Below are 72089 nucleotides of genomic sequence, written 5' to 3'. Positions count from 1 at the left end.
TGTCCGACTCTTTGCGACCCCATGAAACGCAGCACGCCAGGCCTCCCTGTCCATCACCAACTCCCGGAGTTCACTCAGACTCACGTCCATCGAGTCAGTGATGCCATCCAGCCGTCTCATCCTCTGTCGTCCCTTCACTTTTAAAACATCTCATTACCTGGGAAAGGAACCCTGTATTTTTTAGCTAGTACTGCTCTATCCTTCTTACAGTCTGTACTGACAGTCCTCTGCTTTCTGTCTAGATATGGTTATTCTGGATATTTCATGTAAGTGGAATCATATACTATGCATTTTTGTGTGACTGGCTTCTTTTATGCAGCAGAATGTTTTCAAGATATACTGATAGCATGTATTATACTTTACTTTTATGGATGAATGATATTCCATTATACAGATATGCCACATTCAGTTTGTACAGTAAGTACCCTAGATACGAACCTTCAAGTTTTGAACTTTGAGACATACAAATGTGCATTCACATGCCCAGTCGTGGAAGTTCATGTGTCTGCAGTACATTGTCATATGCATGCATCTGCTATGAGGGGTGCCTTTATGTACCTTACTGTACAGTACTGTGTAGAGTACAGTGGTTCAGTATCTTTATTTCAAAGCCCAGGATGTCCAGAAGCCAGCAGAAAAGCAGTGGTGGTGTAGCTGATACTGCTGAGAAGAGACTCACAGTGCAGGAAATGGCCAAGGGATTTTCTTTCTTCGAGGAGGCACTGTTACTTTTTGAGGCTCAAGACTTGACCATAGAATGATACACAAAGGTAGCAGCAGCCATTCCGAATGCAACCCAGTGCAGCTGTGTTATCTGTGATGAGAAAAAAAAAAAAAAAAAGCTACTACCCAGACATCACTGGATTGTTTTTTTAATAGGGTAGATAGAATTGAATCTAGCAAGGAATCAGAGCCTGTGCCATTGACCGCAGTGTGAGTGATGCTGCTGCTTGCCCTCCATCTCCTACTGCCGATTACCTTCAGTTCTACCATCTCGCATTGCCTTTCCCTCCTGCAGTCAGTGGTTCCTCCTGTCTGTTCACGAGAACCCGCCCCTGTGTGCTACCTGCTATACTGTGCTACTGCACTTTTCAATGTACCGTACTGCAAGATTAAAAATGTTTTCTTTCTATTTTCTATATTTTAATGTATTATTTGCGTGAAAAGTGTTATAAACCTATTACGGTGTAGTACTACACAGCCAATTGTGTTAGTTGGGTACCAAGCCTAACTTTGTCCGACTTTCAAACACATTGGACTTGGAACAGAATGTGCTCTTGGAACAGAACTTGTTTGTTTGTAATGGGCGTACTGTATATTCATTAGGTGATGGGCATTTGGATTTTCTGGGCTCTTAAGAGTAATGCTGTCATGTACATTTATGTGAAACTTTTTGTATGGGCCTGTGTTTTCGTGTCTTTTGTATACCTTGGAGTGGAATTCTGGGTCAAATGGTAACTCAGTTTAACCATTTAACTGCTTGCTTGTGTGTTTGTGCTTGTGCTCAGTCTCTCAGTCCTGTCTGATTCTTTGTGGCCCCATGGACTGAGGCCTGACAGGCTCCTCTGTCCTTAGAACTTTCCAGAGAAGAATACTGGAGCGGTGTGCCATTTCCTACTCCAGAGGATCTTCCTGACCCAGGGATCGGACTCACATCTTTTGTGTCTCCTGCTTTGGCAGCCGGGTTCTTTACCACCAGCGCCACCTGGGAAGCCCTTTTAACCATCTGCTCTGCTGCTGCTGCTAAGTCACTTCAGTCGTATCCAACTCTGTGCGACCCCATGGACTGCAGCCCACCGGGCTCCTCCATCCATGGGATTTTCCAGGCAAGAGTACTGGAGTGGGTTGCCATTGCCTTCTCTGTTTAACCAGCTGAAAAGCTGCCAAGTTGTTACCCAGAGTGGCGGCCTTTGAATAACAAAGTGGCTGCCTATGGTTAACCTCCCATATTCTTATACAAGTATGGAGGTGCTAATTTCTCCACATCTGTGCCAATTCTTGTTTTTGTCAGACTGTTTGATTTTAGCTACCTGAGTAGATATAAAGTATAGATCATTGTGAGTTTGATTTGGGTTTCCCTAATGACAGGCTTCTTTGGTGGCTCAGAAGGCAAAGAATCTGCCTGCAATGCGGGAGACCCTAGTTCAATCCTCCACTGTTGGGAAGATCCCCTGGAAGGGCATGGCAACCCACTCCAGTATTCTTGCCTGGAGAAGTCCATAGACAGAGAAGCTTGGTGGGCTACAGTCCTTGGCATCACAAAGAGTCAGACGCGACTGAGTGACTAAGACACACAAAGACTAATACGTGGCGCTAGTGGTAAAGAACCCGCTTGCCAATGCAGGAGACATAAGCTGCTGCTGCTGCTACTGCTGCTAAGTTGCTTCAGTCGTGTCCGACTCTGTGCGACCCCATAGACGGCAGCCCACCAGGCTCCCCCGTCCCTGGGATTCTCCAGGCAAGAACACTGGAGTGGGTTGCCATTTCCTCCTCCAATGCATGAAAGTGAAAAGTCAAAGTGAAGTCGCTCAGTCGTGTTTGACTCTTAGCAGCGACCCCATGGACTGCAGCCTACCAGGCTCCTCTGTCTATGGGATTTTCCAGGCAAGAGTACTGGAGTGGGGTGCCATTGCCTTCTCCAAGGAGACATAAGAGGGTGGATCAAACCCATGTTTGACCCATCCTGGGTCAGGAAGATCCCCTGGAGGAGGGCATGGCAACCCACTTTAGCATTCTTGCCTGGAGAATCCCTTGGACAGAGGAGCCTGGTGGGTTATGATCCACAGAGTCACAAAGAGTTGGACACAACTGAAGCGACTTACCATGCATGCCTGCAATGACTAATATGACCCTGATGCTGGGAAAGATTGAGGGCAGAAGGAGAGAGTGTAGCAGAGGATGAGATGGTTGGATGGCATCACTGACTCGATGGACATGAGTGTCAGCAAACTGTGGGAGATAGTGAAGGACAGGGAAGTGTGACGTGCTGCAGTCCATGGGGTTGCAAAGAGTCGGACATGACTGAGAACTGAACACATACAACACAATGATTAATAATGTTGAGCATTTTTCATATGCTTATTAGCAACTCATATATGGTTTTTAAAAAATGTCAGTTCAGATCCTTTACCCATTCTAAAATTGTGTTATTTGTCTTTCATTATTAAGTTGTAAGGATACTTTCCCTGGAGAACGGATGGCAACTCACTCCAATATTCTTGCCTGAAGAATCCCATGGAGAGTGGAACCTGGCAGGCTACAGTCCACGGGGTCACAGAGTCGGACACAATTTGAGCGACTACACTACTCCTAAGGGTACTTTATGTATTCTAGATGCAAATCTTATAAGTAGTTTTCAAAAACGTTCTCCCATTCCATGGTTGTATTTGCACTTTCTTGATGGTGTCCTTGCCTTGTTCCTGATGCTAGGGGGAAAGCATCCAGTCCTTCATCACTAAGGATGATGCTAGCTTTCGGGTTTCCATAGGTACACTTTATGAGGTTGAAGAAGTTTGCTTCTATCCTTAGTTGGATTTTTAAAAAATCATTAAAAGGTCTTGGATTTGTCAAATGCTTTTTCCACTTTATTGAAAAGATCATATGATTTTTGTTTTTTATTCTACTGATACGTAATCAGTTAATTACATTAATTGATTTCAGGTGTTAATCTAACCTTGGACTCCTGGGATAAACGTCACTTAGTAGCTGGATTTGGTTTGCTGTTTTGCTGAGGATTTTGGCATCCACATTCATAAGAGATATAACTCTGTAGTTTTCTTTTCTTATGATCTTTTTGCCTGGTTTTGTCGTTCACTATATTATCCTCATAAAGAAAGTTGGGGAGTGTTCTTTCCTTTTCTAATTTTGAAAAGTTTGTGAAGAATTGGTGTTAATTATTTGATAAATGCTTGGCGGAATTTATTGGTCGAGCCGTCTAGGCCTGGGTTTTTCTTTGTGGATAGTTTTATGATTACTGATTCAATCTCACAGATCTATTCAGATTGTATCTTTTTTCTTGAGTCGATATTGTAGTTTGGTTTTTCTATGAGTTTGTCCATTTTTTATAGATTACCTAATTTATTGGCATACAGTTGTTCAGAGTATTCCTTTACAATCCTTTTTATTCCTGTAAAGTCCTTAGTAATATCTCCTCTTTCATTTCCAGTTCTAGTAATTTCAGTATTATTTCTAGTAATTTGAGTATCAATCTAATTACCTATTTGTCAATTTTGTTGATTTTCAAAGTACCCATTTTTTTGTTTCCTTGATTTTATACAATTTTAATTGTACATTTTATTTATTTCCCTCATAAATAAATTTATCTTGCTTTAGGTTTAATTTACTCTTCTTTTTTGATGACTTTAGGTTGAAGGTTTGTTTTTGATTTGAAATCTTTCTTTTTTTAAAAAATGTGGGCATTTAAAACTATAGATTTTCCTCTAAGCACATTTTAAATTGAACCCCATATTTTGGTATATCTTCATTTTTTTGTTCATCTCAAAATATTTTAAAATTTCTCTTTTGATTTTTTTCTTTCACTTATTTGTTTTTGAGGAGCATGTTATTTATTTTCCACAGGTTTTTGAGTTTCCCAGATTTCTTTTTGTTTCTGATTTTTAAGTTTATTCTATTGTGGTTGGAGAGAATACTTTGGATGATTTCAATACATTAAAATGTGCCAAGATTTGTTTTATAGTCTAGCATATGTTTTATTCTGGAGAATATATATTGAGAAGAATATATATTCTGCCTTTGTTTGGTGCTTCCCTCATAGCTCAGTTGGTAAAGAATCTGCCTGCAATTCAGGAGACCCTGGTTCAATTCCTGGGTCTGGAAGATCTGCTGGAGAAAGGATAGGCTATGCACTCCCGTATTCTTGGGTTTCCCTTGGCTCAGCTGGTAAAAAATTCACCTTCAACATGGGATACTTGGATTTGATCTCTGGGTTGGGAAGACCTCCCAGAGAAGGGAAAGGCTACCCACTCCAGTATTCTGGTCTGGAGAATTCCATGGACCATATAGTCCATGGGGTTGCAAAGAGTCAGACACGACTGAGTGACCTTCACTTTCACTTTTCCTTTGGTGGGGTATTTTATACATGTCTATTATGTCTTGTTGGTTTTCAGTGTTAATTTAAGTCTTGGATTTCTATGTTGTTTCTCTGTTTTTTTCTGTTACTTATTGGAAGTGGTGTATTGAAGTCTCCAACTATTCTTTTTGTGGCATTGAATTTTGAATTTGCAGTGGCAAGCTAAGCCTGTTCATTTTGGGGAGTTAGGGAGTTAGATAATATTAAGATTTTCAGTTCTGTCTGTATTGCTATATCTTTGACTAGAGGACTCTTTCATTTAGGCCACTCTTAACTTCACTTTGAAAGCTCATTTGCAAATATAATCATCATGATAAAGTTTACAACCCCAAATTTGTTGTGTCTTATTGCCTAGGGTTTTAAGTATGAAGAGGAATAATTTTTAATTGAAATATAAGAAGCATCTTTATCACAAAAAAGTGATAAAGTGAATGGTAGCATTGTCCTTACTCAGATCCAAAGGAGGAGATGATAATAAAATAGTAATTCTTTGATATTGGATTAATGATCACTCAAGAAGAAAGTGTCTGTAAATGAAATCTTTAAAAGTTTGAAAATATTATTTTATTCATTTCCTCCTTCTTACCTATAGAACAAAGCATTACAAAACCATGTCTATGTTTTGTGTTTTGAGGTAGAGAAGTTTATTTTTTTTTTCTTTTGTAGTTATAAACTAATTACAGAAAAGGAAACTTAGTTTTATTGCAGACCATTCAGAGTATTTTAATCCCTTTCCTTTAATTTTTAAGATCTATGTGTACTGTAAGTGTGTTTACTGGGCACACTCATACTCCTAAGCCATCTATTATCTTTGAAAATTTTTCCTATTTCCTCCCTCTGTTAAGAAGGTCTAGGTAGTTAAGAGATTGGGAGTTAATGTGTGAGATGAATCTGTCCTCTTTTGACTGAATGTGACAGATCTGATTAGGTAAATTAGTATTCTAGGTCATGGAATTCATTGGCATGATTGTTTTATTACATCTTTAAAAGATAGATGTTTAAACAACTTGTTGAGATAGTCTTATAGTTGATGAGACTATAAATAAAATATAAAACATCTCGATTTCTAAATTCAAGTGAACATTGCCTTTTTTTAAGAGTAACCTCAATATATAAGGGAGTGCTACAGTTGCTAATTTCGGAAACTCCCATTTTGATACTGCCTTCTGAAGGAAATTTCTGGGGAAATCACTCATGTGAGTGATGATTGCATCTTGTTCTTGATCTCAAAATAAATCACTCAGCTTAATTGATTTATTAGACCTACATCTGAAGAGTTTTGAATATTTCCCCATTTAATACATACCCTGTTCCCACATCAGATGAAAGTCTTATCAGCTGTCCTTTATTATAGTTTATAGTGAATTAATATCCTGAGACTGAGTGGATGGACGTTTATTTCAGTATTCTAAAGAGTAATTGAAAGCAGGGGCATATACAAGCCTGAATCATTGTACAGAATTTTAAAAATAATATTCTTTCCAACCACATTTATTATAAACATACAGTGTGCCAGCTACCATGGGCTGGCCAAGGAACATAACCACCATTCACAGCCCTGTTTCTATTGCAATTTGTATCGAGGTTCAAAACACTAATCCACAGACTTTTAGAACACAGTTTGCTCAAAAACTAGAGGTAGCCTGCACTTTTTCCTGCCAGATTAGATGTTTAACTTTTGTGGCTACAAATCTCATGAAACAACACGGCTGCCTTAAAGCTTTTCCATAGTTTCTATTACTGGGCATACAATGTATTTCAAAACAGTAGAGATGTTAGGATGAAGTCAGCAGCACCACAGAGAAGGGAAATTCATATCATGATAGTGAACAGATAGAAGCACAATTTAATCATAGGATGTTTTGGGCTTCTCATACAGTTATTATTTGATGTTCTCTTGCTTTGTATTGTTCCTTTGGGACCTCAAGGATTAAGGTGGACTTTCTGTTTCCCAGGAGAACTAATGTTGGTAACCAAAAAGTGGATTTCATCCTGAATGGTTAGCGGTTACTTTATTTATATTTCAGTATAAAGTCTACTCTGGAAAAGTGTTAGGGATTCCTCCCAATAGTTTAGGTCTTCCCTGCCTGTAGTACTCTAGGGAGTATGTTGGAGGCAGAGGGTAAGGGAGGGGTGATATTTAACAAATCAGTTCTATGTGGTATATCCTTTCACTAATCAATTCTGTGTGGTGCATTCCTAAAATCTCATGTGATTGTTGAGAGCCTGTGAGGGCCAGGGAGCCATGGCAAAATGGATCCAGTTAGAGCCCCCATTAATCTTAATCATTCCACTCTGTCCACCCTGTTCTATTTGCTTTCTTGTTCTTACACCCCACCCCCCACCCCAGTCGGTAAAGAATCTGCCTGCAATGCTGGAGACCTGGGTTCGATTCCTGGGTCAGGAAGATCCCCTGAAGAAGGAAATGGCAACCCACTCCAGTATTCTTGCCTGGAGAATCCCATAGACAGAGGAGCCTGGCAGGTTACAGTCCGTGGGATCGCAAGAGTCGGACACGACTTAGTGCACTGTCTCTGTCTCATAAAGTATAGATTTAAAAATTGTGAAGTTCAATTTTATAAACAACTCAAATTTGTATTTTATGTCCGATATTTGGTGCTTTCATAGCAATTCTGTAAATAGGCAGGGCTGGGCATGAAGTGTGCCCGGAAGAGGGTGGGAGGAGGCAGTAGTAACAGATGCTTTGTTATTGTTTTAGCATGGACTTCCCTGTCTAGCCCTGCCTCCCACTCTTCCTTGTGTTACCTTTATGTTTCCAGGATCTCCTTGGAGATAACCAATGTGGCTGGATGTGAATTGAGGGGGCAGGGTATTTTTTGCCCTAAACTTTGCCAAGACCTAGCTGGGTGCCAGAAGAGAAAATTTGCTCTGTCCAAGGAAGTTGTGTGGTTGGAAAGCTGTGGGAGGGTGTTAACAACATCTAGTTTATTTTCTGCCAATCTCCCCTACTCTGGCTCATAAGTTTTTCTTTTTCCAAAGTATCTCTGTGCTTCTGTTCATAAAATTTGCATTACATAATGTTAAAGGAACTTAAAAGATAATTAAATTCTGCAAATGAAGATCAGCAGCATGATCAGAACCCTTAAAGGTAGAACTATGAGGAGAATCCAGATGTCCTCTATCCAGTATATCTTTATATTCACAACAGCCCATAGTAGCCTCTTTTCTGGCTTCCTATACCCTGTTTTGCATAGCTGGTAGGTCTCAGTTGATTGAAGTTCTAAGACATTCTCCTCCTTTCACAAACACACACATGCAAACATTTTGTTAGCCATTGAAATGGTTTCATTATCAAACTAGGTTTGTTTGGATGATGTACAGCAAATCAAACACTGAGACACTGAAGCAGAAGAGAAGGGATTTATTCATGAAGTAATCAAGTGAACAAATCTCAGCTCCACCTTCCTGAAGGCAAGGGGCTTAAGATATTTACGGGATAAAGGAGCAGAGTGGTTTTAGAGTGATTGGGGAGAGGTGACTGGAGGTAGGGAAAAGGACAGGTAATTGGTATTCTGTGCAGGTGTGTCTGTTACATGCTTCTTTACGGTATGAACGTTCAAAAATGAAGGTGCTTAGCATGATTCGAGAATGGAATTCTTGGCCCTCTGACATCAAGTGGTCATTCATCAGACATTTGCACAGGCCCAGTTTTGGGGACAATGGTCCCATCCAGTCTTAGCTGGCTCGTACAGAACAGAAACCAACTCCAAGCTCTTGGAACACAGTTTAAGACCCCGGTTGCTTTAGTGGCCCATAGTCAGAGATGTTATCTGTAAAGATGGTTGAGAAGTCAAAATATAATTAAGGCAAGCTTGGTCAGTGAAGGCAAGTTACAAGTGGAAAGATATTTAACAACTGTACCCTTACCAGCCATTCTGTAAGACAAACTCAGGAATTTATGTTAGTTATCAGTTTCCATTAACCTTGTGAGGCATGGTTTCAAGATGAGTTTTTTAACCCTATGGGGGCATGGCTTCAGTTTCTTCTCAGAGACCCATATTGGCCTGCCTCCTTGAAAGCCTTCCCTGAAATAACCCTTTTCAAATGTCAACCTACTCCAGTATTCTTGCCTGGAGAATTCTATGGTCAGAGGAACCTGGTGGGCTATAGTCCATGGGGCTGCAAAGAGTCAAACACGACTGAGCGACTAACACACTGCTGCTGTGGACTTGTTGACCTTCAGCTGGGTTTCAACATTTTATCTGTAATATAGATTAGGTAGTGGTTTTGTATGTGGGAAAATGAATTCTCATGGCAAGGAATCCAGTCCTATAGATTTCACAATTTTGCTTGGGGCCTGGTTTAGTTACATTCTGCTGCTTGTGGACAAAAAAAAGAGTACCAAAGAAAATTTGAAATATAACCCAGTTGCACATTGGATAAGCTTACTGGGGCCATGACAGCCCTAGCAACTGTCCATGGTGAAAATGACAGGAATGTGATCTGTCTTACAGAGCAGACAGAAAGGCGTGTGTTCCTAAAGTCTTATTCATTTACCACCTAACTTTCTGTGGATATCTAGGTTTTTATAATTCCCCTCAGTTGAAATATTCAGCATTGGAAATCACTAAACTTAGAAACATGCTTATTATGTTTAAGAATCCAAGGAGACATCATTATAAGGCATAGTATTGTTGAGAAGGAACCTGATGTTAACATTGTTAGATCAACCTCTGGAAGGAATGAAAATAACAATTTTTTGTTTTCCCCACAAGATCACCAGCTGATAATGGAAGAAGCCAAAGCTGGTTTGATGGCTAGTTTCTGTTGGGAATGCTTTCAGAGAGGCAAAAATTTTAGAAATTAAAGAGAATAGCTAAATAATAAGAAAATCCCTTCTAATACTCCCTCTCCCTGCCATACTCAGGGATCCCAAATAAACAGAAAATGAATTTTTCAAAGTGAATTCCAAAGGAATTTAATCAGAGTGAAGAAACCTCAGAATGGAGTGAGGGAAGAGGAGTTATTTAAAAGGATCAAATTCTTTTTTAAAAGGGTCATAGAAGAATAAGGTCAGAATAAGGCTCTGACAGGCTTAAAGCAGTCATGTGGTCCTTAGTTAATGTTTTAAAATCATATATTGAAAGAATATTATTTAGAATATCTTAAGTTAAATAAAGTCTATCTTTAAAACTTTATGTTTTTTTCTTTACTTTCTTTACTAGAAAAATTTTTTAAATTAATTAGTTTAATTGGAGGCTAATTACTTTACAACACTGTGGTAGTTTTGCCATACATTGACATGAATCAGAAAATTTTAAAATAGTACTTGTGGTTAACATTTGTGGCTCGCAGTATGTTCCCAGTGGTAAGATGCTGAGCGGAACTCTTCAGAGCCGTGCATTCTTGGGCAGGTTATTCTACTTTCTGGGCTTCAGCACAAACATCCCTGAAAAGCAGGGAATAAAAGTGGCCTGCCAGAACTGCTTCTTGAATTCTTTGCTAATGTTTTTCTAGTTTATAAACTTACATTTTTACAAATTTCTCTGGTAGATGTTTGAGAATTGAAAGCTTTTACGAACCACTGTTTCATAGTATCATATATTTTCTACCACTTAAGGTCCCACAACTTGAGCTAATTCACAATGTCTAAATATAGCTCCTTACTTGCGACAGGTAAATAGAGGAGTGTACCCCAGTATCTTGGGAAACCCAAGGGTGGAGATTGTAGGGCAAGGGTCACAGAATGAGTCAGGGCCTGGGCTAGGATTAGCATCTCCGTGACTCATGGTGGCATTCTAACCGCCAGACAATTCTCTTGAGAAATACTGAGGGTGATGGCCTGTTCCCCACCAGGGTACCGAGGACTGCTGAGTCAGTGTTTGTCACGCTGACTGTGCAAGTGTTAAAAGCAGGGTGGGAGCAGCCCAGTTGGTGGATGTTAGCCTGTGGTCCTGGGTTGTCTCTACGGACTGTTGTGGAGGATACATCACTGGTTTGGTACAAGAAAGAGTGTGAGGAGAACTCACTGATGTTACTGTTTTAGGGAAACGTGGAGGAAATCCCATAGCAGAAGTGAAAATGTTACTTCCTACTTCTTAAAAAAAAAAACAAATTGTCTTTAAAAAATTATTTATTTATTTGGCTGCACTGGGTCTTAGTCGTGGCATGTGGGATCTAGTTCCTAAACCAGGGATCAAACCTAGGCCTCCAGCATTGGGAGGGCAGCATCTTAGCCGCTGAACCATCAGGGAAGTTCCCTTCCTACTTTTAACAATATTTGTATTATGAAGCTTAGCATGATCTGGCAGGAGTTAGAAGGATTGTATAGATTCAGTCATACGCCAGAAGCTGTTTGTGAAGAAGCGTTGTCACCTGACCAAGGTAGCTACACCTTATACAATTTATTTATTTTTTTGATTGTGCTGGCTCTTGGTTACTCCCTGGCCTTTTCTCTCCTTGTTGGGGAGCAGGGGCTCTAGAGTGTGCAGGCTTCAGTAGTTGTGGCTCCTGGGCTGTAGAGCACAGGCTCAGTAACTGTGGCACGTGGGCTTAGTTGCCTCGAGGCATGTGGCATCTTTCCTGACCAGGGATCGAACCCGTGTCTCTTGTACTGGCAGACGGATTCTTTATCACTGAGCCATCAGGGAAGCCCTCCTTAATACTTATGTACAGTTTTCTTGTGGGATTGATCAGTGTTTCAGTTGTGTGTCAGCATCCATGTCTCCAGCTACTCTGAGCTTTTCGAGGAAGGTACTGTGTATTTTTCTGTTTCTCCAATGCTAAACGGTGTCTGCTACCTGGAGAGTAGTTATAAAGGTCTGATATGCTAAGTAGGTCTTATTTAGGTATAGAAGGCAGAAAGAGGAAAAAGAACTCATGGTGTACAGAGGCTTCTAGTGAAAGAGACTTGTAGATAGGAAATCTTAACTTCATAATTTGAAATTTCAAAGCTCCTCCCTGTTCTTTGAACTGAAAAGGGTAGAAGGAAGATGACTTTAAAAATTTTGAATGTACAAACCTAAGTTTGAAATTTAGCTTAAGGTAGACAGTTGAGGACTAAAACAGTATGCGTAATAAAGGAACAGAATTGAGATGTTAGAGACTGGCAGCTATTGGAAGTAATCATGCATGTGAGAGTTGAACCATAAAAAAGTCAGAGTGCTGAAGAATTGATGCTTTCAAATCGTGGTGCTGAAGAAGACTCTTGAGAATCCCTTGCACAGCAAGGAGATAAACCAGTCACTTCTAAACGAGGTGAATGAGCCCTGAATACTCACTGGAAGGACTGATGGTGAAGCGGAAGTTCCAATAGTTTGGCCACCTGATGTGAAGTGTCAACTCATTGGAAAAGACCCTGATCCTGGGAAAGATTGAAGGTAAAAGGAGAAAAGGGCAGCAGTGGCTGAGATGGTTGGATGGCATCACTGATTTAATAGACACTAAACTTGGGCAAACTGGTAGATGGTGAGGGAGAGGAAGGCCTTAGCGTTGCAAAGAGCTGGACATGACTTGGCTACTGAACAACAATAGACTGGCAGTTAGAAAAGGTGAGGAGAATGGTCTGTGGAAGGTGAGACTGAGGAGAAGGTACAGAGTGGATGAGAGAGGAATAAGCCAGAGAAAAATTAATTATTGCAGGAAATGGCTAGTGGCTTTTTTAAACATTGAGTCTCATATTTAAAGTTTTTGTGTCATATATATATATACACACAGTTTTGAACTGTGTTGTAGTATCTGTCCACAACCACCCAAAATTTAGTAAAAGTTTGTAGCACACAACTTGGTCAGTAGTGCTTTGAAGTAAAGAAACTGAAACAGTGTTCAGCCAGAAATGGGAGGGTGAAAATCTTTCAAAAGTAGCCACTACAGGAAGGAAGATCCAATATGGAACTTAGAAACAAGTTATGTTTCTAAGTATGAATTATGAAAACATATATAAGCAATATTACATGCAATATATTTTATTTTTAAAGGATAAATTCTTATAATTCTAGAAAAGGAATGTATCAAGCTCAATAATTTTTCAGTTTTTTGAGGTGTCTGTTGTGTCTGACTCTTTGCAACTGCATGGACTATGGCCTGCTAGTCTCCTGTGTCCATGGGATTTTTCATGCAAAAATATTGGAGTGGGTTGCCATCTCCTTCTCCAAGGGATCTTCCTGATCCAGGGGTTGAACCCAAGTGTCCTGCATTGGCAGGTGGGTTCTTCACCACTGAGCCACCTGGGAAGCCCAAATAGTTTTTTAATTTGTCCATAACTGGTTTTGGTAATCATAGCAGGCATTTGATGAGCACCTGTTCTTTGCTGAATATTGTTCCAAGTATACAGATGTAGACAATCATTTAATCCACTAACAAACTGGAGACTTTAAGACACAGAAATATTAAGTGATTGTCAAACATGTTTAATTCTCACAACACTGCAGCAGGAACCATTTTATCCCCATTTTGCAGATCAGCAATCTGAGGCACAGGAAGTTAACTAACTTGGCTTGATCACACAGCTCCTCAAAGTGGAACTGAGATTTGGGACCCAGGACCTTTGGTTCAATTGTCTTCACAAATATTTTCAAACACTTCATAAACATTTACTGAGCTAAGCACTCTTAAATGCTCATGCTCGTGCTCAGTCGTGTCCAACTCTTTGCGACCCCAGGGACTGTAGTCCACCAAACTCCTCTGTCCATGGGATTCTTCAGGCAAGAATACTGGAGTGGGTCGCCATGCCCTCCTCCAGGGGATTTGCCTGACCCAGCAATTGAACCTGCATCTCCTACATCTCCTACATTGCAGGTAGAGTCTTTACTACTGAGCCACCGGGGAAGGCTTTAAGAAACAGAGGTAAAAAGATATATGAAAAAAAAAAGCATTTCTTCAAAATGCTCAAATTCCCATTTGGGGGAGGAATGTGTGTGTGTGTATGCTTGTGCATGTGTGCATGTATGGGGGAAGGGGTGAAATAAGACATAGTTGATATCTCCAAGATACTCTTATTTTCATTAGGGGAGAGCAAATGAGGATGAAAGCTTTCCTTGTAGTTACACCTAACACCTGAATAAAGCTTAGAGGATTTACGAAGGGAATATTCATTGTTTAATTTTTTTTAAAGTCAGCTTTTTAACTGTTCTGATGATTTTTTGAGGGGACATCAATGCAATTAAGAATTTGAGGACTATCTGTCTGAGATTTAAGTCAATCTCAATATTAAGATTGTCTTAATGTTAACCCCATCTCCTGCTAAACCTTGTGCTCCTGCTAAACTTTGTCTTCACGTGGGGTCACCCCCTGCTGACCAGCCACAGTGGGCACAAGTTCCATTGAAATCAGCTCTAATTCCAAGGGATTACCTGCTGGAGATGGTGGCTGTTGGCATAATTGAAGTCTCGAGTCAGGCACTACTTGATGGTATAATTTGTGATTGAAATAAGGGATAGTAGTAAACATTAAAAAATTATTATTCAGGTTTAAAAAGTAAAAGTGCTTGACAAGTCATTATATATTTGCATATTTTTTGTTTTGTTTTTGGATCCAGAGGAAATTTTCCTTTTCATGTTTGCTTTTCTAATCCTTGTTTCCAAAGACAATTAAGCCCTTTTGGATGAAGATATCTAAGTTTCATTCTAAGTTTTGTTTTAAATATAATTTTAATTATATGTGTGTGATTCTGTTTTCCTTCACACTCTGTATCACTTTGAATTGAGTTTCTGTTAGGAGTTACATCTGGCAGTGGCTTAGATCAACAGAAATTTATTTTGTGTTTTCCACACACACACATACACATACACAAACACAAATAAATCTGGGGGATGATAGTCCAGGGATCCAGGCTGATTCTATTCTGCTCTTGCTTGCCAACTCATGGTTACAAGATGGCTGCTGCACCTTCAAATCCACATACATGTTCCAGGCAAATGGATGAAGTGTAAAGGGTTCAAGGGGAACGCTGGCCCAATCTCCGTCTTAAAGGACTATCTCTACAGCTCCACTCAGCAGTTTCTGTCTACATCTCATTGCCTAGATCTCACGTGGCCATCTCTAGCACACGCATACTGCTATTCCAAATAGAATTGGGGTTCTCTTAGTAAGTAAGAAGGAGCTCTGATATCGAGTAGACTATCAGCAGTGTTTGCACTCTCTCACTCTTCCTCCTCAAATATCAAATATTTGTAGAACTGTAAAGTATTTAGTTATACAAATCTGAGATAATGCAGACCAATGTTACCTTCTCATGTTATAGATAAAGTCACCAAAGACCAGAAATATTCCGGTCTATATTTAGAATCAGGGAAGAGAGAAATGGGAAACTTATTTTTTATATTGCTTATGGTGGGTATCACACTGTACTTCATTGCATATGTTTGAGCATAAATCACTTGAATTGTTTGAATGTATTGTATATTGTATTTATTACTTGAATTTATTGCACATTATATGATTTGTTGGTGTACCCATTTATTATGTTTATTGTATTTACTTGTTTTATATTGCATTATTTTTGTATATTGTATTTATTTCTTAAATTGCATTTTGTATAAAATATATGCATTTTGAATTTATTTAGATTTATTACTTCTGTTTATTTTATAATTTTTTATATGTTGGAGTGTAAATAGCTTGAATGAAGAACTGCCAAATATATTTTTGTGTCTCCCTCAGTAAATACCCCCACATTCACTGGAGAGACATCTTTAAATATTATTTGAATTTATTGTATCATGAATGTCATTCATAAAATGTTAGAGGGGAGAAAGAAGGGAATTTATATTTAAAAGAAATCAATTCAAAAAGTAGAAGAAACATAGCAATATAAAAATATTAGTTAGAAAACATACTTCAGTGTTCGGGAAGGTATCTCCTGTGGGACTGAAGTTTCATTTGTACTACATACTGTTTCATGAAAACCCTGATGAATAAAGAGGGAATGAAACATCGCATTAGATTTTTTTTTTTTTTTTTGAGAAATCTTTGCTGCTTCAGACTGCTGGTTGGGTGCCATTGTGGTTGATACGTATGTCCAACCAACTTCTCTCGGGTTTTGTGTTTTGTTTGTTCTCCAATTTTCTTAATCTTATTAGTCTTGGGGTTTTCTTTCTTTTCTTTGAATCTTCCAGCAGTAAGGAGGACCAGCATTTTCCCCAACAGCAACAACTGTCCTGACTTTTCTTTCTGAAAACTAGTTTACTTTGAGAAGGTCCCATTGGGCTAATTGTGTTCTTGATTGGCATTTTTTTTTTTTATCGGCACTTTTCATGTCTCTTTTCCCAGGGGTGCTTCCCACTGTGCATCATGGGAACTCAGGTTTGTAAATCAGACCCCTTAGGAAATATCCTTTATTTGATTTCCCAATTGCTCTACAACCATTTTGCACAAGCTCAGGGGTCTCATGTTCTAGATGTTCCTCAGGACGTCACTGGTCTTAAATATACATACTGGATTTTTTAGTATTGATTTTATTCTACCTGTGCGAAAAGCCTCTTAGGTAGACAAAGGCTGTGCTTTTTATTGTTTAACTATGCTGCATTGGAAAGCATCTTTCAGTGAAGTAATGAAATTTTTTTCTTCCTTTAGGGGAAAAGTATGTGTCTTTCTCTTAATACATAATTAATTATTCTGATATCAGAGACATAAAGAGTTGGTAAACCATTTCCCTGAGAATTATCAAGGATTAAGTCACCAAAAGAGAATCTGAGGAAATTAACAGTTACCACCCAAGGTCAGGCAAGGCTTCAGTAACTGGCTTCAAGATATGTCAGTTATCTCCAACTTTTGAATGAGCTAAGAGTGGGAACACACTCTAATGGAAAAAAGGTATTTAGTGGGCATCCCCAAAGGGAAGATGGCTTCAAAAGAAGGAGAGACTTGGTGGTTAGACAGACTTGAGGCAGGATGCCATCAAGGCTCCATAGTACCAGCTTGCAGCAGTAGGCAAAAGAGCCTGTGTCATAAAAGATATAATCAGCCCAAACCTGCTCTGGTACATGTGCTTCAGGCAGTAAGCATGACAAGGTAGTCCTGGAGTCCAGGAATGATTATTTCCAAGAGAGACAGAAAAGATAACTGTGGAGTAGTCTCAGTTCAGACAGAATCTTTGGGGGAGGGGGAAGTAAGAACAGGATTTGTGTAGTAGGTGAAGTATACCATAGTTAGAAATGATCATCTCAGAGGTATTAAGAAATAGAATTTCAGAGGTGTTGAGACCCCAACTGGAGCTGGAAAAATGCCTTTCTTTAGCTTACAGACCAAGTATACTTCACAAGTAGATTCTCTTCTTATGTCCCTGTGCTTTAGTTCTTCCTCTTTTTATACTATACATTTGTTAGCAAAAGGTTTTTTTAAAAAATCATCTCAGAAGAAATCAAGATGCATATGTGTTGAGGATGATGGGTGGTTGCTTGTGTTTATGAATTTGTATTTGGAGATGGTGGTGGAAGACTGTCATTAGGCATGGAAGAAAAGGAGAGTGCAAGAAAATAAAGCATCTGGAAACATAGGGTAAAGAGAGAAAGAATTCAGACCGACTTACCTGTAGTGACCTGAAGATAATTTTCATTCTGCTGTTGGACAGCTCTGATGGTTAGACAGATTCTCTCAGGTTATCTCTTCTTACTGAGTTCAGTTTGCCTTCAGGAACAATAAAGCAAATAAATTCCTTGATTAGTAAGACAACTTCTCAAATTCAAAGCAAAGATTTATCTTTGCCACAATTTTGAGGGATCAAAGAATGTGTTCACAATCCAAAAACTTCTATAGAAAAAACTATTGATGGAAACAGTCACCATACACTTACTTATTTTATTAATCAAATCATATACTGTATACATTTCCAAACAATGCCTTTTCAGTGCTCTTAGAATTATCAGCTTAATTTAATTTAATTTAATGCTCATAAGCAGTTGTTGAATTTCTCTTTTCTGCCTTTTAAACTCAAAGGATTAAACAGTTTTAAGTGGAAATATCTATAATTCTAAGTACGAGAGTCTCTTGGTATTGAACCATAAAGATTTTGCCTTGTTTCCTCTTTCAGGAAGGATTCTTCCATTCAAGGGTGGAATGGAGATTGAAAGTTAAACTCAATCCAGACAGGGAACAAACCAACAAACCACATAAAAACGAAAAGAAAATATTTAGCTCACAGGGCAGTGGACACGCACACAGCTTGCACGCACACAACTGTGCACACACATATACATAGTCCTCTGTCACTCTGACCTCACTCCTCAGCAAATATTGTTTTTACTTGGTGAAATTTTTGGTTTGTTAGTATGATGGATGAGAAGGGCATGGCAACCCACTGCAGTGTTCCTGCCTGAAGAATTCCTATGGTCAGAGGAGCCTGGTGGGCTGCAGTCTATGGGGTCGCAGAGAGTTGGACATGACTGAGCGGCTAAGTGCAGCACAGCAGAGCATGGTGGATACTAGACATGGACTTGAATTAACAAAATTGAACAAAAATCGTGAAGACACTCTCCACTTTTACATAAGCCGATTCTAAGAGAAGGTGAATTCTATAGACTCTTCTATAGGATAATGCTTAAGGCTTAGTCTCTAAACAACTGTATGTTGAGCTGTTACTGACAAGGATTTCTGGTTGGTTCGTCAGAGTACTAGAACCCTGTCTTTGGAATGTTATGTCCACCCTACAAAAACCTGTTATGGAAGGTGATGGTTTGACACCAAGGAGGACAGAGAGCTAAGACTTTGAGGTAGCAGAGAAGTTTGAATCAACCCCTTTGTTCTAGCTTGTTAATGAAGTTAGTCAACAGAATGGCAGAATTGGGCACATGACTTGATTTCTTTCTAACCTGGTGGAGAGGTTGAGGAATAGTAGCTGGTACATATGTACCTTGAGCTTTTTAGCAACAAACATTATCTACCAGAAAGAATCTAAGAACTGGGCATGATCAAAATGATGGGTCAATTTGCCATTGAGAGAGCACTGCATCTTGTAGTCACTTTGGAATTCTCAGAAAACTCAGGTTGCCGTGGACAACCAAAGGAAGAAGGGTTGAGGGGTGAAAGAGCAAGCGTAGTTGGTCAGCTGTGCCGTCCTCTGCCTGGCTGACGTGATGATCTTTCCCGAAGGGCATGTGGGGACAGACGACCAAAGTTCTTAGTCACTCCCAGTGGGGGCCTGCTCCATGTGGTGAACATCTCCAGTGAGGGATTTTTATGTCCCTTTGGATTAGCCACATGGGTCAAGGGCAAGAGGGAAGCCTGTGTCATTTCCCTGCTCCTTTGCCTTGGCGAGGCAGTGTGTGTGGTCGTTTGGGCAGAGTGTTTAGTGAAAGTGGGGACCGTGGAATGAGTCCTCCCAGCTGGATGGAGAGGCACACCAGAAGGGTGATGCTCTGGGCCTCATCAGGGACTCTAAGTGGCTATGTTTTTTTGTTACTCTTTTGTGACTGGCTCCTCTCTTGGAACAGCTTTGAGATAGCTGTATCACTGACATAAACTAAATAAACACAAATAATTTTTCCCCCTTTGAATCTGCTTTATCTTCAGTGATGGGTTGATATCATCAGACAAGTCACTTCCCAAGTGCCTTTTGGGCTTTTGTCTCAGAAAGGAAGATGAATAGCTCAGGGTAATGGGACAAGAAATTTTTGCTTTAGGGGAATCCAAATAAGTGTCAGTGGTTACCTAACTTTGAAGCCATGTATGTGGCCTGCTTTTTCAGCTCATCCTCCGTCTCTTGGCAGCCACAACTGGAGCCAATGGTGAGCAACATGAAGAGGGTCAAGGTCATTGCCACCTGGAGGCAGATACATCACCCTGGTGTTCCTCATATAATTGGTCTGCACCAGGGGACATGCTGAGAGAGAGGCACGAAGTTTTCTGGAAAAAGCCCATGATGTCTGGGAAACTGGAAACTAAGACATTAAAACATGAAAAAATTTTTATCTTTGCAACTATCCACAATTTATAATCTAGGTCAATTTTTGTGGGCAATACAAGTTTCTTTGAAGATAAAAAGCAGGGTTTGGTGTGTGTAGTTATCAGTGGTTGTTATAACATGTTTGGGGTTTGGGTGTGTAAGTTCTTGAAATGACCATGTTCCCTTTACCTGCCAGTCGGGTCATAAATGGTTCTATGTTTTGCATCTGTGGCTATTTCTGGAGTTAGACTGGATTTGAAGACAGATATGGAGAAGGAATGGAGAAGGCAATGGCAACCCACTCCAGTACTCTTGCCTGGAAAATCCCATGGACGGAGGAGCCTGGTGGGCTGCAGTCCATGGGGTCGCTAAGAGTGGGACACGACTGAGCGACTTCACTTTCACTTTTCACTTTCATGCAATGGAGAAGGAAATGGCAACCCACCCCAGTGTTCTTGCCTGGAGAATTCCAGGGACGGGGTAGCCTGGTGGGCTGCCGTCTATGGGGTCGCACAGAGTTGGACACGACTGAAGCGACTTAGCAGCAGCAGCATGGAGAAGGAAATGGCAACCCACTCCAGTGTTCTTGCCTGGAGAATCCAGGGACGGGGAATCCTGATGGGCTGCCGTCTGTGAGGTCGCACAGAGTTGGACTCGACTGAAGTGACTTAGCAGCAGCAGCAGCAGCAGCAGCATGGGTGACTTGGTAATAATTATTTCTCTAATGGAAGTGATGTTTTCATTTTCTCTCTTGCAGAATCATAGACAGTCCTTGTTTTCAGTTGTGAAATAATGTATGCGATTGTGGTATATTTTCTTTTGTCTCCTTCCGCTTAAGGGAGACTAAGTGCTGATACTTAACAGAAAGTGGAAGGAGCCGAATAAACAAGTCAGGGGGAAATGCTTGATTTCTACCTTCCAACCCTTAGGTGTAGAATTACAATGTGGCTGATCTTTGATGTATGGAGATGGGCAAGGGCATTAGAATGTTAGTAAATTTTACCTCTAGGTGATCAGCTAAGAAAAATTCAATACATTTCCAGAAGCATTCTGTGTGTTTCTAGGTCTGTAACGTTCAGTTCATTCATTCATTCAGTAAATATCTATTGTGTCAACAGATATTTATTACATGCTGGGATTACTGTGGTGAACAGGATGAAGGGTAGACCTTCAGTGTGCTGCAGGAGAGAAAGCAAACAAGTGAACATATGAACAATATAAAATATAATTTCAGGTAAGGTGAGAGACATGAGGAGAAGCAGGTGGAAACCTGAATGACGTGCAGGAGACAATCTGATGAAAACCCAGGAGACAGAGGGAGTGTGGATGGGAGGAAACCGAGGAGAGAGGGACAGGGGTGAGATCCTGGAGGACTTTGATCTCGGCTGGCAGGGCAACCTGGTAAGGATTTGCACCTGGAAGTGAATCGCCTGACTTATGGCTTCGGGGGCTGACTCAGGTGCATCATCTCTTGTATGTTTTGCTGGCTCTCAGTCAGTCCTAGAAGAAAATCATTTTATCCTCAAAACGATGATTGAGTGGTCTCATGTTCCTTTTCCTAAAGCGATGACAACCCCAGTATTCCAGAATTTTAAGTTTGTAATATTTACATTGGAATAGGGCTTGAAAAAGGAACAGTCAGGGCAGTTGTGAAGTAGGATATTAACCCAACTGTTAATAACTGATGGAAAAAGAGGGTGTAATTGAAATGCCAAGGAGATAATTATTCTTAATTGATTTGCTTGCAATATATCTGTGTTCTGACTTTTTGATAATACCAGGGATGTGTGGGGTTTTCAACTGTCTATCAGATATCCGAGGTGGTACTGTTCAGTGGGTTGGAGGAGAGGCTTAAGAGGTTGGCAGACTGAAGCTCATCTCTCTTTGCTATCTGCTTAACTGCAGTAAATTTCTGAATAACTTCAAGTGAGGCAGAATGATAGTATTCCTTTTAAGGGGTTGTGTGAGCATTAAATGAGATAATGCATAGGAATTATTCCTTATGTAACAAGTTCTCAGTGAATGTTATTTATTGTTTTTACTAAAGAAATACCAACCATGGAATGTTTTTAAATTTCATATATGATAAATAGATTAAGGCATATTTTACATGGACAGAATTATGAGTCTCAGAATATGGTAGCATCCACTATTGGAGTGACATTATATATCATATATAATTATATGTGAAAATAAATATATACTTATGTTTATAATACATAATGTATAAATATGTACATGCTATATATTATATGTAACATAAAAGTCTAATCTACATTATATAGGGTATCCTAGACAAGAGGCAGACTCAAGGGGGCTGATAGTTGTTGAGAATGCCAAGTCTGGGGCAGGTTTTATGGTTTAAGGGTGGAAACAGGGTATTTGTGGCGATAGATGAGGTTGGAGGTGTGAGGCAAAGAAAAGGAGCTGAATCAGACAAAAGCTGTAAATGAAATGAACAGGTTGAGGGTGGATTGGGGAAAAAGCCATGGCTGCCAATGGGTTTGTTATTCTTTTGGAACATAAATAGATTATGTTATGTTTAAAAAGTCTTCTTTTGGACTTTTTAAGATACTATCACCTCAGTCTTTTTTTAAGTGTCATTTTCAACAAAGTTCACAAAAGACTATTTTAAAAAATGTGAACTTTATTTGTGAGATTTAAAAATCTAACTCTCGGGTAAAACAGAATTATCCTATGATATTTTGTGCCCAATTTTCCAAATACACTTACTCTGCAAAATATGAAAATATTTGTTTTATAACCATATATGTGTACTTCAATGTACTGCTGGCTTTTGGAAATGTCTGTGACTTAAAATAGCTGCTTAAAAATAGATTTAGCTTGTATTCATCCTTGGTCCTAACCAGTAGCATAAAATCTTTTTTCCCTAGAGGCTGCAATTTTTCTTTTTCACCCAAGGCACATAGCATTTCAAATAATTCAATATATAAAGTAGAAACAATAATTCTGGAAACATCCCTCATTGAAAGTGATGAAAGATTTTTCCTGGGTTTCTGCTAGATATTCCCAGTGGTGTGTGGTGCCTCTCTGAAGTCAAATTTAAAAACCCAAATCTCTTCACCCTTTGTAAATCTCATAATCCTCATAGCATAGATGAGGGAAAAGCTCCATTTTGTGAGTGAATTCAGTATTCCATTCTTTCTTATGTTTCCCTTCCCTTCCTCCCACCCCTTGTTTATTTTTCTTTCTTTTTTTCTCTTCTGGATGACTGACTGCAGGAGAGGTTGGTTTCTTTAGAAGCCCAGAAGGACTGCAATCCCAGGCCGTGAGGTAGGGCACATGGAGATGAGCACCACTGGAGGCCTGAATGGGAAGGAGCAGAATGACTGAGATGATGCTCTGAGCATTCTCATCGCTGGAGGGACCCTCGTTGTCACTGTCCTCAACAACCACGGGATGGAACCAATGTGTGGCCTGGATGCCTGTGGGAGCAGTAGCCAACCAGCATGTCAGCCACTGTGACACTTGCCGGTGGCTGAGAAAGACTCAGGAACTTGAAGAATGTGTGTGGGACTACATTTATCTTGAATTTTCTGCATCCTCATATACCTTTTGGCTTCTCCAGTGGCTCAGTGGTAAAGAATCTGCGTGCAATGCAGGAGACGTGGATTTGATCCTTGGGTCGTGAAGATCCCGTGGAGGAGGAAATAGCAACCCGCTCCAGTATTCTTGCCATGGACAGAGGAGCCTGGTGAGCTACAGTTCATGGGGTTGCAAAGAGTCTGATGTGACTGAGCAACTGAGTGCACATGTGCACAGATACACACATACACACACACACACACAGAACACACACACACACACCCCTTTCTCAGACCTTCAACAGCTAACTTCAGCTCTTAGCATTGCAGTAGACCTAAGCCCAGTGCGGCTTTCAGGATGAGGCAGATGTTTCCATAGTTTAATTTTCATGGTGAGATATTTCCGTGGCAAATTCAGTTGAATCGTGAATCTAACCACCAAGCGATTATTGTCTCTTGCCACCCTGTTCTATTCCCCATCCCCCGCCCCCATTTCTCAGTTTCTCGTCTCTTTCACTTTATGTTATGTGATTCAGAAAGGAAAAAACAAGAGCTGGTCCTCACTGTACAGAGGGAGTCAGGCTGTGATGTGAGACATGAGCTCAAGTCCCTCTGTGACACTTGTTCTAAATCACATGTGCTGATTAGACTCCCACGTTGCATCTTGTTTTTGAAGAGAGTGACCCTAATTGACCCAGACTTTCAATGGCAAGTAATATTTTATCCAGACACTGAACTGTATAAAGGAAGAAGGGTTATGGGAGGACAGGGAGACACAATGGCCCAGCATGGAGTCAGCATCATGTTTATGCTTCAGTTGCTTTTTCCACTAAGCAGTTGAGAATTCTGTCTGGATCAAGTGAAAGGAGGAGATGGGACATAGGAAAAATATTTGCAGGGAATTTGAGAAACTTTGCTGCTGAATAAGATTAAGAGTTAATCATTGTATGGTTTATAATAGGGAAATAATTATTCTATATCATTTTTGAGATTTTAGAAAAAATACCCTAAGCCTAATTTCAACAATAAATTAATCCACTGGTCCAAGTGTTTATCCATTACTCACTCTCTGCTCAGTACTACGATTGTCAGGAATGTGACCATGTTGGCCATGATCCCTAACCTAATTATAAGAACGGAGACTAGAAATGTTTATAAGGTTAGAAAAACTAAAATAATTTAAATTATTCCCCTGAGACTCTGGGTGTAGGACTGGAAAGTAAATCAGTCATTGGCGAACACATATCAAGACTCAAATCCTATGCCTGAATGGTCTTTGAGAAGGACAATTTCAAGATCTTAGGTCCTCACTGAAATATTTATTTTGTACATGAAGTAGATAAGGAGACAGAGTGTGGAGTTTCTTTTTGAACTTTCTTTTACCAGCCTTGGTATGTGGATGACATAGTTATTGTTAAGGAGCATGTAGTATAGTTCAGATTTAAGTGATAGGACAGACAAAATATAATTTGTGGGATGAATAGAAGCATTTAATTGTGTCTAAAGCACCTCTTTAGGGGGCTGGGATGTCAGATGAAATGCTCACAGTCACCACTTCTGTGTTTCCTTTGGTACAAAGATCTGTGGGTGGAGAAGGGAAGGAGGTTGCTCACCCGGTAGCCTGGGTGAGGCTGCCAACGGCTGATCTTTCAGATTACATTGTCGGCACTGCTCTGGCAAGTCTGCAACTTAATTTCAGTGAAGCAAAATAAATATGAGCAAACCTCCAGGCAAATGAACATAACGCCAGAGGCAGTATACAGTAGGGAAAACAAAATGGGATTTGGTAATCTGGCAGCCTTAAGTGGGACTCTGTGCTCATCACTCATAAACTTAGCCTGTTTTTTTTTTTTTTTTAATTAATTGCTTATTTTTGGCTGTGCTGAGTCCTTGTTGCTGCATGCAGTCCTCTAGTTGCAGTACACAAAATTTACCACTGCAGAAGTCCTGAGCAGGCTATTGATACACCTGCTTCTTTCACTACAAATCCCTGAAAGGTAGATATTTTGTCATTTAAAAAGTGTTTTTATGATGACAAATATAATCAATATTCATGGTAGAAAAATAGAAGAACAAATAGAAAATCAAAATTACCCTTTATTCAAATATCATAGCCCTTAACATTTTGTAACATCTTTTCAGGTTTTTCCTTTTGTGTGTGTATGTGTTGCTGTGCTTAGTCATTCAGTCGTGTCCAACTCTTTGCAACCCCGTGGACTATAGCCCATCAGGCTCCTCTGTCCATGGGGATTCTCCAGGCAAGAATACTGGAGTGGGTAGCCAGGCCCTTTGCCAGGGGATCTTTCTGACCTAGAAATTGAACTGGGGGTCTCCTGCATTGCAGACAGATTCTTTACGAGCTGAGCTACATCTTTTCAGATTTTTTCTCTTTGTGTGTGTGTATAGTTAATCAAAATTGTTATTTCATGACCATGTCTTATTGGTTCTTTTTATTCTTTGTGCTTGGTTTAATGAATGCACAAGTGAATAAATGGCCTCAAACTTCTTGGTGTTGAGAACCTTCCTAGAGAAAATAAGAACAGTGACAGGAATGATGACATCTAGAGTTCTGAGGATTGAATGAGATACTGGCTCTGTAGTGCCCATTCATTGCCACTGAAGCTCTTACTGTTATTTTATTTCTCATTGAAAAGAGAGAGAGATGCTAAATACTCTGCTTCAGGGAATTTGAAATTATTCATGATGGTCTTTAGTTACAGTTTGGAATCAGGCAGTAAGTCTAATACAAGATGTTTATTACTCCCAGAGTATGGGAATGGATTGTGACTCCAAATGTAGGCCTGGTGTTGTACGGCAAAGGGTGTCACTGAAGTCAGAAACAGGGAAGAATGTAGTTGGTTTCAGAGTGCTCTGAGAGTGGTAACTTTGTTCTCAAGCCGTTTTTCAAGTAAGACACAGTTCGCTCTCTGATAATACCAGGTCTGTGATTCAAGCTCCATCATGTTAAGATTCCCAAGTGTCCTTTTCTTCCTTGGAAGCATCTTTTCTACAGGTCTCTTTCTAAAGAGCTGTTGTGGGCCTGGATTGTGGGGGTGAAGGCGGGGCATAGGAAATACCTTTAGTGAAGCCGTGCTCAGAGAGTCCTCTAATCCTCGAGCCTCCCTCTCTTGTTGGTTCCCTTCCTCTCTAGGGTTGGAGCTGTAGCTGGGCAGCTAACATGTATCGTGGTATCAAAAGTCAACTGTTTTCCACATATGATACTAAGACCAAAAGAGATTATATGAGCTTCCCTTTTAAAAAACTTTTTATTTTGTATTGGGGTATAGCCAATTAACAATGTTGTGATAGTTTCAGGTGAACAGACCTTTATACATATACATGTATCCATTCTCCCCCAAACTCCTCTCCCATCCAGGCTGCCACATGCCATTGAGCAGAATTCCCTGTGCTGTATAGTAGGTCTGTGCTGGTTATCTATTTAAAATATAGCAGTGTTTATGTGTCCATCCCAAACTCTCTTAACTGTTCCTTCCCCCTGACCTTTCCCCTGAAATTATGTGAACTTCTTAATTAACTTCACATAGCTGATTGGTGGCATTATTGGGTTTAGAACTAAAGGTTCTTAAGAAGCCATAAAATGTGTAAGAAAGAACACATTTTGGAGTCAGGCTGCTTTAGTCTGAAACCTGGTTCTGCTAAAGGTCCTTCAGGACCTCAGAATCTCTTTGAACTTCATTATCTGTAAAATCAGAATAAAATACCTAATTTATATTTGTTTCTTTGTGCCAATATAATGAATTACCTTAAACATAGTGTGTTAAATCAACAAAAATTATTTTCTCACAGTCAGTTCTAGAGGCCAGAAGTCCAGAATTAAGGCGCCAGTGAAGCCCTGCTCCCTCTGAAGTTTCTAAGGAAGGATCCTTCCTTGTATCTTGAAAGTATCTTGGGGTGATTGTCAGCAGTCCTTGGGGTCGCTTGGCATATAGCTGTATTCTTCCAATTTCTGCCTCTGTCATCACATATTCTTTTCGCCAGAGTAGATTGGTGTCTGTGTCTTCATAGGATCTTTCTATAAGGACATTGGTCATTGGATTTAGGGTTCAGTCTGATCCAGTATGGCCTCATCTTAACTAATTACATCTGTGAAGACTGTTGCCAGTCACATTCTGAAGTTCTGGGTGGATGTAATATTTTGGAGGAATACTATTTGGGCTTCTCTGGCAGCTCAGATGGTAAAGAATCTGCCTGCAATGCAGGAGAACCCCCTTGGATCCCTGGATTGGGAAGATCCCCTGGAGAAGTAAATGGCACCCCCCTCCAGTATTCTTGCCTAGAGAATCCCATGGACAGAGGAGCTTGGTGGGCTATAGTCCCTGGAGTTGCAAAGAGTCGGACATGAGTTAGCAACTAAACAACAATTTAATTCAGTATACCAGAGGAAATAGCACTGCTGCAAGGATTAAATAATAAACTCTCTGTAAACTATCTAGCATGGTTGCCAGCATATAGTAGTGCTCAGCAAATCTAGTTCTCTTCCTTCCTTTCCTTTGTAACCTGCAGCCCCATAATATCCCCACTTGGCCCCTTAGAACTCTTCCAGATCCTGAACTCATTTTTTTCCTACTCAGTGAGAATCTTCCTCTTTCTGAAGTTTATTCTCTGATGTTCACAACTTTCTTCAATGACTGGTTATAATTTTTTTGTGCATTTGTCCTTCCATTCAGATTCTGTTTGTTTGCAGCTTTCCTAGTTTTAGTTTTCAAAAAGTTTTACCATTCATATACTTGGAGAAAAAAAACAACAGCAAAGTACTACAGAATATAGTGTTAGCAATGGGATTTTTTCCTTATTTAATTAGCAAAAATAAAGAAACATTCAGTTTTGACAAGGATACTGTAAAAAAGTGAACTAATAATAACTTTGTTGGAGGTCAGTTAACTTGCATAATCTTTTCCAAAAGTCAATAAAAATATACCTTTGCTTTATAAATCTTAGGACTAGGTGTCTGTTCTAAAGTAATTTGAAATATAGAAAGCACAACAAATACTCATCAAAACATGATTTATAATAGAAAAGCATTGGAAGCAGCTTAAATTCCTAATAGTAGAGGTAGTTTAGATAAACCAAGTTTTGCCCATTTGAAGAAACATTACAAAATTATTAAAATAAGCATAGCTATCATAATAGATATCTATGATCTATTAAGTGAAAAGATTAATAATTGCATTCTTATTCAGTTATAATAAGCATATGGTATAATGCCAAAATGATCTAAATTTTTTTCTCTTGTAACTTTCCTATAATTTAAAAAATATTGGTAATTTAAAAGTGAAACCACTAATATAAGGAGATAATCCGTAGAGTTGGGTAAGAAGTGCTGTAAATGTCCCAGCCATGTATTGGGAGCTAGGTAGGGGATATGATGCTTGTGGCATTAGGGGAGACAAGTTGGAGGCAGGTGTCATTTATCAAATAGCTTAGGACAAATCGTATCATGGGAAGAGTAATCAGTCTGGTGATTCCTACCTACATTGCCAGTAAACTGGGCTCATGAGTGATGGGGCCAGTTACTAACACCTGACCATAGATAACCTTCTCCATGAAGTAGAATTCATTTGGGTGGATATTAATTATTGGAGGGATGGTGTAACACCACCTGCATCAAGAGAAATCTAGAAAGTTAAAACAAAGATAATAACAAATTGCAAAACTTTGTTGGTTTGGTTTCCATTTTATTCACATTTCTGGTCAATACATAACAGGCTTTTATTTCCCCCCTGACAAGTGAAAAAAATGAAAACTATGTGTTGGGATAGAGGGTTTAAGTACTCTCAGTGGGTTTAAAGATTATTAAATGTTACCGTGGCCTTTGAGTACAGGTTTCATAAAGATGATCTGGCTTTAATGACTCATCTTTCTGATACTGGTAAAGTCAAAGAAATCATTGCTTATTTTCTCCATTTTATTGCCTCATGTATTAATAATTAACTTTACTCATTTGTTTGGAAAATATTTATTGATTCTTTTTACAGTCTTAGACTTGATTTCTTGTGAAATAGGATATATCATGAGTGAACTTTCTGGATTTCTATTTACTGAGTTCACTATTAAGATAATTTTAAACTTCAAAAATAAGGAAGAGAAATACATCATTAAGTTTAAATTCCATTGTATATTCTCAAAAAAGTGGTTTTCAAAATGTCATTGTGTGCAGGAATCACCTGGGAAGCTTGTTGAAAGTGCTAGTTCCTAGGCCCTAACCCCAGAGACTAGAGGTATGGTCTGAACATCTACATTTGAAACAAGGAAAGCAGAAGATTCTGATGCAACTGGGCTGCTGTTCATCCTCTGAAAAATGAGAGACAGCCAATTGAGGACATGTGTCCAATACCAATTTCCTTAAATATTTGGGGTTGAATGTTAATCTATCACAATAAAAACAAAACAAAACAAATCCAATAAAAATGAAAAAAAAAAAAAGAAATATTTGGCACTGCCTACCAAGACATGGTTTTTCTTTTCCTTCTTTGGAGATATGTAAGAAAAACCTACACCAAGCTGTAGATGATGTCAGCCTTTCTATTCCTAGCACATATTTGACACGTAACCCTTTATTTCACAATAAACATGCTGAGGCAATGTTCTTTTTGTTTTTAGAGCTGATGATTGCCAGTTAATTATATTACATATTGAAGGAAAATTAATAAAGTATGCATGCAGCCACAGCTAGCATTTTCAATATTATTATCATATATGAGTACATTTCAAGCACTCTAATATTAGAATCAAAATTCTGATAATGGAATGTTTATTGTGAAAACCACATGTAATTCTGTTGCTAAGAATGGATTTTAAGATTCATTCATCTGAATGAATGTGGTGTCTGAGCTATGAAATAACAATGCTTTTCTGTTAATGAGTCACTTTCTTCAGTACATCGGTCTTCTGTATTTTTCTTTCTTGATTTAGTTAAAAAAAATCTTAAAATGATGTACAGGTCAGCTAAGCCTGGCCTTTCTTCAAAGTTGATTTTACCTTCTGAGTTATTGAACATAATGAAATGAGTATAGGTTCTAAATTAAAAATGTGCTAAGTCAATGCTTCTTAAACTTTCATATGCATAAGAATTACATACTACCTAACATGTTCATTAATATTCAGATTTATAGCCCTCCATAAATTCACATGGCCCTCCATGTGAATTCATTAAATCTCAAGTGAGGCCTTGGAATTTACATTTTAACAAACACCCTGGTACTCTTGATGCTGATGGCCTTCCTTCCATACTTTGAAGAATCACTCTAAGGAATTTTATGAAACAGCTTAAGGGAGTTTATTTCCAGTAACCTATGCTTTAAAACCATTGAAGGAACTTATTTTGAACCTTCTTTAGGGATAATGAGAGTTTGGCAATACAAAAGGAGCCTTGCAGTAGCATAGATTTTGCATTTGGATGGCCACTAGAAAAAGTACATCATCATGTTTCTTTTTGGAAAACCATGTTTTGTAACACTTGGCCTTTGGTGAGACTGGAAATTAGTAGGATATCCAAAATGATGATGGTGAGAGAACCAAAGGAGTGACAAAGTGTGACAGTGGTGAGTGGTAATTATGCTACGCCAAGCTTCTTACATGTATTAACTTATTTAACCTTACAACTATTCCATAAAGGAGATGTTTTTATTTTGCTAGTTTTACAAATGGGGAAATCGAAGCAGTTAAAAAGTTCAGTAATTTGGTCTTTTCATAGCTTGTGAGAAGCAGAGCTAGGATGGATGAGAAGCTGAGCAGTCTAACACAGGATCTGGGTCTCTACCACTGCACTGGGCCACCAGTAAAGGACTGGTTCTCTGGGAATCTTATTTATGTTTTGACTTTTTGTATGAAGTGGTTTTTATATAAAGAGCTTTTTTAAAAAAAATTATTTTAATTGGAGGCTAATTAATTTAGCCTCCAATTTGTAGTGGTTTTTGCCAAACATCAACATGAATCAGCCATGGGCACACATGTGTTCCCCAAACAGAAACCCCTCCCACCTCTCTCCCCATCCCATCTCCCTGAGTCATCCCAGTGCACCAGCCCTGAGCACCCTGTCTCATGCATTGAACCTGGATCGGCAATCTGCTTCACATATTGATAATATACACGTTTCAACGCTACCCTCTCAAATCATTCCAGCCTCGCCTTCTCCCACAGAGTCCAAAAGACTGTTCTTTACATCTGTGTCCCTTTTGCTGTCTTGCATATAGGGTCATCATTACCATCTTTCTAAATTCCTTATATATATGCGTTAGTATACTGTATTGGTGTTTTTCTTTCTGACTTACTTCACTCTGTATAATAGGTTCTGGTTTCATCCACCTCATTAGAACTGATTCAAATGCATTCTTTTTAATGGCTGAGTAATATTCCATTGTGTATATGTACCACAGCTTTCTGATCCATTTGTCTGCTGATGGACATCTAGGTTGCTTCCATGTCCTGACTATTGTAAACAGTGCTGCGATGAACATTGGGAAACTCGTGTCTCTTTCAATTCTGGTTTCCTCAGTGTGTGTTCCCAGCAGTGGGATTGCTAGGTTGTATGGCAGTTCTATTTCCAGTTTTTAAGGAATCTCCACACTGTTCTCCATAGTGGCTGTACTAGTTTGCATGCCCACCAACAGTGTAAGAGGGTTCCTTTTTCTCTGCACCCTCTCCAGCATTTATTATTTGTAGACTTTTTGATAGCAGCCATTCTGACTGGCGTGAGATGGTACCTCATTGTGGTTTTGATTTGCATTTCTCTGGAGCAACAGTTATAACTAGACATGAACAACAGACTGGTTCCAATTACGTCAAGGCTGTGTATTGTCACCCTGCTTATTTAACTTATAGGCAGATTACATCATGAGAAACGCTGGGCTGGAGGAATCAAGATTGCCAGGAGAAATATCAATAACCTCAGATATGCAGATGACACCACCCTTATGGCAGAAAGTGAAGAACTAAAGAGCCTCTTGATGAAAGTGAAAGAGGAGAATGAAAAAGTTGGCTTAAAGCACAACATTCAGAAAACTAAGACCACCGCATCTGGTCCCATCATTTCATGGCAGATAGATGGGGAAACAGTGGAAACAATGGCTGACTTTGTTTTTCTAGGCTCCAAAATCACTGCAGATGGTGATTGCAGCCATGAAATTAAAAGATGCTTACTCCCTGGAAAGAAAGTTATGACCAACCTAGATAGCATATTGAAAAGCAGAGACATTACTTTGCCAACAAAGGTCCGTCTAGTCAAGGCTATGGTTTTTCCAGTGGTCATGTATGGATGTGAGAGTTGCACTATAAAGAAAGCTGAGCACTGAAGAATTGATGCATTTGAACTGTGGTGTTGGAGAAGACTCTTGAGAGTCCCTTGGACTTCAAGGAGATACAACCAGTCTGTTCTAAAGGAGATCAGTCCTGGGTGTTCACTGGAAGGACTGATGTTGAAGCTGAAACTCCAATACTTTGGCCACCTGATGGGAAGAGCTGACTCATTGGTAAAGACCCTGGTGCTGGGAAAGATTGAGGGCAGGAGGAGAAGGGGACAACAGAGGATGAGATGGTTAGATGGCATCATCGACTCGATGGACATGGGTTTGGGTGGACTCTGGGAGTTGGTGATGGACAGGGAAGCCTGGTGTGCTGCGGTTCATGGGGTCACAAGAGTTGGACATGACTGAGCTACTGAATTGAACTGATAATGGGTGATGCTGAGCATCTTTTCATGTGTTTGTTAGCCATCTGTATGTCTTCTTTGGAGAAATGTCTTTTTAGTTCTTTGGCCCATTTTTTGATTGGGTTGTTTATTTTTCTGAAGTTGAGCTGCAGGAGTTGCTTATATATTTTTGAGATTAATTCTTTGTCAGTTGCTTCATTTGCTATTATTTTCTCCCATTCTGAAGGCTGTCTTTTCACCTTGCTTATAGTTTCCTTCTTTGTGCAAAAGCGTTTAAGTTTAATTAGGTCCCATTTGTTTATTTTTGCTTTTATTTCCATTACTCTGGGAGGTGGGTCATAGAGGATCCTTCTGTGATTTATGTCAGAGAGTGTTTTGCCTATGTTTTCCTCTAGGAGTTTTATAGTTTTTGGTCTTAAATTTAGATCTTTAATCCATGTTCGAGTCTATTTTTGTGTATGGTGTTAGAAAGCATTCTAGTTTCATTCTTTTACAGGTGGTTGACCGGTTTTCCCAGCACCACTTGTTTAAGAGATTGTCTTTTCTCCATTGTATATTCTTGCCTCTTTTGTCGAAGATAAGGTGTCCATAGGTGCATGGATTTATCTTTGAGCTTTCTATTTTGTTCCATTGATCTATGTTTCTGTCTTTGTGCCAGTACCATACTGTCTTGATGACTGTAGCTTTGTAGTAAAGCCTGAAGTCAGGCAGGTTGATTCCTCCAGTTCCATTCTTCTTTCTCAAGATTGCTTGTATTTCCATACAAATTATGAAATTATTTGCTCTAGTTCTCTGAAAAATACCATTGGTAGCTTGATAAGCATTGCATTGAATCTATATATTGCTTTGGGTAGTGTACTCATTTTCACTATATTGATTCTTCTGATCCATGAACATGGTCTATTTCTCCATCTATTTGTGTCATCTTTGATTTCTTTCATCAGTGTTTTATAGTTTTCTATATATAGGTATTTTGTTTCTTTAGGTAGATTTATTCCTAAGTATTTTATTCTTTTCATTGCAATGGTGAATGGAATTGTTCCCTTAATTTCTCTTTTTGTTTTCTCATTGTTAGTGTATAGGAATGCAAGGGATTTCTGTGTGTTAATTTTATATACTGCAACTTTACTATATTCATTGATTAGCTCTAGTAATTTTCTGGTGGAGTCTAGGGTTTTCTATGTACAATATCATGCCATCTGCAAACAATGAGAGTTTTACTTCTTCTTTTCCAATCTGGATTCCTTTTATTTATTTTTCTTCTCTGATTGCTGTGGCTAAAACTTCCAAATCTATGTTGAATAGTAGTGGTGAGAGTGGGCACCCTCATTTTGTTCCTGACTTTAGGGGAAATGCTTTCAATTTTTCACCAGTGAGGATAATGTTTGCTGTGAGTTTATCATTTATGGCTTTTATTATGTTGAGGTATGTTTCTTCTATTCCTGGTTTCTGGAGGTTTTTTAAATCATAAATGCATGTTGAATTTTTCAAATGCTTTCTCTGCATCTATTGAGATAATCATATAATTTCTATCTTTCAATTTGTTAATGTGGTGTATCACATTGATTTGTGGATATTAAAGAATCCTTGCATCCCTGGGGTAAAGCCCATTTGGTTATGATGTGTGATCTTTTTAATAGGTTGTTGGATTCTGTTTGCTAGAATTTTGTTAAGGATATTTTCATCTATGTTCATCAGTGATATTGGCCTGTAGTTTTCTTTTTCTGTGGCATCTTTGTCTAGTTTTGGTATTAGGGTGATGGTGGCCTCATAGAATGAGTTTGGAAGTTTACCTTCCTCTGCAATTTTCTGGAAGAGTTTGAGTAGGATAGGTGTTAGCTCTTCTTTAAATTTTTGGTAGAATTCAGCTGTGAAGCCATCTGGTCCTGGGCTTTTGTTTGCTAGAAGATTTCTGATTACAGTTTCGATTTCTGTGCTTGTAATGGGTCTGTTAAGATTTTCTATTTCTTCCTGGTGCAGAGTTGGAAAGTTATATTTTTCTAAGAATTTGTCCATGTCTTCCAAGTTGTCCATTTTATCGGCATATAGTTGCTGATAATAGTCTCTTATGATCCTTTGTATTTCTGTGTTGTCTGTTATGATTTCTCGATTTTCATTTCTAATTTTGTTGATTTGATTCTTCTCCCTTTTTCTCTTGATGAGTCTGGCTAATGGTTTGTCTATTTTATATAAAGAGTTTTATAGAAATACGAATTCTTACTCAGGCAAAGTCATGAACTGTGTGCGAGTTAGAGCTTTTTGATCTATAGTTGTTAAGATTTCTAGAGCAGATCAACATGAGAGAAAAATGAAAGTACTGGCAAAGGCATTTACTTAAGTAGTCATTTTCTGGAACATTCCCTGTCAGAAGTAATAGCTCTAATGTTTTCACTGATGTGAAGTTGCTCAGTCGTGTCTGACTCTTTGCGATCCCATGGACTGTATCCTACCAGGCTCCTCCATCCCTGGAATTTTCCAGGGAAGAGTATTGGAGTGGGTTGCCATTTCCTTCTCCAGGGATCTTCCTGATCCAGGGATCAAACCCAGGTCTCACGCATTGCAGGCAGATGCTTTACCATCTGAGCCACCAGGGGAGCCTGTTTTGAGTTTTTAACTTACTTTAGAGTCTTTAAGGATCATTTAGCTCTACAATAAATGTTTCTTCAGTGAATGAATGAAGAATTGAGTGGATTCTTCATATGCAAAGGGATGTTCTATAGGCCAATCAAGACAATAATTTGCATAAACACCCTTAGAATTGTGAAGAGGACTTTAGAAGTAAAATCTAGAGAGTTTAGACTGCGTAGTTGTGGTCCAGTTTCAGCCTCCAGGGAAGGGACAATGGGAAGACTGGGTCCACATGCCTAGGTGGGATGAGCTATGTCCCTAGGCCTCAGCCTGAGGGAGGATCTAGGAGTGGAAGATGGTTTCCCAAGCAGCATGGATCTGCATTGCACCAGTGGGTTCTGTATTAGTATGCTATTGCTGCTGTAACAAATTACCGCAAACTCAGTGGCTTAAAACTGAAATAAATTTATAATGTTCAGCTCTGTAGGTCAGATGCAGATCTCTCTGGACTAAAGTTAAAGTGTCAGCAGAGCTGTCTTCATTTTTGGAATCTCTTGGAGAGAAACTGCTTCCTTGCAGTTTCCTGCTTTTAGCAGCTGCCTGTATTCCTTGGTTTATGTCCCTCTTTCTCCATGAGTTGTTTTCGCATTGTATCATTCTGATTTCTTCTTCTGTTTTCATCTTCCACTTTTAAGAATGCTTCATGCATATGCTGGACCCACTCAGATAATGGAAGATGGTCTTTCTAAGGTCAGTTTATTAGCAACTTCAACTGTCTGCAACTTTAAAGTCCTCTTTGCTATGTGGTTGTTGTTCAGTCACCAAGTCATGTCCAACTCTTTCCAACCCCATGGACTGCAACATGCCAGGCCTCCCTGCCCCTCACCATCTCCCAGAGTTTGCCCAAGTTCATGTCCATTGAATTGGTGATGCCATCCAACCATCTCATTCTCTGTCACCTTCTTCTCCTTCTGCTTTTGATCTTTTACAGCATCAGGGTCTTCTCCAGTGAGTCGGCTCTTCGCATCTGGTGACCAAAGTATTAGAGCTTCAGCTTCACCATCAGTCCTTCTAATGAGTATTCAGGGTTAATTTCCTTTGGAATTGACTAGTTTAATCTCCTTGCTGTCTGAGGGACTCTCAAGAGTCTCCTCCAGCACCGCAGGTTGAAAGCATCAATTCTTCAGCACTCAGCCTTCTTTATAGTCCAACTCTCACTCTGTACATGACTACTGAAAAGATGATAACTTTGGTACCAGGGAGTAGGAGATGGACATAGATATTTTGGGGAGAGGTGAATGGGGAAAAGAAGCATATTCCAAGACATGGTGCTTGATCATCCAAGGCTATTGTTTGACCTGAAAGGAAAGCCTCCTCCTCTTGTTCTTGGCAGCTTCAGATACTGGAAGAACAGTGATGGTGGAAGGATGGTGAACTGGTTGGCAAAGTGAAGAGGGAAGTGGTGGTATCATACCTAGAAGGGCTGAAGGATCCTTGTTGGGTGAGGACTCACCTTTTAGGCATCGATGTCATGGAGTTGTTTCTGATGTTTGTAGGGAAGAAAGGTATGAACAGTTTTTCTCTTAGTAAGGGAAAAAACCAAGCTTCTCACCAGGTCAGACAGAGAGGGATGGGTGGGGAGGAACATTTATAGCGTTGGAATCCCAACTAAAAGAGATGGAGCCAAGTATGAGCCATAGATGTTTTTGATTGAAACTGAGCCTCCCTCCCTGCCTCCCTTCCTTCCTTATTTTCTTCCTTCTAGATCTCAAATTTGTGTTGTCTGTGTGTTTGGGGAAACAATGATTACATAAGCTGTTCTTATCTAAGCAAGTTATCTATCCGTAAGGTTACAGTTAGGCTTATTCTAACATAAAACACTAATATAAAAGCAAAACTTTATGCACATTATCATTTAAAAAATCTTATTACATGCTGTCAGTAATAGCTAAAGCATTAAGTGAAAAAATAAAGCATGATTTGCAGCGTCAGGAAGGTGTTCTGGAGTCTACTTAAAAAAATGATTCTGTTGATTATTGGAGGCCTTTGTTTTTATAAGTTAAGCAAAATGGAAGTGGTTAATTTGGACTCAGGAGAAGAATCATATGACTTTCCAATCGAAAAGAAACATACATTAGACTTCTATTTGCTATCATATAAATCATGCAAAATGCTGCCTGTATATCATTCTAAGACTTCATTTATTTTTTTCTCTCCAAAGCAGACCAGACTTATCTTAGGTTGGTTTGGGTTTACATGCTTACCTCATTTTTGTTGTTTGGGTGTCTACATACACAGAATGATGGAAACAGTCGGGGACTTGCTTGACACGAAGCCACCAGCTATTGGAAAGCGTGCTTTGAATGAAGGCATCCTAGGCCCCATGAGGGGAAGAGGAAGCCACAAAGAGCATCAGAATGTGAAAATGTAGGTCACAGCTGCTACCCTTGCGGGGAGAACATACTTTCATGCCGCTGAAAGCATGGGAAGGAGGCAGGAAGGATATGCACCAGGACACACATCATTCTCAACTACAAAGGGTAGAAGTGTGTGTATCTTTGGCTTTCTTTCTCTCTCTCAATAGAGATAGCTCTTTTGCATGATCATACTTGGAGGACACAGTGGGTGGGCTAGCTGGAGATGGGGTAGCATGGGCAACAGGCTTCCTGTGATGAGCTACTCTGTAGATTTTAAATTTTTCCAATGACTTTTAAGGCTCTTTGCATAAACACAAAGCAAAAACAAAACCGTAAATAGGCAAAACCTCAAACCTTTAGCAAGTCTCTGGCCCAAACAAGCTTATTTCAGTGTAAAGTGGAATGGCAACATTTAAAGGAAAGGTGGGGCTCTTTGGGAGAAAGGGAGGGTGGGATGATTTGAGAGAATAGCATTGAAACATGTATATTGTCCTATGTGACATACATAACCAGTCTAGGTTTGATGCATGAGGCAGGGTGCTCAGGGCTGGTGTACTTGGATGACCCTGAGGGACGGGATGGGGTTAGGGAGGGTCAGGATGGGAAACACATTGTACACCCATGGCTGATTCATGTGAATGTATGGCAAAAACCACCACAATATTGTAAGCTAATTTACCTCCAATTAAATAAATAGAGGAAAGGTGGGTGGCAACCTGGTGAAGAAAACTCAAAAATAGTCATTCAGTAAGAAGAATGTCTTAAATTCTCTTTTTTATCTACCTTTGTGCTTCCAATTTGTCTGGCTCTAGGTGTCTTAAGTATATGTGTAAGTATATGTGTAACTCTGTGTAAGGGCACTGGGCGTTTTGCAAAGTGGGGAGATTTTTTTCATACGTATGGCACTTTATCCAAATCCCACTTGGCTCTTTGAGTGCTTCTTGGCTGAAGCTAACACAGCCCCAGGTGCCTGTGCTGATGTGCTCTCCCCCCGTCGGTCTCTATGGTTCCAGCCCTTTTTGGCCAACGTCTTCTCTCCTCTGGGGTTTTGATGCTTCCCAGAGCTCCTCCCTGATAAACCATCTGAGCCTGCTTTTCCAGGTGGTTTATGCCCTTATGCATGGGAGAAATCAGAAATAGAAAGGAGATCTTTGTATCCATAGCAATCCAAAACAGTAAATGCTTCTGATAGTGCTAACCCTTCATGTATTTATTTTGCAAATTCTACCTGCTTTAGGCCCATCTGATCAAATTTAAAAAGCAAAGGTTGGCCATCTATGGCTTGAACATCAGGTCTATTTTGTACAGCTTGGGAACTAATAATTATTTCTACATTTTCAAGCGGCTGAAAAAAGTCAAAAGAAGAATAATAATTTAAGGCACATGGACATTATATGACATTTAGATTTTAGTGTTCCCCCCCACCAATAAAAGTCATATTGGAACTCAGTTGCTCTCTTCTGCGTATATATTATCTAAAGCTTCTTTTTGCATTATTTTGACAAAGTTGACCAGCAAAGCCTGAGGCATTTACTATCTGGGTCTTTACAGAAAAAGTTTGCCAACTCCTTATTTAGACCAATTAAAAAATTTGAATATTAGATTGTCTACCAGAGAGCAAGAATTTCTAGGGCAGAGATATTTAAATCGTTTTTATGACCTTGGTGGTTAACACAATGACTTACATGTGCTAGTCACTCTATGGATATTTGTTGCAAAGATTTACAATAATCCAGCTTAGTTACAACTTTGAGAACCATACCTATTACATGACATCTGTTTTGGGAAGCCTTGCCGATGGACAAGGAAAGGAAAAGAAAGTGAAAGTTGCTCAATTGTGTCCGACTCTGCGACTCCATGGACTGTAGCCTGTCAGGTTCTTCTGTCCATGGAATTCTCCAGGCAAGAATACTGGAGTGGGTAGCCATTCCCTTCTCCAGGGGATCTTCCCAACCCAGAGGTCGAGCCCAGGTCTCCTGCATTGCAGGCAGATTCTTTACTATTTGAGCCACCAGGGAAGCCCCCAGTGGGCAAGAGATACCTATCTTTTCTCTCTGGCTTTTCTCTTCCTTGCATGTTATGGCCCATAGTCAGATTGTAATCTGCTGTTTACTTGGTGGCTAAAATTTAGAACATATCAAGTTTTCTGTAATGGGAGGTTTTGTTTTCAGAATTATTACTCTTCCCAGAGGCTGTGTATGTGTTATCTACTGCTGAATGCAAACTGACCTTAAAACCTATTGATTTAAAAGAAGAACATTTTGTTATATTGCTTCATTTTGGTGGGTAGGGATTCAGGTGAACCTTAGCTGGGTGATTCGTCTGCTTCACATGGCAGCCATCGGAGTTAGTGATATTCAGCTTGTGTCCAGTCCACTCTATTGGGTCACATGCCTATTGCCTTGGTGGGGATGGCTGGAAAGTGGGGTGCAACCGGGCCCTGTCCCTCTGTGTGTAGTCTCAGGGTCTCTCCAGCAGGGTAGTCAGAGTGCTCAGCACTCATAGAGACTAAGGTAGAAACTTCCATCCTCTTTGACTTGAGTTCCAGAGTTTCAGTCCTGCCATGCTCTCTTCAGCTGGTAGTAATTACCAGCCAACCCAGATTCAGGGGGAAAGAAAAGAGACCCTATCTCTCAAAGAGAAGAATATCAAAGGATTTCTGGCCATCTTCTATCTTCCATGGACTGCTTCTAGTTTGATAATTAACTTTTTATTAATTCCGACTAACTACAATAGCTCCCGTCTAGTCATCCTCACATATGACCTTTCTCCAGGTGTTTTTCCTGGTCTCTGAGCTCTGGAGGTGTCTAGATAAGGAGGAGACCTACCCAGACCAGGCAGAGCTTTGAGGGCCTGGCTGAAGTACACTGAGTACCTTCTTCAGAAAGTGATTCAGCCCCAAAACAGCCTGTCTGCCTCCTACAAACCTCAGATAGGAGCTAGGAGGTCTGCAGGGTCACTGTGAACCCCAGCTGTCAGGGAAGGAAGCCCTAAAGTACATTCCCATGTACTTAATGACATCTTACGTCATACAGTTTGGAAGATACGCCAGTTTCTTTTCTTCATTCACTGGAAAGAAAAATCAGCGCTGCCTCTCCCTGGATGGGGACAGGTAGCTAAAGAATACACAAGCCAAGATAATGTCAGCTCAGGACCTGGTTTTCCTCCTCTCTGCCATCTTCTGTTCTTGGGCATGTTGCTTGCATGCTGTTCTTATTTTCTCTAAAGAAATAAGGCCAAGTTTTCTGAAGATGCCTTCATTTAGGCTAGTTTTCCAAACTGAAGATGAAAAATTAGAGTTGTAACCATCTAAAAGGATGCCTTCTACATATGACTGTACAGGAGAGAGAACAATCTTAGCATTTTTTCCAATGGAAATAACTTTTGAATGATTTTCTTGGCTTGTGTTACAGAGATTTTGAGAGAAAATCCATGTATTCACAACACAAAACAGGTGTGATTAACATACAGGATATAAATATTATTTAAATACACCAAAACTTTATGGAGATGGAAGGCCTTTCAAAGAGTTGTGTTTCTCCATCTATTACGACAATTTATCTGCTGTGTTTTGATGAGTTATGAGGCCAGCAAGGTGCTAGCCCTACGTGGTTCACCAGCTGAAGGACAATTTCACGCCCTTCTGCTGCCCTGGGTCTGGTTTGGCAACTGTATTTCCTTTTCTTGCAGCCCTAGGCCACACCCTTGTCAGAGCATTGCTTTCTCTTTGTGCACTGAGTGGGTATTTTTTTCTCCCTCGATGGCTAGGGCCTGGAAGCCTTTCTGCACGTTTCCTATGGTGGTCAGGACTGTTTGTACTCAGAAAGTGTGGCCCACGTGGGGCAGCCTGAGCATGTGGTCTGTTGAGTTGGGGGGTGGAGGAGTGGGGACAGGCGATGGTACTTCCTTGTTCTTTAAAAAGCCACATAGGGTTGTGGGCTTGGCAGTAAATTTTCTGCGGGCAATGAGAAACTCTCAACGTTTTCACACAAAGATAGGATCTATCTTGGTGATAAAACCAGGATCTCATATACATCTTTTTCTTTCCTGTATGGTGCAGATATACAGGGCAGGGGTTGGGGGATGCGTACTCCTTATGTTGAAGCAGTGACTCAAAACCAAAGAAACCAATCTTTAGTTCCTATCTATATTGTTGTGTGTGTGCGAGTGTGTTTGGAGAACTTTGAACATTCATTTGAGTTTGTACTTTTTGTGTCTTGTCTGGGATCACACAGATTCATATCTTTGTGAAGAGTCCGCATGTTGGCTACAGGAGACCCTGGTTCAGTCCCTGAGTTGGGAAGATCCCCTGGAGAAGGAAATGGCAACCCACCCCAGTATTCTTGCCTGGAGAATCCCATGGACAGAGGACTCTGGCAGGCTACAGTCCATGGGGTCACAAAGTGTCAGACATGACTGAGTGACTGAGCATGCATGCACGCATAAATAGAGATACTACAAACCTTGGAAAAATGCTGTATAGTATTGTGGGGATTGAAACTACTGGAAACTCTTCTTTAGAGACTTGAAAAATATCTGTGTTAGGACCTGGAGTGGAGAGGGATTTTGGTATTCGTCATGAAGTAATTTCCTATGAAGCATCTTTTTTCCCCCTTTGTTTCTTCATAGCAGAATTGATAATTATAGGGAAATATCTTGATATTTGTCTTTTATAGTCTTTAAGTTCTTTTTCTTTAAAAAGTAATTTGGTTTCTGCCACCGGTGGGTTTTCCTCACTAACCTGCTGTTGAATTATTTGAAATCCGTATCACTAACCTTCAGTGTGGAGACTTTGGAAATCCCCTCTGACTTCCTTTCTTGCCAAATTCTTCTCTGGTTGCCTGCCCACAATGTTTTTTTCCTAATCTGGCCAGCCATCTCTGACTTATTTTAGCACATGCAGTGTTTCAGTTTGACACAGTAGCACATTGCACAGATTTAAAAAGAAGCTTTCCAGTGGAACGGTGGCCACGAGTTGCCTCGATGATGAACAATTAAAGTTCTTTGGATGTGGGAAGAAGGCTCTGGGGAGTGTAAATTCCTTTTGTGGGGCGTCATTGGCTTGGTGACTAATTTGAAGCATGTTAGCACCACAAGGGAGCTTTATCCAAATTTATGGTTTTGCAGGATTCATTGACAAGGTAGTTTAAAGAGCCCAGCCCTCAATGGTATCTGTGAAACTTTTCAGGTATAACTCTACCCTCTCCACAGTTCAAAAATATTTTTGAAATTTTAGCATGTATAAATTCATTCTAATTCTTAATTGGAACATCTGATCCTGGCTTCTTATTTTGTGGTTAAGATGATGAAGGAAAACAATTCATATTTTTTGAGCATATGCTAGATGACAGACAAGAATTAAGTATTGGTTGGCCAAAAAATTCATTTGGGCTCTCTGTAAGATCTTATGGAAAACTACCCTAACAAACTTTTTGGTCAACCCAGTACTTTATTCTGGCCATACAGGTGCCAAGGAGAGAAAAACCCAGGTTGTCACTGAGACTGTTGAAACCTAGTGGAGAAGGAGGCTGGCTGAGCAATGAATGACAAGCGTGGGTCAAGGGACGGAAGAGACATGGCCGGTTGCAGCCTGCTCACTAACAACATCCCCTGCCTCACCATCCAAATCTGTGACTTCCCCTTATTTTTGTTGGTCACTTTGTTTCTTGGTGTCTCCTCAGCATTTCTGAGACAGATTTCCTTTGTTCATGAATATCTCCTTCTTGCTTTTTCCAGAATCCTGACTTTGGTACCTGCCTTTCTCAGGTAATCTGATTGTATTCCTGATTGTTCATTTTATTTGAAAATTAAATTTGCAAGGCCTTTGAGTTAGGTTGAGTGCTATGAGGCAAATATTGCTCTTGATTGGCTTCTTGTGGTCTCTGCTTTCCACCACCCCAAACCACCATATCTGTACTCAACTTAGGCCTCAAGTCCTACAAGAGCTTTGCTGTCCACTGGCGGCCCAAGAATGTGTGTGCTTAGTCGCTTCAGTCACTCTTTGCAACTCCATGGACTATAGCCTGCCAGGCTCCTTTGTCCATGGGATTATCCAGGCAAGAATACTGCAGTGGCCAAAATATAAACTTCAGAAAACATTGAAAATAAACTTTTCTCCTTTTTTTTACAAATTACATCAAACACTTAAAACATTTGGGAACATTAAACATTACATTCAGAGAATACATCCTGGTGTTACCCATTATGCAATTTAGATAAATTTAGTATTTTATATGTACTTGATCATTAATTCTTCTTAAATTCAGTGATTATAATGATTCAGTTGTATGAGGTTAAACAAATCTTCTATACATAGACCCTAGTTATTTTCAAATAAATTTTTTTAGATAACTTTTTCCAGCAAGGAAATTATAAAAATGTATGTGAGTTATACGGAAGACTTGATTAGAAGACTGTGTACAGATAAAAGGCAGTTTTCTTCTCTGCTGATAAGGCCTAAGATAATAGGTATGACAGGGACGTATGCATTCTAATCAGTGACTTCTGGACATGCTAAGTACAAGGTTCAAAAGTTGACTCTTTGTCAATGTACCGTCATATTTTAGGATTGCATTTCCTCGAGTCATAGAAAGGTGAAAAAAGTTTTGTTTTTTTTTTTTGCTTATGCAAATGATGTTTCTGATCTGACCAGGAGCCACATGGGAACATTCATGATACAATGCATGAGATAACTTATTATAAAATGTAAGCCTTGACTCAGAATAAACTTGATCTAAGAACATAAACACAATTTAGCTGGTCTAAGTCCAGCCTATCAGGTTCTCTTTGGGATCTAATATCAGTGATAGCTTTTTGGCCTTTAGAACTTGATGTCTAGTTCTGAGGAAGGACACATAGTCAGAATGATTACTGCTCTTTTTCAGGTTCAGGTATGAAGACAGAATTAAATGTATTTCCTTGTCAGTGTTCCATGTTTAACCTTTAAATTCCATATTATTAAAAAAATAAATTATGTCTTATATTCTACCCACTTCCAAAAAGAATTTGAAGCAGAACACCAAAGTATTATCCATGTGCAGCCTCATATTGACCTCGGTGTCCTTCCTTGTAGATAAAGGCAGAGTATACCCCAGACCATGTCTCTTTCTAATACCACCTTACATAAGGGCTTCCCTGGTGGTTCAGATGGTAAAGAGTCTTCCTGCAGCACGGGAGACCCAGGTTCGATCCCTAGGTTGGGAAGATCTCCTGGAGAAGGAAATGCCAATTCACTCCAGTATTCTTGCCTGGAAAATCCCATGGGCAGAGGAGCCTGCCAGGCTACAGTCCATGTGGACACAACTGAGCCATTTCACTTTCTTTCTTCTCTTCTTTAACCTTACATAAGGAATACAGAAAAGCTTGAATCTTTTTTCTTACATGGAATTGTGCCAAACTATGCCAACTCTATTCAGGTAGGAAAGCCTTATTTCCTCACTTTATTTTCTCCAGCACCACAGAACCATGTAGATCAGTGGTTTCTGTGATAGTTCCTAGTCCTCATTCTTTCTGGCTCTGCTCCTGAATGGGCAGAATGGTTATCTGATGGAATGGGCATCAGTGTTAGTATCTGTATCCTGTGGTGTCATGTGCTTTGTAGTTGGGCAAAGTTCACTAAATTCATTAATTTTTGTTGACTACGTTCAGAGTGACAATTTTAAGCCTGGAAAGCCCCAGATGTTTAGACTTTGATTGACAGACACTTTGATGGCTTCAGGAATGCTGAGCACACTACCCACAGTGTCCTGCCAGAAGCTGTTCTCCCTGGATACCACCTACTCCATGGCCTCTGAAACATTGAGCTCTTATTATTAACCTTCCTTTAGGGCAATAGAAGACTTGGGTCACAGGTCCAAGCTAAGATTGTCACTTTGAGAATTTTGTGCCTACCCAGACATGCCAATTTCTTTTTGTGTGTGTGTGGTTTCAGACATTTTATTGGGACTCACATAAGAAATATTAAAATTTTACATTTTAACTCAGTACATACACACATAACCAAATCAAAGATCAAAATTTCATAGAACAATAATTACCTTTTTTTAAAAAAGCTTGCAGTACACTCTGATAGAATCTGTCTTGTACCATTTTTTAAAAGCCTTGGCTGTGACAACTTGACTTCATAGCCTATTAATGAATTGTAATGCATAGTTTGGGGAAAAAACAACAACAACAACTGAGCTAGTGGAAGAAACAAAGAAGTCTCTGGGCTTCGAGCCAGACATACCAACGTCATTCTCATTGCACCAGTCCACCATGTGGGACCTCAAACTCCTTGCTTTGCAAAGTTCCCAATTTGGAGCATTTAAGGTACCTTGTGAATTTAGCAATGCATTCTCTTCTCCTTACATGCTTTCTTCTTTGACTAAAATTCTTAGTTTCCCTGTGGTAATTCATACTTGTATTACTTTGTTAAAAATGTAAAACCATGGCTTGCCTTTAAATACCTGAAGGTTAAAACCACCTCTGATCTTTATCTAGTGAAAACCTCCTGTTGTTTTTGCCTTTTCTTTACATTTTCTCCTGTCTTATTTCCTAACTTTTTTCCCACCAGTAACTTTAAAGGTCTCCATATATACCTTATATATGAAGAAGAAATGCCGGAGAATCACAAATTCCTACCACCTTGCCAGAGCAGGGGCAAGATTTAAAAATATGAGTTGCTTTTCTCTGGCCCTGTTGTTCCCTAACCCATGGAAGAGTCCTTTGATCTTTAACTCTGGAACAAAGTTGCCTTTGGGTTTCAGTCAGTTTCCTAAATGGTTGGAGAACAGGACTTCAGCTTTAGGGAGTTTGCCATCTCTGGGGAAGTAAATTGAATAAAGCATTTCACATCAGGAGTCTACTAAAATTGTCAGCTCTGTAAATGCAAATTCATCTCTTTAGTTCTGTAATGCAATTGCTCTAAAAAACACAAAAATAAAAACACATTAAGAACAAGGAACAATTCCATCGCCTTATTATAATGGAGCACTAGTGTGGATTCCATTCTGGTTTCTGCACAGGCAGCACTGTATTTGGAAGCCAATTTCTCTTATTAGTGTTTCAATACTGAACATAATTTTAATTTCAAAAATTGATTTTAATCTTAAGAATAAAAATTAAAGCTCTACGTGTATAATGCATATATATTATTTATGTCCAGATGTTCAAGCTGGTTTTAGAAAAGGAAGAGGAACCAGAGATCCAATTGCCAACATCCGCTGGATTATCGAAAAAGCAAGAAGAGTTCCAGATAAAAACATCTATTTCTGCTTTATAGACTATGCCAAAGCCTTTGACTGTGTGGATCACAATAAACTGTGGAAAATTCTGGAAGAGATGGGAATACCAGACCACCTGATCTGCCTCTTGAGAAAGCTGTATGCAGGTCAGGAAGCAACAGTTAGAACTGGACATGGAACAATAGACTGGTTCCAAAAAGGAAAAGGAGTTCGTCAAGGCTGTATATTGTCACCCTGCTTATTTAACTTATGTGCAGAGGACATCATGAGAAACGCTGGGCTGGAGGAAGCACAAGCTGGAATCAAGATTGCTAGGAGAAATATCAATAACCTCAGATATGCAGATGATACCACCCCTATGGCAGAAAGTGAAGAAGAACTAAAGAGCCTCTTGATGAAAATGAAAGAGGAGAGAGAAAAAGTTGGCTTAAAGCTCAACATTCAGAAAACGAAGACCATGGCATCTGGTCCCATCACTTCATGGCAAATAGATGGGGAAACAGTGGAAACAGTGTCAGACTTTATTTTTTGGGGCTCCAAAATCACTGCAGATGTTGATTGCAACCATGAAATTAAAAGACGCTTACTCCATGGAAGAAAAGTTATGACCAACCTAGATAGCATGTTGAAAAGCAGAGATATTACTTTGCCAACAAAGGTCTGTCTAGTCAAGGCTATGGTTTTTCCAGTAGTCATGAATTGATGTGAGAGTTGGACTGTGAAGAAGGCTGAGCGCTGAAGAATTGATGCTTTTGAACTGTGGTGTTGGAGAAGACTGTTGAGAGTCCCTTGGACTGCAAGGAGATCCAACCAGTCCATTCTGAAGGAGATCAGCCCTGGGATTTCTTTGGAAGGAATGATGCTAAAGCTGAAACTCCAGTACTTTGGCCACCTCATGTGAAGAGTTGACTCATTGGAAAAGACTCTGATGCTGGGAGGGATTGGGGGCAGGAGGAGAAGGGGACGACAGAGGATGAGGTGTCTGGATGGCATCACTGACTCGATGGATGTGAGTCTCAGTGAACTCCGGGAGCTGGTGATGGACAGGGAGGCCTGGCGTGCGATTCATGGGGTAGAAAAAAGTCGGACACAACTGAGCGACTGAACTGAACTGACCTGAACTATTCCTTGGAAAGAAAGTTATGACCAACCTAGACAGCATTTTAAAAAACAGAGACATTACTTTGTCAACAAAGGTCCATCTAGTCAAGCCTATGGTTTTTCCAGTGGTCATGTATGGATGTGAGAGTTGAACTATAAAGAACGCTGAGTGCTGAAGAATTGATGCTTTTGAATTGTGGTGTTGGAGAAGACTCTTGAGAGTCCCTTGGACTGGGAGGAGATCTAACCAGTCCATCCTAAAGGAGATCAGTTCTGGGTGTTCATTGGAAGGACTGATGTTGGAGCTGAAACTCCAATACTGTGGCCATGTGATGCGAAGAGCTGACTCATTAGAAAAGACCCTGATGCTGGGAAAGATTGAGGGCAGGAGGAAAAGGGGATGACAGAGGATGAGATGGTGGGATGACATCACCGACTCTGTGGACATGGGTTTGGGTGGACTCTAGGAGTTGGTGATGGACATGGAGGCCTGGCGTGCTGCAGTTCATGGGGTCGCAAAGGGTCAGACACGAGTGAGCGACTGGACTGAACTGAACTGAACATATAAATCATACACATATGATCATATATATATTAATATAATTTTAGTCCCTACAACATCATTAAAAAAACTGTCCTATCAATGGAGTTATCATTATCATCCTCATTAAATATTTGTGAAACATCTCCATATGCATAGTGGCAGGTATTTAAGCATGATGAGAAAATGAAAAGAAATATATAATTATGATGTGTGTCCTCAGGGGCCTTGAACCTGAGTTGTGCAGACAGATACATTATTTATGAAACTGTGAATAGCTGTCCACATAGGATACTGTGAGCACCAAATGTCTGGATGAGACTGTAGGTGCTGTTGACATTCATTCATGTCTACAGAGGTGGGGACAGGAGAAGATCCTAAAGCACTCAGGTCCGAGCCAGGCACATGGATGGGGAGAAACTGCCTGAGATGTTCTCTTCTTTCCAGATAAGCAAGAAGACATGCATGATGTGTGATGTGGAGGAAAGGCAAGTAACCTAGGAAAAGGACTTGTGGCTGCAAGTTGAGTGACCTCAGGTAAGTCATTTAACATCTTGGCATCTCAGCTGCTCTGTCTATAAAATGCTGCTGCTAAGTCGCTTCAGTCTTGTCTGACTCTGTGCCACCCCATGGACTGCAGGCCTACCAGGCTCCTCCGTCCATAGTATTGCCCACTCCAGGCAAGAGTACTGGAGTGGGTTGCCATTGCCTTCTCTGCTCTGTAAAATGAGGGCTGGTTTATTCCTTGAAACCAAAGGACAAGTTTTGAAATGAAAAGTTAATAGGAAAAGTCTAAGCAATTAGTTTATGGGAAATGAATTATACAGATTGCTTCTTGCTTGGTAATGAAACCATCAAAAGATCATCATTCTAAGATACTGTCTGTAATCACGGTGGGAGGGTAAGCTTGGTAAAAGGCCATAACATATGTGCTATGAAATGTTGTGAGATAGAATGCATAAAACCACATCAGATTAATAAGGTCAGGCCTTGGGTAGTTGGGGAAATGTTTGAGAGTTTAACAAAGTGACAGAACCTACAGTTTAAACTTATAATTTATTTATCTTCTGAATGTGCAAAGCTCGTGTTCTTATTATGATACAGCGAGTCCCTCTAACTATAGCTTTTAGGCTAAACAATGTGATGGCTTTTAAATTACACCAGAGATTTGAGTGTGTTGAGTGTCAGTAATGACTGTTCTCAGAGTTACATTAAACATCCCTGATTTCCTTAGTAGTCAGCTAGAATCTAATTCAAAATTTTGAGTCTTGGAGAAAATAGAAATGGACCACGATGGTAACAGCAGAAGTGAAAGGAGGTGGTGCTCACCCAGGCTTACAGGTTTCAGGCCTTTAGGGAATTAGAGGTGATCTGCACATTTACCTGGGAGGAGGAAATGGGTATGTGACAAGAACCTTGGAAGAGACACAAGTATGAGTCATGACCATTAATCAACTCGGTGGGAACCTAAAAAATGTGCTTTATAAAACTGAAGGATCTCAATTCTCCTTTAAAGGTAAAGGGAAGTGTAACAAGGATCCTGACACTGGGGACAGTGTGACTAAGTTGTGAGTTCACAACTTCAGTTCCTGTGGAAGAGTTTGCCTTGCTCCCCACCTCTGTCCCCACCCCAGCACACACATATTCTAGACAAGTTCAGTGAAACTTTTTATTTTTCTCTATGATGGGAGTAATTGTCTGAGGCTGAGAAAATAAACTACCTTCAGACTGTCTTCAAATGCTCAAAAAGGGATGCAAATATGAAGTTAGGTCAAAACTCTGCACTAATTAGGGAATTTTAATGAAAACAGCATTGAGCTCATTCTTTAGCCCATCAGATTGGGAAAGAATAATCCTGTATCAGATGGCCTTGATGCCTTGCCCATGTCCCCGTGGCTGACCCTAGAGTTTGCTGCAGATACTTCATAAACATGCCAACATCTTCCTGTGTCTTGATTTCAGAGGGCATTCTTCTGGACACAGGAGAGGCCTCTTCGCTGCATATGTCAATTGGGCAGTAACTGAAAAATAATGCCTGTGAGTGATCCTCAGCCATTGAAGGCTGGTGGATAAATACTTTCTTGCCTTTCATTGAGATAATTCTAAGTTGTGTTCTATGCAATCCCTCAGAAGTCCTTCACAATGATTGAGACCCACTTGTTGACAGAGGTGGGTGATGAACTCATCTCAGATTTCCTGAAATTGTCTCAGTTTTAGCATAGAAAGTCCTGTGTCCTGGGAACTCCTAAGTCCTTAGGGATAACTGACTACTGTAGAAGTAACTGGCTAGTCAGTCTTTATTGTTTTTTTTCCCTTCCCTGTCTCACTTCCTCATTTTCTCACTGATTTCTGGGATCATCTCCTAAGTAAACTACTGCATACGTGGAATTATGTAGTTTTTTTCAATACCTTTGATCTGCAGTGATTCTGAGTTGTTAGTTAGGAGCCCAGTTTTTACACAATACTGTCTGTCCATAGCATCTAACACAGTGTGTGAAGCAGAGTTCATATTCAGTAAACATTAGCCAAATGAATGGACCCCATATCATTAACCAAGTAGTTTTAATAGACATTATGTGCTGCTGCTTGTCAATGTTGGCCTATTTGTTCCTCTTGAGTTTCCACAGATATCTGCCAGTCACATCAATCAAGTCATAGGTCATTAGGAGTGGTTTTACAAAAATGATGTATTATTGAAATCTTTTACATTTTTTGATCATCTTTCTGTTCTCATCCCAACATGGGAGTTTTTAAAAACAGAAATGGAATAATGACAAAAATCAATACCTGAGTAGTATTATCTAGACAAAGTGCTTTGCTGCACATTTTTTTCTGTTACTCCTCAGAGCAGCCTTGTCATTTTATATATTTATTCCTAGTTTACAGTCAAGGCTTAGTGTTTGTTCATAATCACACAGCCAAGCAGGGGCCATGTTTCTCACCAACCCTCCCTCCCCCATGTCTTTCTCGTTGCATTTTGAGCTTCACTGAAACTAGCCAGCAGATTCTCCCTGAAACTCACTCTCCCTCATAGAATTCTATGGAAAGCAAATTCTGGAGACAAAAACACCTGGTTCACGATGGGTTGCCTTTTGGGGATAGTTTTTTGCAGTGTTTTTTTCCAAGACTATTAAATCCTCTCGACAGTAGCATTGTTTGCTGTAGCTTTCTCATAAGTCAATGCTGTACTTGCTCTTAAACACTTGAGAGATTGCAGATCACTGTCATTCAGTATCATTTAATTTCCTGAATAAAGAAAGAAAAAATATACAGGGGGTTTAGGTATACATTTATAGTTGGGTTTAATTTCCTGTTTGCCTTTGTAATTGTGGTTTTCCTTATTTTGCTTATGAAAACTATAATGAGTGTTTGAAATATATTTGGTTCATGTGGATTTTCTCATCTTAAATGAGCTAGCAATTGTATATAAGACAATAGTGTCAGCAGATAATTTCCCTTGTTAATAGCATTTTAGATTATTTCTACCCTTAAATTTGGTCTCAACACATGTTTACACTGATATATATGAGATGGAAGGAGAATGTACAGGTAACATCCCCTGAGTTTTTTTTTTGCTGCCAGTGCTGATTGTGAAGTTTAAGAAAAATTAAAATGGTAAAGAATGTTTCAGATGTTAATATCTTAATGAATTTATTTTATTTTTCAACTTTAAAAGTAATATGCACTTTTTTTTTTTTTAAAGAAAGGCATTCTCCTTTGTAGCCCCTTCTGTACCATTGCTACCACTTCCACCCCTAAGCCATCTGCCTCCCCAGTGGTAACCATGCTAATAGTTTAAGGGGTGTGTGTGTATGTGTGTTTCCAGAAAGAGAGGGGAAAATAACAGATACAGAACACAATACTCATGCCTTTTTAATTTAATTTTTTTGCTCACTTGTATATCATCATCTTTCCTACCAGAAAATATAGCTCAAACTCATGCTTTTTTAAGTGACTTTTTAAACAGCTTCACAGTGTTTCATAAATGCTTATAGTGTAATTTAGTCATTCTCTTTTTTACAGATATTTTGACAGATATTTTCAACATTTGTCTATTATGTAGTATTCTGCAGAGAATATCCTCATATTTCTCTCTTTGTGCTCCTAGGTGGATTACTGTAAAGTTCTAGAAGAATGCCTTATTCACAGGATATGCCTTTTAAAAATGTTGATAGCCTATTAATTACCCTAAAAAGATCTGTGAAATGTGTGTTCTTACCACAAATGTATAAGTGTGGTCATTTCTTTACACCCTCACAAGCATGAATATTATTGAATGGCTTTTCTTGGTTTCCTGTGAAAACAGGTCCTGAGACAAATATGTGCAGATGAAAAAAACAACCAAAGCTTTGAAAAAAAATCATAATTCCTGTAGAACACTGAGAGTTGAAATCAGTCAGTGTTTTCCTACTAAAAGCCCTTCGATTGCATTTTTTAAAACATGGAATATATTCAAGCCATAAAATCAGAGACTCTTTCTTTCAGCTCTTTAGTTCTATGTGTTATACCTTCAACTTCAAGTAATAGGGAAGGTTTCACAGAGGAGGACTTCTGACTTAGTCTTTGAAGAATGTTCGAGATTTCTCTAGGAGAGAATGGGGACATGGCTTTTTCAGGCAGTGAGAAGTATGCAGTTTCTCTGGAAAGTAGTCACGTGTGGAAGGTTAAAAGAGGTATTGAAACTGGAAGTTCATAATCACATGTTATCACTAGCCAAACGTTATGCCCAGTCTCAACATTATGCCAGCATTAAATAAAGTTGGATATATGGGGAGATCTGATTCTGCTTATTCTTAGTTGATCTCTAACAAACCGGGGTGAATGAAGAATAACTGATAGGTCTTCCTAACCCCTGAATTCTGACTTCGAATCTATTGCAATGCCTGAAATTTCCATCATTAAGATTATGGCTTCAGTTTAAGACATAGAGGACAGTGTTTTCAAGATGTTCGTAAAATTGGTGAAGATGATTAGGTCAGTGACAAAGAGGGTAACACTTTATTTAAAATAGATAAGCAACAAGGACCTACTGTGTAGCAAAGGAAACTGCTCAACATTCTATAAGAACTAAATGGGAAAAGAATTTGAAAAAGAATAGATACATGAATATATATAACTGAATCATTTTACTGTACACCTGTAACTAACATAACATTGTTAATCAACTATACTGTAACCTAAAATAAAGATAAAAATGATTTTAATATAATTGAATATGATTGAGTCAGTGACAAAGAGGATAACCCTTAACTATGAGTTCACTTACTGCAGTTAAGTTGGAAGATTGTAGAGGTTTCTTAGATATTAAAGAGAAAAGTGGGAATGGGCTGAAGCAGTGTTCCCTGGCCTGTAATTCCTGAATTCTCATTGGAGTCTAAGAACTTTAGGGTCCATTGGAATAATGATGTGAATGATCATAGTATAAATGACTTCAGTAGTGCTAAAGCAATAAAAGAAATGGCAAAAAATTATAATTTGTTGAGTGTATATGTGGCCTTACATCTTAACTCCTTCTTAACTCATTTAATCCTCATGACACCCTGTGGGGTTGATTTTATTATTCTCACCTTACAGCTGAGGGAACTGAGACTTGCAGAGGTTAAGCAATTTGTTGGAAGATCACAAATCTAGTAAACTAGACTCTAAGCTTCTGTTAGTATGAATCCAAAACCCATGACCCAAGGATACCAGGTTACCAGGGTGGCAACCAAAACAAACATTGCTGACATCACACCTTTATGTACATTCAGGCCTGGGTACAGAAGAGGATCAGCCTGAGCAAAGGGCAAGTGGTGGAAGAGCCGTGGCTCTGAGCCCTTCGGTGGCTGTTGGTTGTGGACGAGCTTATGGGTATCTGGGAACACCCTGACTCTGTCCCAGTTTTCTCTCCCTTTGGAGTTCCTGGGGTGGGTTATGATCTGCTGCAATGCTTTTCCTGGTCTTCTGTTCCCTGCTTATGTTTGTTCTGAAAGCTTGCCCATCCTTGCCGGTGGATTTGCCATGTCTAAACAACAGGAGAGAAGAAGAGACTCTGAAATGGTGCTAATCAGGGCATTTTACAGACAGGTATATTTCAGTCTATACTGTGCTACATGTCTCCTGTCGCAATTCTAAGTTGTTCAGTGTGGTGGAAATAGAAAATTGCTCCTTTATTATCTATAATCTATATATACAGTACTTGAAACAAATGAAATCCTATCTCTGTTTTTCTAAATAACTCACATTTTTGGCCCTTATCTGCAGGCCCTATTTCCAAACCTTTAATTATATGTCTATCTTATTCCTAGAATGCTTGTTATAAATGGAAATTCCTGGGTCTTCTCAGGCATGCTCAGGGGGGTAGGACCCTGGGAATATGTAGTTTTTATAGGGTTCCCAGGTGATATGCACTGAAGGGTTTTTTTTTCCCCCCTATGGGTTTTTTTTTTTTTTTGGCACTGAAGATTTTGAGAGTCATGAGAATAGTGAGATTGACCTTCTTTCACAGATGATTTTAACAAGCATTTCCAGCTGCTCCATAGAGTAGCTTTGCTTTAGATATTAGTTGGTCATCTTACCTAAGGAGTTATATGTTTCCCTTGATTTTTGGTTATCCACAGACAAAATACAGATAGTAGTCTTACCAACACATAACACGAGCCCTCAGATATTATATGCACAGTGCTGTTATTGAAAGAACAACTACATATTTGGAATATGTTCCTCTCTTTTCAGGGAGAAAGAGCTGAAGGTCAATTAGTCTCTCTCCATTTGGAGCTCATTCATGTCAACTACTCTTTGCCTCATCACTGGGCATTTATCTTTTTATAATAGCCAATATACTGTTAATATTGGAGTATTTTTTATATGATATTCAGATAGCCACACCTGAGCTTTATTTTAATTCTTCTTCTGACAGTTCTTAGAATAGAGCCAATTTTTTTAAAGATTCATATTTGTAAAGTTTTTGCTTCAAGCCAGTTCTCTTTTGGGCATGGAATTCTTTCCATACATTTCCAGCATCACTGGGAATAAACTCGGGAAGTTGGAAAAAAAAAAGCTGGATTCATACAAGTGGTCCTTCAGCTCTCTGTATAGGAAGGCCCCCTCAAAACATCACAGAGTAGAGGGTCAGTAGGACCAATTCTATGAAAACTTTGTATTTTGATGATGCTACGTAGTCTTGGTTTAAAGAGACTCAGAACTTGATGGCTTTAATTTCTGTGTTCCAAGCACCAATAATAATTCAAACTGCAGCAGTGGTCCTGGGGATGTTTATCCAAACCTGCTGGTCCAAGGTTTGCGAGATCATGGTGTACTGAGGCTCCAGCCTGCATAGGTTAAAGATCAGGCCAAAAGGTACCCAAGAGGTCAGGAAAGATGACTCTACTTCCTGTTACTGTTTTTTCCTTCACTTAAAAAGACTCTTTTTTTTTTTTTTTTTCCTCAGCTTGTTTCTACTTTGATAGTTATCTTTGGCTTGATAATTTGAAGATCTAATCAATTGTTTTACATTGAACATAGCTTGTGCATTCTGAGCAGGCATGAAGGACTCATTAAGGTGCCTTATAAGAGTTCTCCACTGTGGATTCAGGGATAGTTTGTTGTCTAGGCACTGGTAAGGAGAGAAGGAAACCAAGGCAGCCATGGCCAGCAAGGCTCTTGGGTCTAGAGGCTTTCACTGTTCTTGAAACCATTCTCAGAATCATTTCGCCACTTCTGCACATGGCATTGTCCTAAGGACATACACTGTCCATGCCCCTGTTGGATAAAGTTGGAGATGAGGGCTCAGTTGTGGGATCTTCTTTCTTTGGACACCAAAAGGATTGCTAGAATGAGAACTAACTTACTCAGAACTTAACTCATGAGGGGAATGGAGGCATAATCCTTTTAGATGGGAGCATCAGCATAGGTGAAAGAGGATGTTCAGAAAGACCTCACGAAACCTCTAGAGGGCCATGGCAGCATGCATGTTAAGTTGCTTCACTAGTGTCTGACTCTGTGCGACCTTATGGAATGTAACCCACCAGGCTTCTCTGTCTATCTGTTCATGGGATTCTCCCAGCAAGAATACGGCAAGAATACATTTCCTCCTCCAGGGAATATTTCCAAACCAGGAATCAAAACTGTGTCTCTTACATCTCCTGAATTGGCAGGTGGGTTCTTTACTGCTAGTGCCACCTGGGAAGCCGCCATATAGCATGCTGCTGCTGCTAAGTCGCTTCAGTTGTGTCCGACTCTGTGCGACCCCATAGACGGCAGCCCACCAGGCTACCCCGTCCCTGGAATTCTCCAGGCAAGAACACTGGAGTGGGTTGCCATTTCCTTCTCCAATGCATGAGAGTGAAAAATGAAAGTGAAGTCTCCCAGTCGTGTCTGACTCTTAGCGACCCCGTGGACTGTAGCCCACCAGGCTCCTCCATCCATGGGATTTTCCAGGCAAGAGTACTGGAGTGGGGTGCCATTGCCTTCTCTGCCATATAGCATAGGTGAACTAAATAGTGACATATGATTATATTTGAATTCATTTAAACAGGAGCCTAGTAAGAAGGACAATAATACATTAAAAAGCCATAGGATTGCACTCTGTCTCTTCAGGCCAGTGATAGCCATCGGTACCACGTTTGTTTTTTTTGTTGCATTGGGTCTTCATTGCTACATGTGGTCTTTCCCTAGTTGCCACGAGCTGGGGGCAACTCTTTAGTTTCATTGCACAGGCTTCTAATTTCAGGGGCTTCTATTGTTTCAGGGCACAGGCTCTACACACAGACTTAAGTAATTGCAGCACTACGGCTCAGTGATTGTGGTGCTCAGGCTCAGTTGCTCTGCACCATAAAGAATCTTCCCAGACTAGGGATCAAACCCGCGTTCACCTGCATTGGCAGGGGGATCCCTATCTATCCACTGTCCCACCAGGGAAGTCCACACCACATTCTTCTTTGCTCAGAATACCATTTGCTAGTCATGGCCAAGGTTATTGAACTCTCACCATGTGGTAGTCTTCTTAAGCCTCACAGCAATCTCTAGTGGTAGTTTACTTCTATAGTTTCCCTTGTACAGATGAGGAAACTGAAGCTGAGAATATTAACTCTTGTAAGATCACACAACCAGCAGGGATGGGTCTGATTCTGACCCAGGCTATCCCACTTTAGACTCTATGCTCCAGTCTGCAATGTGTCTCCTTAGGCAGGAAAACTGGGGAAACATGCAAGCAAATAAATGTGAATGAGTAGGGCTGAATTGTTTTCATGGGATTATTTGAGAAACTGGTTGACTGCCATGATTTCAGAGCTGGTAGATAGAAATTTAGGGCCCTAAAAGATAAAGAACCTTTCCAGAATTCTTTATTTGCAGCTGGTGAAAGTAAGTTGCTTTGCCACATATTGCCCATTGCTTAACTTTCCAGAACTAAATGAATAGGCAGTATTTATTCACTCGATTTCCTGAAGACTAAAATGATCCAAGATGTTTTGTTATCCCATATTATTTGGTATTTTGCTAACTACCACCTAATCTGTTGTGTATTTTGTGTTGGCCCTGAGTATTATCTATTTGGGTAAGAAATGTGGTAGGAATAAATGAACTTTACTACTGAGATGTCCTACTGCCCACATAGGAGAATGTCATCTATGACTATATCATGACTGTTTCCTCAGTGGATGAATAAATATTCTTTAGACTCATAACTCCATTTATTCATCCCTTCTCATTCTACGTACTTATCATTGGTTTGCCTTTCCTTGATCATGTATTTCCTGTTTAGCCATGATGAAATTACTGCCTGTATTTCCTATTCAACCCTTGAAACTTAGATTTAATCTGTTAGAACAGTGTTTACATTTCCTGGTTGTTTTTCTCCTTCAGTTAACCCTGGATAATTATATATTTAGCCTTTGCCCAATGGAGAGGGTTGTGTGACATCCACCCCAGCTAAACTTGAAAGTTTTTATTTTCATTTCCTTATCTACCCATTGCTTTCAAAACAGATTTGGTCTGGACTTTCTTTCCTAAATTCTAAGCTGGATAATATATCAAAATGTCATTCATCTTTGAACTCCAGAGGCTCAAAACCTACTTGGCAAGTGCTTAATAAATGTTTGGTAAATGAATGAGTGCAAGGTGGATTAAAGATTAGATTCTCAGGTAAAGCACTTCATATACAACTACCAGAGGGAACTTGCCTGTTCTTCAGTGTTTTGTTGTGCCTTGGAGGTCTACCATGGCACTGCATTCCGTATATTGTTTTATGATGTTGATTTGCATGGGTCTGTATTGTGCACTAGAGTTGTGTATCTGGTTATGTTTGGCAAATAGGAGGGATCTTTAAAGCACTTTCAGTGGCTAAAACATATTTCCATGACAACTCTTGTTAGCTTCCTTTTTTTTTTTTTGAGACCTGATCAGAGACTAGACTGTCATATCTCACATAGTTGAATTTTATACAACTTCTCTTTTCATGCATATAATTTGGTAATTTCTCTGTGCAAGTGGGAGAGCCAGCTTTATAGTTACTTGTATATAAGTGTATATAAGTGGGACAATTTTGAATATATATTTAGGAAATGTTGCTCATAAGAATAGAACTAAATCTCATGGATTTTACTGTCTGACACTTTTAAGCAATATTCAGGGGAAAAGTTAACCAAAATAGTTGACTGAATTGATTAATGAATTTTAATATAAATGTGCAGCTTATAGACACAACTTGACAGATCTAAAATTAATATACTAAGGTTGAAAAAATCTCTGCAGCAATAACTTCAGTGACTTATCCTTCCTTGACTAAGATCTTCTACATGGTTCTATGAAGGAAGTTAGTGTTCTTTCAGTATATATGAAAGTCACTCAGTTGTGTCTGATTCTTTGTGACCCCATGGAATTCTCCAGGCCAGAATACTGGAGTGGGTAGTCTTTCCTTTCTCCAAGGGATCTTCCCAACCCAGGGATCTAACCTGGGTCTCCCGCACTGCAGGCAGATTCTATACCAGCTGAGCCACAAGGGAAGCCCAAGAATACTGGAGTGGGTAGCCTATCCCTTCCCCAGGGGATCTTCCCGGCCCAGGAATTGAACTGGGTCTCCTGCCTTGCAGGTGGATTCTTTACCAACTGAGCTATCAAGGAAGCCTCCCTTTATCAGGGAAGCCCCCATGATAAAGTATCAGCATATAAGTGGGATTTATTTGTTCAGTGTTTATTGCTGTGCAAACCATTAGTAATGAGTTATAAAGATAATGGACATGTTTTGTCAGCGGTTACTGAGCACTCAAGCTGCATCCTGGGTCCATGCAGATAAAATATTTTCTTCTATGTCTCTATGTTAATCTTATACAGGATGAAAACTTTGGAATTAAGTACTCAAATAAACAGCTTCCATGCCAGCTGGAGTATAAAAAATATTGCCTGGGAATGTGAAATCTGAATTTTAGATTCTTTTCTGTACTAACAAGCTATATGATCTTTAGAACACTTTTTCACCTCAGGCCTCCATTTACTTACCTGTTAAGTTAAAATAAAGGTTGAATTAAATAACCTCTCATGATGCTTCTAGCATGGACATGCAATGAGTCAAACCTAATTTACTTATATCCCTGAGTCTGGAAAAGTATTATCTTCTTGAGCAATGGAAAATTGAGCTACTCTTTATGTAGCAAAAGTGAACCTGAGGCTCTGCATTGCCTTTAATCCAATCAGTACACCCTGGACACTGGTTCCTGGGAGCATAAAAGATAAAGTAGTGAATAATGGTGCAATAACCGCAGCAGTGTGATTAATGCTCAGTTACTAAGTTCCAGGCAGCATGCTGTTTTCAGATATTTTCTTATTTGTTCTCACCATAATCCTGGGAGGTAGAATTTTACTTGTGAGAAAATTGAGGGCCAGAGCATTTATTAGTAATAGTTTGCTGAAGAGCTTGAGCCGGGTAATTGTCTGAACCAATATTCAAGTCCAAATTTTGCTTCATTGTAACATCCAATCTTGATCTCTAAGTTCCACCACCTCTATATGCAAAACTCACTCTCCTGATACAGTAACAAATAGTTACTGTAAGGCACCAGATACCAGGCACTGTTCTAGAAAAGTTGATGGGGATAGATTACAAAACAGACAAAAAGTTTCCTTTATGCAGCTTACATTCTGGCAAGAGAAGATAGTATCAGCAGATGTACTAAACAAATGTGTTACATGGCATTTTAGTAGGTGGTTAAGCCTGTGAAAAAGAAATCAAGCTGGCTGAAGGGAGGCGGAAATGTGTGTGAATGGCATGGGGGTGGGTTGCACTTTTGGTTTGGGTGATAAGGGTGGACATCTTTGGGATGATAAATTTTGATCCAGGACCTGAGGTGGGTGAGGAAATTGATTAAATGAATAACTGTTAGAAGAGCATTCTGGGAGGAGAGAACAGCAGGGTGCTCAGTGGAGAATGTGCCTGGGTTTAGCAGTTGGGTTATTTATGACAGAGGAAATAACCACAATAAACAGAATATTGAGAACCTAATTTAGACACTTCCATTCCTGCTCATGGTTATTTATATTATAAGCAGGTTGACTTTTTTTTCTTTCTTACCAGTATGTTCCATCCTGCTTACCCAGCAGTCTACTTGAAAAATCTCTTTCCCACAAGAGGTTTTTCAGTCTTCATTTTACTTTGCTCTAATGTAGCAGTTCTCAAAACTTTCTGATCTCCAGACATTTTATACTCTTAAAAGTTGTTGAGGACTCAGAGCTATTGTTTACATGGACTATATATATTGACATATACTATATTAGAAATTAAAACAGAAATGAAAAATATTGATTTGTTTAAAATAATAAACCTGTTGCATGTTAGTATAACGTTAGTATAACGTGTGTGCTCAGTCACTTAGTATAGTTCAGTTCAGTTCAGTTGCTCAGTCGTGTCCGACTCTTTGCGACCCCATGGACTGCAGCATGCCTGGTATCCCTGTCCATCACCAACTCCCAAACTTGCTTCAACTCATGTCCATAAAGTCGGTGATGCCATCCAAACATCTCATCCTCTATTGTCTCCTTCTCCTCCTGCCTTCAACCTTTTCTAGTATCAGGGTCTTTTCCAGTGAGTCAGTTCTTTGCATTAGGTGGCCAAAGTATTGGAGCTTCTGCTTCAGCACCAGTCCTTCCAATGAGTATTCAGGACTGATTTCTTTTAGAATAGAAATACTTCAACTTTAACATGGATCTAAGTCACCTGGGGATTGTGTTAAAATGCAGATTTCAGTTTCTTCCGTCCAGAGAGGGACCTGGGATTCTGTATTTCTTCCCAACTCCCAGGTGATGTTGCTGATGTTGATCTGCAGACCACACATTGAGTTGCAAGGATCTAGGTGTTAGATTGGGCTTCCTAAAGATGAGTTGACTCTGCACTTAGAGCTAATACAGCTCTACCCAGCACAGGCACGCCTGCTAAACCGTGTATCATCAGATGATTAGGGACAGATAGAACCTTAAATAAAAACAGGGGTGGTGCCGGGCTCTCAGAACAATCAAGGGGCCCTTATCAACCACCTGTTATGATGCTCAGTCTTTACCCAACCCTTTGCCTAAAACCTTTGGTGGCTTCCTAATGACCTAAAAACACAATTCAAACTTTTACCCTGCTTCATGAGACCCTTAATATCCTCTATGGATGTCTTTCATCTTGACTTTGATCATTTCTCCTCATTCCCTGTGGCACAGTCACAGTGACAGCATTTCAGCTCCAGAAGGTCCTTGAATTCTTATTTTATTTGGTGATGGCCTGTCTAGTAGCTTTTCTCATTGTTTGCTTGGGCTGCAGTAAAGATACAGGCTCCAAACAGAATTTTGTAAATAATTTGATGAAGCAATAAAGTTGTAGGAAACAGGAAATATTTGTGTGTGTGCTCCATTGCTCAGGTGTCCAACTCTTTGCGACCCCATGGGCTATAGCCCACCAGGCTCCTCTGTCCGTGAATTTTCCAAGCAAGAATATGGAAGTGGGTTGCCATTCCCTTATCCAGGGTATCTTCCTGACCCAGGAATCAAACCTGAGTCTCCTGAATTGGCAGGCAGATTCTTTGCCAATGAACCACCTGAAAAAAAACACCTGTTTGGTCAACAAATGTTTCTTGCATACCTACGAAGTACCAGGCAATTATTTTAGGCATTTAAGTCCTGTCAATGAACACAACAGGGATTTCTACCTTCATGGAGCATAGACTCCTGAATGAGAGGCAAACAGTAAACAATAAAAAAACTAAGTGAATCAGGTAGTGCTGGTTGTATGTAGTGTATGCTATGGAAAAGCAGAAGAGCAGAGCAAAGGTGCTGAGAAAGAGGGGTCCAGAAGGGAGAGAGGAGATGACAGCTGAGCAAAGACTGGAGGATGTGAGATATTATCTCACTCAGATGATACTGGTGCAAGGGTTTTCATGCCTGGCATGTGGGAAGCACAGGCAGGAGGCCCATTAGACAGGCCATCACTAATGAAAATAAGAATTCAAGGACCTTCTGGAGCTGAAACGCTGTCACTGTGAGTGTGCCACGGTGAATGAGGAGAGATGATCAAAATCAGGATCAAGGCCATGGTGATTGGAGCATAGAAAGTGGGCAAAGTGTCCAGCAGGTAAATGTGTATGTGTGTAGGGCAATCTATTTTAGATTTATATATATATATGAATTTTGGATGGGGAAGATCTCCTGGAGAAGGAAATTACAACCCACTCTGGTATTTTTGCCTGGAGAATCCCATGGACAGAGGAGCCTGGCAGACTACAGTCCATGGGGTTGCAGAGTTGGATATGACTGGGCAACTTTCACACATTTCAAAAGTTAATTATTGAATAGGGAACCATTAAATGTTTCAAGCTTGTTTTCCCTGGCTTACGCTTTCTTAGAAATGTTAGGAAGAAAGGTGTTTCAATCTTTAAAATTTTATAATCTGCAAAAATTTAAAGTGATTTAAATTGTGTACTGACAGAAATTGAAGAGTGAAGTGAAAGAGGTTTTGCTAAGATGACCCAGTCACCGATATTTTTGTTTCCTGCTTGCAAAGCAGGGCAGAAAGAATCTAAATGAATATTTAACATATTTACTCACTTCCCCTCCCTCAAAGAGCGGCTTCTGTCTTGGCAGAATGGAGAAGTCACTTTGATAGAGCCTTAGGTTTCAGTCAAGGGGGAGTTGCCCTCTCTGATGCAGGAGGCTACTGCCCTAGTCTGCTGGGGATCTCTGCTGTCTCTGTGTGGTGGCCCATCCAGAGAGAAGAAATGCCCAGTGCTGTGTTGAATGGTACACAAATGCACCTTAGGACACTGAACCAGCAGCTTAAGCATCACCTGGAAACTTGATAGAAATGCAGATTCTCAGGTCTGGGGCTAAGGGGCAGTGGGTGCTAGCAGCCCACAGCATTTAAAAATGAATGTATGGCAAAACCAATACAATATTGTAAAGTAATTAACCTCTAATTAAAATTTTAAAAAAAGAAAAAAAAATGAATGAGGTTTCTATCCTTCCCTCTAGAACAGAGGTTCTCAACTCTGGCTACGCATTGGAAACCCTAAAGAATTTTAAAAAGCGAAACAAAATGAACAACCATGCGATGGCCTCTGTACCAGAGATTCCAATTTAGTTAGTCTAGGGATAGGCCAAGGGCAAAGGCAGTTGTATTTTTAATTCACCCTGAGTGATTCTAACATGCAGAATCACTATGGTAGACCATATTTTTCTCAACCTCAACACTACTGACATTTTGAACTGGATAATTCTTGGTTGTGGGAAACTGTTCTATGAATTACGGGATGTTTAGCAGGGTCCCTGGCCTTTATATAGGAGATGTCCATAAAACCCCTGCTCTGTCTGATTTGTGACAACCAAAAATGTCTCTAGACATTGCCAGATGTCCCCAGGTAGGCACCATGGTCCTAGTTATGAACTGTTGCTCCATAGGAACAGTTCTCAACATTTAGTGAAGAACTGCCAGTAAAATTATAATGCTCGTCTCATGTGTCATTCAAAAGTTTTTAGTACCCACATGAAAATAAGCAAAATAAAACCTTACACCCATCAGTATGGCTGTCATTAAAAAGATTGCAAATAACAAATATTGGTAAGGATATGGAGAAAGGAAACCCTATACACTGTTGGTGGGAATGTAAATTGGTCACTATGGAGAACAGTATGAAGGTTCCTAAAAAAACTAAAGATAGAACTACCATATGACCAGCAATTCCACTGTGAGCATGTACCCAAAGAAAATAAAAATACTAATTTGAAAAGATATATGCACCCAGTGTTCATAGCAGCATTATTTGCAATAGCCAAGATATAAAAGCAACCTAAGTGTCCATCAGCAGATAAATGGATAAAGATGTGATATATATATGTATATACATATATATATAGAGGCATGCACACACACACATATATATACTGCACACACACACACATACACCATGGACTATTACTTGGTCATGAAAAAATTATGAAATGTTGTGATTAATGACAACATTGATCTGGAGAAGATTATGCTTAGTGAAATAAGTCAGACAGAAAAAGACAAATACTATATATTATCACTTACATGTGGAATCTAAAAAATGAATGAATATAATAAACAGAAACAGACTCACAGATATAGAGAACAAACTAATGGTTACTATTGGGGAGAGAGATGAGGGAAGGGGCAAGATAGGGGTAGGAGATTAAGAGGTAGAAACTGCTGTGTATGAAATAAATAAGCTACAAGGACATAGTGTACAGCTCAAGAACATAGTCAGTATTTTATGATAATTTTAAATAGTCGGTCAGTCGTGTCTGACTTTTTTGACCCATGGAGTGTAGTCTGCCAGGCTCCTATATCCATGGAATTCTCCAGGCAAGAATACTGGAGTGAGTTGCCATTCCCTTCTCCAGGGGATCTTCCTGACCCAGGGATCAAACCTGTCCTCCTATATTGCAGACAGATTCTTTACCATCTGAGCCATCAGGGAAGCCCTAAATGGAGTATAATCTATAAAAATTTTGAATTACCAAGTTGTACATCTAAAATTAATATAACATTGTAAATCAACTATAGCTAAATTAAAAAATTTAGTAGCCACATGAAAATAAATATAAAGTGAAATTAATATTAATAACATTCCTGTTAAATGTTAATATTAATAACATTCTTAATAATATATTGTTAATACAATAATATTAATAATATTAATAACATTCCTGTTAAAATTCAGGTTCCAGTTTAATTGGTCAAGGGCAGGACCAGGGATTATGCATATCTTACAAGATCCAAGTTCTGCTGCTGGTCTACTAACCACTAGCCAGGTGATGCAGCTTCAGCATCACCTAGAAACTTGTTAGAAACACAAATTCTCAGGCCACATCCTATATAGTTAATTTAATCCAATATATTCAAAATAGTATTTCAACATGTATTTAGTGTAAGAATTATTAATAAGAAGTTTTACATTCTATTTTAAGTCCTTGAGATCTGGTGTGTGATGTACACTTAACACATATTTCAACTCAGACTAGCTGCATTGAGTGTTCAGTAGCCTCAAAAGGTGGCCAGTGGCTACTGTGTTGGGGGTTAGTGTGCATTAGTATTACTTGGAGGGTTGGTTCAAATATCAACTGCTAGCCTCAGCCCCAGAACTTCTGTCTCAGTAAATTTAAGGTGGGGCCTGAGAATTTGTGTTTCTTACAAGTTTCTAGGTGATGCTGAAGCTGCTAATCTGGTGACCACACTTAGAGAATAACCCATAAAGAGAAACCCTAATGCCTTTATTCAAGAACGTGGTTTGTGGACCAGCAGCAGACCTTAGAGTTTGTAAAACATGCATAATCCCTGGTCCCACCCTTGACCAACTAAACTGGAGCCTGCATTTTAACAGGAATGTACATTAAAGTTAGAACAGGAGGCTGCCCACAGTAAAGCCTCCCTTCACTGTGCCATGCTCTTCTGCAGGGGATCTTCCCAGCCCAGGGATCGAACCCAGGCCTCCCACATTGCAGGTGGATTCTTTACTGTCTGAGCAACCAGGGAAGTCCAATGGTGAGTCGCTATTACAGTGGCCTGTTTGTTTCCTTCTTAGAACTTTTCTCAGTTCTTTTCTTTATTTTCCCACTTGACTCAATACAGGGCATTTTTTTCCTACTAATCATTCTCCATCAAAGACCAAATACGATGTTTTGCACATCATAGGCATTTAAATATCTATGGGATTAACAATCCTATAAAAGGAGAGAAGGCTGGAGACAGTGATTAGGTGTATTCTTTGGCTTTAGAAATTTAAAGAGGAATGTGTTTGGAGATGAGTTGAATACTGGGATTCAGAAGCTAATTGCTGCCTAGAAATTAAAATGATCCTTCCTGCCTGTGTCCAAGTAGTGTGGGCAACTCACATTAGAATTGCCTTATTGGGAAGCTTGTCAGATTCTTCTTCCTGGCAAGGTGGGGCCACATTCTCTTCCTTTTAGAGGAGTGGAAATGCTCTACCTGTTTGTGATGTCACACAGCACGTAGGAGGCGTTCCTGGGACATCCTTCAGGACTGCAAGTGCCTCTGGGGTATCCCTGATCACGTGGGCTTCCTCGCACTCTGCTGCCAGTTTGCATTCCAAAGGCATCACATTCAAACTGACTCAGTTCTAAATCATCAGAGGCCCAGTTGCAGAGTGGAAATTTGGTTTCCAAAGGGATTTACTGATGTTACAGTGCCTGGCTAATATATGTATGTGTGTATATATATATATATATATATATATATATATATGTTTTTACATATAGAAATACTCTCTTCACTCTTGGATCAGTTTCATTTTTTTAATATGCTTTTAATAATCAAAAATAGTTTCTCCATACTTCTTTTGGGTAAAAACGATTAACCTCTTCCCCTCCTCTGTTGGGATTTAGTGTTGTGTGAATTAACCATAGGCTTTAACTGTGTATCTCCGTGTGCACAAACAACTTAAATGTATACACACAGAAAAATGAAGTAATTCAGTGTTTACTTTCAGAGGAGGGCAAAAATAATAATAAAAAAAGCAGAAATGAACAATTTCATAATATTCTTTGCAATCTACTTCATTACCTCTTTTCTCACTCAGCTCCCTTTTCCTCATGCCAACCTTTTGAAAAAATTAAGACTATGGAAGAGTGAAATGTATATTCTGTGTTTTGTGTATGGATTTTATTTTATTTATTTATTTTTTTTGTGTGTGTATGGATTTTAAATGGTGTTGACCAAAGTAATTATAGTAGGGCAGTGATTGCTTAGGGAGTATGGAGTGTTAGCTGGCTGAAATGACATCAAAACCTTCTTTGTTAATCTCACTGTGCTAAAGATGTACTGTGATGTTTTGTAGTTGAAGAGTGCATAATTTTAAGTGTGTAATTTGTTGTTTGTTTTCAATTTCAAACTATTTTTCTCTTAAATCTAAAAGGGGCTGATGGGGGAAGGTATGTACCATGTAATCACAGACACAACATAGGTGAATGCTTCATAGGTGAGGCTTGTCTATGATTATGATGAAAAGAACTGATCTCTGAAACATGTATCAATAGATGAGAAAGTGTAGGTAAGATTTGCTCCAATTCACTCCATGAACTTGGCAATCTTGGAAATAGGCCATGACTCCAGACTTCTTCATAGTTTAATGGAAATACCTTTGCTTATGAAGCTTCTGTTACAAGTTACCTGATACAGCTCCAACAATCAGATCAGTAATTCTGCTCTGGTGCATTTGCTCTGACAGCCGTTTAGCCATTTAGCCACTCATCTCGGGAAACACCTTTGCTCTTGTTCTTTGGGTCAGTGTGCCAACCTCCTGACCGGTCTATGCTGTAGGCTAATCGGTGAGCATATGTCCTATTGGCCAGTCATGGTGTAGCTTCAAAAGTGAAGTACAATTAAATAAATTTATATTAAAAAAAAAAGTGAAGTACTGTACTGGAGCAAGGGCTGGTGGTTATGCAGAGAAATAGAGAAGGAAAATAAAAGAGTCTTGTGGAATTACAAAGCAGGAAGTCAGCACACTAGTTACAAAGGGTGTTAGGAGAGGAGAATAAAGACTAAATTGAACCAAGGGCTAAAAACTCAGATGCTGATAGTGTTTAGTAAAAAATTATGGTAAAGGCAATGTTATTTGAGACTGTGCTGTCTTCATCCCCATGGTAATCCTCCAAGACCCAACACAGATACTCCTCCCATTAAGTAAATGAGGAAGCTGAGGCAGGAGATATATAATGACATAACTGGTTCACTTAGGGCTGGGGATGAAGCGAGAACCAGAATTTTGATTCTGAATTTTATTTGGAAGCTCAGGGATCTCAGGAATCTCGTCTATAGTGTAATGGTCATGAGTAACTGTCAGTATTTAGGAGCAAACATTGGGCTTCCCTGGTGGCTCAGATGGTAAAGAATCCACGGCAATGCAGGAGACTTGGGTTCAATCCCTGGGTTGGGAAGATCCCCTGGAGAAGGGAACAGCAACCCACTCCAGTATTCTGGCCTGGAGAATTCCGTCCGTGCACAGAGGAGCCTGGCGGGCTACAGTCCACGGGGTCGCAAAGAGTCTGACACGACTGAATGACTTTGACTTTTCACTCAAAAACATTCCCAAGAAAACACTTTTAACAGGAGAGTTGTGATGTGCAACATTTGTCCATCTCTTTCTGCCCTTTCAAAACAGGACAGTATAAACTGACTTCCTGGTTTAGGTCTTAGCTGCCTTTAAAAAAAAAATTATTTTATTTTTGGCTGTGCTGGGTTTTCATTACTGTGTGGGCTTTCTCTAGTTGCCGTGAGAGGGGGCTACTCTCAAATTGCAGTGCTGGGCATTCTTATAGAGGTGGTTTCTCTTGTTGCGGAGCACGGACTCTAGGCATATGGGCTTCAGTAGTGGCGCACAGTCTTAGCTGCCCCGTGGAATGTGGGGTCTTCCCGGAGCAGGGATTGAACCAGTGTTCCCTGCATTGCAAGGCAGATCTTAACTGGACCACCAGGGAAACCCCTTGCTGCTGCTAAGTCGCTTCAGTTGTGTCCGACTCTGTGTGACCCCATAGACGGCAGCCCACCAGGCTCCCCCATCCCTGGGATTCTCCAGGCAAGAACACTGGAGTGGGTTGCCATTTCCTTCTCCAATGCATGAAAGTGAACAGTGAAAGTGAAGTCGCTCAGTCGTGTCCGACTCTTCGCGACGCCATGGACTGCAGCCTACCAGGCTCCTCCATCCATGGGATTTTCCAGGCAAGAGTACTGGAGTGGGGTGCCATCGCCTTCTCTGAGGGAAACCCCTTAGCTGCCTGTTATTTGAAATCATCAGTACACAGTTTCCATTGTGAAGGGAAATAGGCCTGATTGCTTCATGCAAGTACTTTGCAATTTAACTGCTTTGTGAATTTGTCTTCTGTATCTGCTAGCATCTTTTTAAAAAAAAATTTTTTTTTAATTGAAGGAGAATTACTTTACAGAATTTTATTGTTTTATGTCAAACATCTGTTGATATCTTTTTAACTATCTGGTGTCTGGCAACCATAGAGACTTAAATATATTTCTTTTATTAATAAGACAGTTGCTATTACTTTTTCTTCAGTTTTCAAGATACTCTGTAAGCAATGATTTGGGGAAAAGACCAAATCTGTTAGTGGTGAAATTAGTCTATGATCAGGCTGAGAGCAAAGTGGACACTATCACATATATGTGTTTGAAGGGTGTGTCTTTGGTAAAAGAGATTAATGTGTTTGAAGCTTCTATAAAATGGTTTGCTCTCTAGGTTGTGTATTTTGTTACACAGGTATTTTTTGTTCTGGTTATCAGTAATTGGGGAAATGCTTACAGGGCTAAACCTGTAAAGTTTTGATCATATTGGGTGATGAGAATAAGAACAAATGGCAGCAGACCTTTAGCATATGCTGACTGGCTCAGAGGTACAGTCCACCCAGTCTGCTTATAACATTTACCCCAGGTCACCCTGCAGGCATCTAGTCTTCATCCTTCAGTCAGACTTCAAGGTAAAGGATGATTCCCAAGGGTCCTTAATTTCTCCATTAACAATCTATCAATAGATTCATCTTAAGCCAACTGATGTTTTTGGCCTGATGTTTTCAGCACCTCTAGGGGTAATAAGATCTGGGCTTTTACCACCTTTTAACTAAAGCAGTATTTTACAATTGAACTGACAGTTTTATTTGATTGGATTCTTTAGGCAATTCGGTCTGAATCTAACCTGGTTACAGAGCTTATGAGTCTGGTTCTGTGAGGGAGGCATAAGCAGACCCACCCAGCTAGTTGTGACTCCCAGGTAAAAGAATTTCTGAAGGAATGCAGTGTGTGTGTGTGTGTGTGTGTATGTACTTGTGCTCTCCACCTGTAGGTCTTTATGTGGTAGTTATAAATAGGTACATAGATGCTGTTTTAGTCATGGACATGTTTCATGAACTTAACAAACATAAAGCTGAATATCTAACTGTCATTAAATAATATTTTTTTCTGGGCTTCCTGGTAGGTCAACCGGTAAAGAATCTGCCTGCAATCCAGGAGACCCTGGTTTGATCCTTGGGTTGGGAAGATCCCCTGGAGAAGGGATGGGCTACCCTATCCAGTATTCTTGGGTTTCCCTGGTGGCTAAAGGATCTTCCTGTAATACAGGAGACCCAGGTTTGATCCCTGGGTCAGGAAGGTCCCCCGAAAGAAGGGAAGGGCAACTCACTCCAGTATTCTTGCCTGAAGAATCCCAAGGACAGAGGTGCCTGACAGGCTACAGACCCCAGATATCTGGGGTTGCAAAGAGTTGGACATGACTAAGTGATTAAGCACGGCACAATGTTCTTCCCATGACCATACCTTGTAGAAGCCTAATATAGCACAGCTTCATAAAGAAATAGTTACCAGATTATGTCTTTAAGTGACTCATCACTTTTTGCTCACTTTTGAGGACGAAGTTTAAAGAAGTTTCTTAAAGAAACTTAAAGTGAGGGCAATTTGCTAATCTTATGGTAATTAAGAAAAATACATTGATTGGCAGGCTCAAACTTCAGCATCTCAAATATGTTTGTAGGCGGTATAGCATGTAACGTTGACTCAGTCTTGTGTTTTACCTAAACTGTTAGAAGCAGAAAATAAGAGAGTTACATGACTGGG

Source organism: Bos grunniens, chromosome 20, assembly GCF_055505025.1.
Source record: "Bos grunniens cultivar Pamir isolate PY7600 chromosome 20, Bosgru_T2T1.0, whole genome shotgun sequence".
NCBI classification, from domain to species: Eukaryota; Metazoa; Chordata; class Mammalia; order Artiodactyla; family Bovidae; genus Bos; species Bos grunniens.
This window is presented reverse-complemented; position numbering follows the sequence as displayed.